The 69,686-nt window shown below is 37.9% G+C and overlaps 9 protein-coding genes across 14 annotated transcripts; 5 read left to right on the top strand and 4 right to left on the bottom strand.

The window, feature by feature from the left end:
- Positions 1–17,872: 17,872 nt before the first annotated feature.
- On the bottom strand, positions 17,873–34,284 carry LOC6565356 (cholecystokinin receptor). The gene is made up of 5 exons (XM_001991157.2): positions 33,872–34,284; positions 20,141–20,341; positions 19,791–20,066; positions 19,479–19,665; positions 17,873–18,379 (listed from the first exon to the last, which is right to left on the bottom strand). Exons 1-5 carry the CDS (start codon positions 34,116–34,118, stop codon positions 17,929–17,931), a joined length of 1,362 nt encoding a protein of 453 aa, XP_001991193.2. The 5' UTR covers positions 34,119–34,284; the 3' UTR covers positions 17,873–17,928.
- Positions 34,285–38,548: 4,264 nt separating this feature from the next.
- LOC6565357 (coactosin-like protein) lies at positions 38,549–47,455 on the top strand. The gene is made up of 3 exons (XM_001991158.3): positions 38,549–38,957; positions 46,951–47,274; positions 47,339–47,455. Exons 1-3 carry the CDS (start codon positions 38,907–38,909, stop codon positions 47,453–47,455), a joined length of 492 nt encoding a protein of 163 aa, XP_001991194.1. The 5' UTR covers positions 38,549–38,906.
- A 51-nt stretch (positions 47,456–47,506) lies between these two features.
- Positions 47,507–49,981, bottom strand: LOC6565358. The gene is made up of 4 exons (XM_001991159.3): positions 49,744–49,981; positions 49,150–49,676; positions 48,276–48,999; positions 47,507–48,203 (listed from the first exon to the last, which is right to left on the bottom strand). Exons 1-4 carry the CDS (start codon positions 49,821–49,823, stop codon positions 48,122–48,124), a joined length of 1,413 nt encoding a protein of 470 aa, XP_001991195.1. The 5' UTR covers positions 49,824–49,981; the 3' UTR covers positions 47,507–48,121.
- Positions 49,982–50,295: 314 nt separating this feature from the next.
- LOC6564745 (platelet-activating factor acetylhydrolase IB subunit beta homolog) lies at positions 50,296–51,664 on the top strand. The gene is made up of 3 exons (XM_001991160.3): positions 50,296–50,384; positions 50,458–50,927; positions 51,013–51,664. The coding sequence occupies exons 2-3, from the start codon at positions 50,532–50,534 to the stop codon at positions 51,292–51,294; spliced, it is 678 nt and encodes a 225-aa protein (XP_001991196.1). The 5' UTR covers positions 50,296–50,384; positions 50,458–50,531; the 3' UTR covers positions 51,295–51,664.
- Positions 51,665–52,290: 626 nt separating this feature from the next.
- Positions 52,291–53,947, top strand: LOC6564746 (abscission/NoCut checkpoint regulator). The gene is made up of 4 exons (XM_001991161.3): positions 52,291–52,369; positions 52,434–52,693; positions 52,950–53,457; positions 53,528–53,947. Exons 1-4 carry the CDS (start codon positions 52,322–52,324, stop codon positions 53,789–53,791), a joined length of 1,080 nt encoding a protein of 359 aa, XP_001991197.1. The 5' UTR covers positions 52,291–52,321; the 3' UTR covers positions 53,792–53,947.
- A 54-nt stretch (positions 53,948–54,001) lies between these two features.
- LOC6564747 (glycosyltransferase-like domain-containing protein 1-like) lies at positions 54,002–56,502 on the bottom strand. 3 transcript variants are annotated; one of them, XM_032738232.2, is made up of 4 exons: positions 56,244–56,455; positions 56,075–56,194; positions 55,435–55,717; positions 54,002–55,367 (listed from the first exon to the last, which is right to left on the bottom strand). In XM_032738232.2, the coding sequence occupies exons 2-4, from the start codon at positions 56,154–56,156 to the stop codon at positions 54,623–54,625; spliced, it is 1,110 nt and encodes a 369-aa protein (XP_032594123.1). In that variant the 5' UTR covers positions 56,157–56,194; positions 56,244–56,455; the 3' UTR covers positions 54,002–54,622. The 3 variants fall into 3 exon arrangements, with proteins under 3 accessions (XP_032594123.1, XP_032594124.1, XP_001991198.1); XM_032738233.2 differs by having other exon boundaries at positions 56,286–56,455; XM_001991162.2 differs by having other exon boundaries at positions 56,075–56,502.
- Positions 56,503–56,855: 353 nt separating this feature from the next.
- LOC6564748 (protein stunted) lies at positions 56,856–58,218 on the top strand. Of its 2 annotated transcripts, XM_032738185.2 has the most exons (4): positions 56,862–56,960; positions 57,144–57,274; positions 57,461–57,511; positions 57,986–58,218. In XM_032738185.2, exons 1-3 carry the CDS (start codon positions 56,929–56,931, stop codon positions 57,472–57,474), a joined length of 177 nt encoding a protein of 58 aa, XP_032594076.1. In that variant the 5' UTR covers positions 56,862–56,928; the 3' UTR covers positions 57,475–57,511; positions 57,986–58,218. The 2 variants fall into 2 exon arrangements, with proteins under 2 accessions (XP_001991199.2, XP_032594076.1); XM_001991163.3 differs by lacking the exon at positions 57,461–57,511 and having other exon boundaries at positions 56,856–56,960.
- On the bottom strand, positions 58,197–60,417 carry LOC6564749 (peptidoglycan-recognition protein LE). Of its 3 annotated transcripts, none has more exons than XM_001991164.2 (6): positions 60,219–60,417; positions 59,845–60,135; positions 59,431–59,733; positions 59,229–59,342; positions 58,761–58,825; positions 58,197–58,691 (listed from the first exon to the last, which is right to left on the bottom strand). In XM_001991164.2, the coding sequence occupies exons 2-6, from the start codon at positions 60,077–60,079 to the stop codon at positions 58,323–58,325; spliced, it is 1,086 nt and encodes a 361-aa protein (XP_001991200.1). In that variant the 5' UTR covers positions 60,080–60,135; positions 60,219–60,417; the 3' UTR covers positions 58,197–58,322. The 3 variants fall into 3 exon arrangements, with proteins under 3 accessions (XP_001991200.1, XP_032594073.1, XP_032594075.1); XM_032738182.2 differs by having other exon boundaries at positions 60,201–60,380; XM_032738184.2 differs by lacking the exons at positions 58,197–58,691; positions 58,761–58,825 and adding an exon at positions 59,041–59,123 and having other exon boundaries at positions 60,219–60,388.
- Positions 60,418–60,706: 289 nt separating this feature from the next.
- On the top strand, positions 60,707–62,721 carry LOC6564750 (28S ribosomal protein S30, mitochondrial). The gene is made up of 2 exons (XM_001991165.3): positions 60,707–61,314; positions 61,370–62,721. Exons 1-2 carry the CDS (start codon positions 60,815–60,817, stop codon positions 62,595–62,597), a joined length of 1,728 nt encoding a protein of 575 aa, XP_001991201.1. The 5' UTR covers positions 60,707–60,814; the 3' UTR covers positions 62,598–62,721.
- The last annotated feature ends 6,965 nt before the right edge of the window (positions 62,722–69,686 follow it).

The following is a 69,686-nucleotide window of genomic DNA, read 5'->3' as shown; positions in this document are numbered from 1 at the left end:
GCAACAAATATTTTTTTTTGTATTAACTATTTATTATGCAAAAACAAAAATACCACAAATTTTAATTGATTTGCTTTATTGTTGATAAATATTTTTCAATTATTATTTGCCACGTGTGTTTTATATTATTACAATGAGCTTATATATTTATTTCATTTTTATTTTAGAGAATTATAATCATATTAAGTTTTAATTAAAAAGTTTATATTTAATACCAATAGAATATACTTTTATAGCCACCTACCAAGATTTATTTATAAGTCAATCGCCATGCTTGAGGTTAGCGGGGTCTATTGCGCACGCGCCTCTAGTACCGGATAAGCTGTAAGCTTATTTCGGATAAAGCTGCAAGCTTAGGATAATCTGCAAACTTAACTTTGGATAAGCCCAGAGCTATATGTACATATGTATCTAGGGAGGTGTATTTATTAGTGCATTTTTTTCTCAAACATATTATTTTACGTTACGGATTTGGGTGATAATCTTGTAAACTTTTGCATATATCAATGTTATTAAATTGATTGAAAAAATTCTTGTGCTGGCAGAAAAATATGCAACAAAATTTATATTATAATATTATTTTCGCAATGAATTTTACCAAAAATACATAAAAAAAAAGAATGTGTTTTTTTACCTACTTACATTCCGATGCGATGAAAGGCCTTTTGCATGGTTTTGATATGTTTTGTTTTTGTTGTTTTCACTGAAACTTAATTTATTATTTCACAATACAAAAATAATTATGAGTTTAGTTGCTTTTATTTTTTTTTACTTACATACATACATATAGACTTTGATCACTTGAATTATTTGTAATTAATGCACATTGGGCAGCTTATCAAAAATATTGTATGTATATGTATATTCCAAATTTGAAGTCCCTAGCTCTTATTATCTCTGAGATCCGCGTGTTCATACTGTCAGACGGACGGACGTTTAGAGAGCCGATATCGCATTGGCTGTTGATCGTCATCAAGAATATATACATGTATACCTTATGGGGTCGAAGATGCTTCCTCCTGCGTGTTATATATATTTCCACAAAACCATTACACCCTTTTTACCTATTGAAAATGGGTTTAAGGTATAAAAATTAAATACGGACTATGCAAGAATAAAATTTATCCAAAAGTAGCCAATATAAATATTTTCCTTGCTATTTGCAGTCAGCATCAACTTAAAATAATTAAAATAAACAAATTAAAATTAATTCATTCTAATTGTGATTAAAAAAAGCGCTTAATTTTCGGCAGCTTTATCACTTCATTCGATATGTCATCGTATAAAACATGAAAAGTCTGATTCTAATATTCATAACATACTTTACGAATGTTGAATCTTCAGAATGTTGTTCCGTATGGGAAAAAGTATAGCCACATTATTTCACATAATGTACACATTCAAGGATGTGATTAATGTTGATGATGCAATCGCAATGTATGTACTGTTCGATGCATAAAGCATTTTTTATGCAAACATGAAACTTCAGATCTGGACAGTGTTTAAACTATTTAACTTAGCAAGTTTATTTATGACCGAAACAAAAGCGCGTGTCTGACTTGCTTGAATCTCCAACTCGGACTCTTCGATAGTGAAAACTGTCGATATTTACTAACATTACAATGAAGTGTTTACATAAGTGAAGAAGATTTAACAGAGTTATGTAAATTAGCGATAAATTGACAAATTAACAGGTGATCATTCAACATCAGTTGTATTCAAATTAGTTTGACCAAACATGTACAAATATTAAAATTTGGTTGAATTTAATAGGAAACAAAATATAATTTAAATGCAAAATTAACGCAGAAAGGCGAACATAAATACTTTCGGTATCAGGGTATAAAATGGGTTTAAGCATGAAAATACATAGTTGCACCTGGGGCCCACGACAGTCGTTTGCTTTGTATACTTGTCTCAGCTCAGGCAGTGGTTACTGCCACTGGGTTATTGTTGCCCAGTTAACATTTCCGTAGCCATTTCTTTTATGCACCTAACGGAGGAAAGGAAGGGTAGCTGCGAGAACTTATAGCTGCATAAGGTGCCCCTAGTATCCACTTAAAACAGCTAGTATATTTTTTTATGCACTGTCCAGGCAGCATTAAAGTCGCTTGACTTCCTGCTTAACTGACCAAATGGTTGACTGGTTAGCTGGCAAATCAAATTGGGGCACTGAGCAAAGCAACCGCCGCCGTCAGTAGAGCAACAGGAACAGGAACAACAAGTAACAATTTGTGGCATTTTGAATAGACAATAGAATAGCAACAGTTGCAGTATGTTCTGCAGACTCTAGCTTTATTCCTTTCATCAGACAGTATTGGCTGACTGACAGTTGTAAACTGAAAGTGCATATTCTTGTATTATATATAATTTATTAAGCGATGTCATAATCCCACTTTCGGCAAATTGTAAAATTCACCAAAAAAGATTTTATGTATGTATACTCAATATAAGAGAAAGGTATCTCCCAGTGAAGCTTGCTTCAGTGGAGCATTGTTGTTAATATTTCTAGCCTTGAAAGAGAATACCTAACAATGGCCTTGGCCAAAAATAGGCCAGGTGGTGCAAAGCAATTTGGTATTATTTATATTCTTATACTCTTACAGTTGTGCCGTGAAATGTGTAACGCATTGACAAATATATCTTCATATATTTGTAATCAGCATTAGTAGCCAAGTCGTTATAGCCAAGTTCGTAAGTCTCTCCGTCTGCTCGCCTGTCTGTTTATATGTATACGGTTTTTATCATGCTCTAAGCATGAATGCAAAATATTTTCAACAGTGGAGTTATTTAGCTCCCATAGGAACAAGCGCTTGCTATTTACAATTTTCAATCAAATTTGATTGTGATCTGATGGCTTTTGGTCTGGAAGAGTATTACATCTCCGGCCTGCCAAAGTTAGCTGTAATTTTTTATTTTTATTTCCTTTCTGTCAATTTTGTTGTTATGACAAACGGCTATGTCCGCTTTTTCCAGTTGCAAATGTTCATCAGTTGTGCGCTTTTATTTATTTTTTTTTTTTTTTGTCGCCTTTTCAGCTGCAACTTTTGTTGGCTATTTGGTCACCAGGTGTCCCATGTTGGCATACCCGCTGTCAGGGTACACAGACAATTTTAATAAACTTTTCGGAACAGACCCTGCGTAATTGAGCTTTGATGGACCTCGGGCCCTCTTTGGACCTCTTTGTGGCGACATCTGCTTCCCATGCAAATGTAACAACAACAATTCCATTGAATGCCTCAGGACAATATTACTCATCTTCCGATTATTGCCCCAAATTCATTCTCTTTGCGTAGCATTCATGCTATTTCATAACGGGTGAGGTCAGCTGCAATTCACTTGAAACAAATAAATAACTGTCAACTGTAAACAACTCGTTTTGCAAGCCAAAGAATGAAAACTATCGTTTGAATTCGTGAAAGTAAAAGGAAAACAATAAGCAGACGCAGGCGTGTATTCCCTGCACATACATATACATATACCTATATAAATGTAAGAAGGCTGCGTCTTGTACATATACATACATACACATACACAAATATTTATATTAATATAAGCCCTGCACTTGTCAAGTTTACATCCAGCCGTCTCAACTGCATCTTCTGCGGCCAGTCAAACTATAAATATGAAGGCAATTTCCCGGACAAGCTTGATTGACGCTGATGTTGACTGACACAATGATAATGATAATGATAATGGTAATGGTACTGTAAATGAAGATGCATGATAGCAACAGATGTCAACATGTCCGCAATTGAATTATCGATTCGAAAGCGTTACTCAGGGCAACAATACCTCGGCTAGTTGCTCAACTGTGAGTACTGACCGGATAATCAGAAATCAGCTCTCAGATCAAACATCGCCAAGCCCGAGCTATTTGCTATTAACTGCTCAGGGGCAAACAGAGTGTTTCCAAATGAGTATGTGGGACTGAATGTTGAACTAATTGTGTGTGAGTACCTAGCCACGTGCGAGTTGGAGTAGCTTCCATTTCCCTAAGCCATGCCCGAATTGTGACCAGAACAGTTAAAAACAAGGACAGAGTTCGCCATAAAGTGTCAACCTGCGGAAATCGTAGACATCGTGACAAATAGCTTAGACGTCATGGCACGTACATCCCTCTGGCTGACTGAGGAACGAATGTAGGCAGCGAACATATCGCAATGAAGCTAGATAATTTTATTTATTTATTTATTTGTCATCTATAACTCATTTCAGTTGGGTCCTCATGGTTTGTTGTCCTAAAAATGAATCACAATAAAATCGTATGAACATTTTTCAACTGCCCAATGCAGTCTGCGAATTGAGTCTCCACCATCTCTTTATATATCCCTTTCAGTTTTTGTCTCTTTTTTTGTGTTTGGGTCAAGTCACATTCTTCGCATATTGCTAATTTATTTTTATCTTACACCCTGTGTGACCCGATCCAGGCAGTCCACCGTTAAGTCGCTTCACAATGACCTTGGTACTCATGCCAAGTAATTTGATTGTTACAGGCGTTTTTGCCGTAAGGGTCTGCTGTTTATGAGGCTATGTCGGGACGTGTTCCTCAACTATATCCTATATCCCGGCCACAACAGCCAACACTTAATGCAAAGCCCCAACGGACCCCAATGGTGCCAGATTATGAGCAAATGCCCAAATAATGCGTGCTAATCTCCACGCTTGGATCCATACTCCTGTTATGTCTGATGGCTGAAGGGTGATGACTGCCTGAGGCAAGCAGGTCTCATTGCAACCTCGTTTATTGTGGTAGCTTGGAATGCCAAATAGAATACATACAATCAAAAATAACTGAATAGTTTCAGTGCTTCAGTAGCAGATGGCTGGGGTCATTATCCAATTGAATTCGACTCTACCCGATGCTGATGAAGACAAGACAAGCCACCAGAGTCAAGCAACTAGATAACTAAGCGCCACAATTAATTCACGACCTTTACAGTTTTCGGGTGAGCCAATTTTAAATGTGGCCATTCTTTGATGTTTGTCAAGTGTTGTTGGTCAGATAAAGGATTTTTTGAAAGCATGGCACGAGTGTGTAGAATGTTTGATTACGACAAGTGCATCTCTGACAACTGAACAAATTGAAATGCTGATTGCGTCTTTTAACACTGACAGAGATGGAAATGGGGACAGAGACAGAGACAGAGACACTGACAGATGGACAGAGTCAATGGCAAAGATTGTGCCTGGTAGAGCAAGGTAGAGTGAATAGTGATGTGTTTATATTTTCCATTTACGGTTGGTTAGTTTTTGACTAAGAGGTGCAGGACAAGAACCAACTCAGCAAAAGTAATATTCCTCCGTCGCTTTTAGTGAACCAGCACTTAACCACAAGTCACCTTCCTTAATTCAGATGACATCTGTCACTGCTGTTACTTTCCCAGTGCCGGCTCAATAATCAAAGGCATTCGGGTGAGCTATTAATTAGCGTCGAGATTTCAATGATAATCATCAGAATTTACGGTCAGCAAGTACCTACAAGCGCAATGCCTAAATTTTCAATTATTTCATACATATTATTAGATATTTTTGTCTTTGACATGCGACTTCAGATGGAACGAGATGCTACTGAGAAGTCAGTGAACTGGCAAAGGGTTTCCGCTTGGCAACAAGTTAGACACATTGCAGTACAAATAGCTAAGAGGCAGTATGAGAAAATCAAGTCAACAAGAAGCTAATAGAGCGAATTCTCTCCGTGTGTGTGTTTGCAAAACGGAAATTGTCTTTGAAGGCACAGCACAACAATAGATGAAGCCTGTGGCTGGGCTTGCCGACGACAAAGCTTGAACTGTGCAGCTGCACTCAATAGCTGGAAAATTCTGCCAGGAAGGAGCTCTGTTGTCTCGAATGCATTGCGGTCGGACTGGCAAAGCGTAAATAAATGCTTGAATTTGCAAATAGAAAGGCAGACAGCAAAGTAATCGGCCTGGCAAAAACAAAAAACAAAAAACAAAAAAAAAATAATAATAATGCATCTCTGACCATGATATATGATAAATGATATATATTCTTGATGAGGCAAAGTTGAACAATAAAATAAATTGTTGTTTATTTGATTGCAATTACTCTTCAACCTACTCTCGTATCCGGCAATAACAAATCAGTCCTAAATATAATTGCAATCGAAACAAAAAATAAACAAACCATTTTCTACAAATTTAACATCATTCTGGTCTATTTGCTAATAATTGAAATAAATAAGGCTTACCGAGCCCTTCATATAATTGGTAAATTTTATTCAATACATTTTTATTTGTTTTATTATTTCCGCCAATTTGAAATTTTCACTGCCGACTGGGTTATTTGTACTAAAAATATAATTATAGATTTTATTAAAACATCAAACAGTTGTAACTGTTGTAACAATGCGGATTGGTTTTGATTCTGCGTCTATTGCCAACCGGCAGTCAGGTTAAACATTTACAAATACCTATGTATATAGATATATATATGTATGTAGATAGATACATACGCATTTACTCATTGGCGTGGGCAGCGATGCGTATACTTAATATTTTTGTGGGATTTGCGTGTATGTATGTGGGAGAGTATTTATTTGCAGATAACCGAAATGAGTTGCCATTTTGGGCACGTGTTGCGTCTGCTGATGATTATAGTAAAATAAGTAAGTTGGTTCATAGTATCGCTAAATACATACATTCATAAGTAGTTTCGTTTCGCTGAACTCGTTACCGAATTTTTAATTAAAAATTGTGGAAACACGCACGCACACGCACCTGGGTAGAGCATTGGGGAGTGGATAGATTGGGGAGGGCGGGGGAATGGGAGAGTGTTTGTGGCAGAGCCTGTTGGGTGGCGAAGTGTGCCATTTTGTTAGGATGTCTTGAAAAATAATAGCAGGAAATCAAAAATACACACAGCTGTCGCCATAAATGAGATAACAAGTTTGTAATTTCGGCATAATTGCCCCCTCTTGTGGCTCAAACAGACGCATTGGGGGGCAAGCAAGGATATGGATTCTGTAAGGTTAACTTCAAGTGCACGCTGACTACCGATGAACATTTGATTCCATTTTTAGCTTATTCATGCCGTTGATGCCGCAGTTGGTGCTCGCTTTTATTAAAATCTAGCTGGTATACATTTTTATTCTGTTGCTCTGCATGCAAAGTTTGCCAAACTTCAGAATTGCTTGGTCGTTCAGGGGTGGGGTGGGGGTGGTGTGGGGTACACACACGTGCTGCCAAATGGCAGATGCTCTGCATGACAGGCAGAGTGCTCTGCTACTGACTACTGGCTGTTATCTTTTATCTAATTAAGTCGGCGTAGAATTTATAACTGGCATTCGTTTAGCCTTCTGTGGCAAGTCTCAGCCGTGCAATGATGCAAACATCTTTATGGCTCCGATTTGTTCACAACTGAATCAGCATATACATAAATTAAGTTATGATTAAATGTATATTGCCGTGTTAAATGATGTATGTGAAAGTAACGTGACATGTGCATAACGAGTAGTTACAGTGGGATTACAGTGATGATGGGTGGCAACGCAGGTCAACAGATCTTAACAGCTGCATAAGCGTTAATGGGAGAAGAAGAATTTTAGAAGAAGTCGTCAAAGTCCCGAGTACCTAAAGTTGTCAAGTCGAACACTACGTTGTAAATCCAATACTCATCTTTCACTGTAATATACTTATAACTACTATTTTAATAATAAGCCAGACAGAATCAGTCTTATATATATATTATTTGTATTTGTATATTTTCACGCTTCAAAAATGTATGCGTTAAAATTTACGCATATACATTTTGTGCTTCCATATGAAGATAAAAAAATCTCTATTTAATATTTATGTATTCTTTTGATTTGCATATTTTGCACGTCTTGGGTATGCATCTAATTAATTTAATGAAGCTAATTGCTGTTTCTAATCGCATTCATAAAACCTCTTGCCCCCGGCCGTGTCTCTATTTCCAGCCTAATCGGAGTCAATGACAGCTTAACTTCAATTCAATTATAAACTTAATAAAATAGGGCTGAGCTGAGCTGATTTACTGGTTGTTTAACAAACAAAGCAATAAACATTCCATCAACTAGACTTTCTCGTTTTTGTCTTTTTCCATTCCATTCACTGGACTCCCCTACGTTTATGATGAATTTATTTTTTTTGTTTGTATTATTTCTATTTCGTGGTTTTCTTATTTGATTTTGCGCCCAGAATTTAGGAGTCGGGTTCCACTCAAAAGAATTTTCGCCACAAAATATTTATCAAATTGTAAACATAATAAATAGCAAATAGCAAAGAATTTGTTAGCATGGTTACCCCCTCGGGCTTCAAGTGCACCAATACGAAGAAAATTTATGGAATTTATTGACATATGTAATTTGCTGCCCGAAGGATGGTCCACTGGTGTGGATAAGATATTTGCTTAAGGGGTAAACACTGAATATTGTGCTCTTGTTTACATTACAGTTCGGAGTGCAAATTGCAGAATGCTTTTTATTTGATTACCTTTAAGTCCCAAGTGTTGCTATTGTTGCAACGCAATCGATTATCTGGCTGCGCAATTTGCCCTGCCCAGCCCAAGCCTCCAACTAGCCTAGTCAGCAGCAATTGGGCAGCTGTTATCTGTCCTCTTTATTCCTGCTCAACTTTCACAACATTTTCCCAAATTGAGCAGAATCAGCTTTTGCACGCCCACGTTGCAAAGAGCACCAAATTGTGTCACTTATCGCAATCAAAAGGCGCTGCTATAGCTACTAAATTGACAAACATATACATATACATTGCTGCGAGCCCTTACTTGTACATAATAATGTATGTCACAAGTCCAAATACGAGTAAATGAACACATGTTGTTACTGAATACAAAAAAAAATAATTGTGTGCCTCTTAGAAATTCCAAATATACGAAAACATTTCAAAAACATTTGAAAGACTTTCAGAATTACCTACAATCTTTGTCTTAAAATACTAATGTTTAATTATAATATACAAATACAAGAAATCTAATATTAGAGTTCTATGTAAACCCCAAGGAAAATAGGATAGAATAGTTGCCGGAAATTAAATAAAGAGAAACCCTGATTTTAGAAAGACACAACATTCTGGTTTTAGAAATATACTTATAAAGAGAGTTACCCCTGACACCTAAAATATGCGGAGCTTATAAAATTCAGCGCGATTTTTTCTCAGTGCAAATACTGAGTGAAGAGGTGTGTGTGTGTGTGGTTGAATCTTTTGACAATATAACCTCACAAGGAAATTAATATAGCCGCAACCTTAATTTGACCCTAAAAACCTGAGGCATTCATGCAAATGATCTCATTAGGGCAAGTTGAAGACAGATGCGGCTACAAAAATACAAAATGCATTTAACCTTGCATTATTATATATAGAACAAATTAAAGATGTTGCAAATGTTGCTTTTATTCCAATTGTCTTAAATTGAATTCAATTCAATTGGATTAAAGTGCATCTGAGACATGGAAAATGGCTAAAGTCATATATGTGTGTCATTATATGTGCTACTCATGATGATTCTGGGTGAAATAAACGTGTGAATGTTATAGATAAATAAATTGTCAAATGTCTTCGGGGCTAAGACTTACACTCACAAATGGCATTGCCCCTCAGTGCTTGTCAGTGTATTTGTGTTGATTCTAATACAAATTCATTAAATAACTTTACATAAAATATTTACAAAAGTGTGTTGAGCCATGTGGATGTTAATTAAATGGCAACCGGGCGAACAGCACCGGACATTCCACAGGCCTAAGAACAATTCCAGTGACTTAAAGCGCTTTAAGCGATATCCTTGCGAAAATAAGTGAAAATCAAGAGCAAAACTGAAACTGAAGCTGAAAGTGAACGTGAAAGTGAAACTAAAACTTAAGGCAACCCAAAACCAATGACAACAACAATGCGGGAATAATTTCATTTTGGGTGATGTAAGTAATGTTCAAAGTTAATGGTATTGTTGCTGCTGTTGATGTTGATGTTCATGTTGCTGTTGCTGTTGTTGATGTTGCTATTGATGCATTGCCATTGCCGCAAAGAAATCATTCGGCTGTAAGCGACGTCCAACTTTCACGATTTTGGCCATTTGGGCCTTACAGATTCCCCATCGGCAATTGCCTGGTGCGGTTGTTGGGCTCTCAGAAAGCTTCCGCTTCCGTTTCCGCGTCACTGGGCTCGACTGTGTGAAACATTTGCGGACCGAAACGCGTAAAACTGTTGTAAAACAAAGTAAGCTCCAACTGAAAAGTGGCAAGTGGTAAATGCTGCCCGAGCCTACACACTTAACTTTTTACAATATTGTAACGTGGCAAAATAAAAAATATATATATAAAAAGCATAAACGCCGAAGATAACATACCCTTGCAGTTTTGCGTTCACTCTCACGCATCCAAATCTGATTATAAATTTAAAGAGCTATATGTCAAGTCTTAGCAAGATAGCTTTAAGGCTGAGCAACTAGTTCGCATACGGACAGACGGACAGATGGGCAGATGGACAGACGTACATGGTAAAGAATCTATGTACTTTGTGGGGTCTACATGTCTTTTTCAATACGTTGCAAACTTCAAAACACAACTTTAATACCATTCTCAAGGGTATAATAAAACAAATAACAATTGTGTTTGTTTTTTCACGTGTGTGTTTTTGGTGGGTATGTGTGTATGTGTGTGTTTGTCTGTGTGTGTGTGCGTACTCATGCGGGTTCTGGTGTTTTTTCGAAAAATACTGGCTTTTTCCATTGGCAAACGAAGCCCGAAAAGTGTTGTTATTGGGCGAAAGCCAAAGCTAACATTAAGTTCAAAGTCCAAAACAAAACTGTTGAAAGAACTCTTTAGATAATCACACATCCATGTTATATCTATTTATAGATACCTATGCCTGTCCACCTATGTCTACATATATGAACAGTGTGTCCTTGACTTTGGACCATCCAGATGGCTTGGCACAGCTACGAGCTTATTCCCAACTAGTTTCCCAAGTGGAAAGCAATAAGCATTCAAAACAATTCAAGTATATTATTCTCTAAGTTGACTCATAATCGACGCTGGCAACTCTTAAATGGATTAGATTATATGTTCGAATATTAAAGCTTATCGAAAGTCCTTCAATTTATTTCATTTACATAAATCATCGTTTTTTTTTTTTGTACACTAAATGGCAGCTGATCCTAAGTAATTTTTTCACTTGTTTACTATTGTGGTGAACCCACATTATCCCAAATAAATTAGTCCTAATTGGCCAAAGACGTCATTTACATGAAATCAGCTGAATTGGAAATAAATCAATCAAAATAATACTAAAAATATATATTCTAAACACGTCACCTACGTACCTAATTGAGTAAGTCTATAAATAACTTCAAGGTCTCAATAATAACACTCAACTGAAATTTAGTAAATCACCCCAAAGTAAATTCGCTCTCGTAAAATCGTAGGTTTTTTTTAATGATTTAATTATACGAATTTATGAACTATCTAAAGTGTTTGTATATGTGGAGTATTACGCTAATTTTAGAGTTATGTGTACAAATAAAATAATAATAAACACCTTCACAATGAAACATTTTCCAACATTTTAGAAAAGAAAAATCATGATTTTTAGAAAAACGCAACCTTCTGTTTTAAATTATACTTTTCCTTGGCAAAGTAAGGGGATTTTGTAAAATTCAGGCCGTTTTTTTTTCTGTTCAAAGGGATTTCTTTGCTTAAGAACCATTCCATACCCTTTTCATATTCAGAGGATATTAGAAGTGTAGTGTGTGCAACACTACCCGGAGATGGTCCGAACCGTGGCCTAGATATGATTCCAGCGGTTGTGCAATCAAGGCACAGTCACGTTGTTTGTTATATCCACTGCACTGGCGGCCGAAATTGGTGGAACTGCTACCAGTGGTGGCTGGTCTTGTTCGTGGCGGTCAGACACACGTTCAGGCCAAAATAGTTTTCACTGCATACGTGAAAAGGTGAAGAGGTAAGAACTATGTACGTGCCCGGCAGAAAATTCATACGCCGTGTTGTGCAAACTATTTACAAAACCTTTCAAAGCTGTCTGCGATGCACATTCAAGCCAGTTATCTGGCAAATCGGTCAACATCCGTTCCTAACACCGTTGGGCAAACTGTAAATGCAATTACAATTCATCTTCTGCCAGCTCGTTAAAGGTGTGTGTGAACAACTGTAATTGCTGTATTTGTATTTGTAGTTTTTTTTTTTGGAATTGATGCTTTGGCTTTAACTTGTGGCCCGAAATTATATTTGCTTATTTAAGTCCCATCTATATACATTTAAAGCTGATTTAGCATATGAACTTACAAATCTTTGTATTCTTTGTATATTTGTGGTCCTCTGGAGCTCCCGTGGAAGTTTTTATCCATTGCAACGAACCAACGAGCACCACAAACCCCTCTGTCACATTTCAAGCGTACCTTGCCCAAATAGGCAGGCAACGTGATCAAGCTCAACCGGCCACCTTGGTCTGTTGGACAGCTACTTGCTATACAAGTTAACAGCTGGCAAGGACTCACGGCACCAATAAATAACATTCAAATAGAGTTGTTGTGTACTGGTCACCTTGGAGCGTCAGGAAAACACACACTTTAACTAATGGAGAAATCAAATATCAGCTGAATCACTGCAGTTGATTCAGCTCTTATCTTGCATCTCTCAGTCAAAAACCAACTAGGAGCGAGTGGTGTACAGAACTAAATGTGTGTCGTTTAGTTGTCTAGTTGCATGACCCTCGCGTTTTATTTTATTTTCATCACCATCTCCATTGGGTGGAGAGGAATGCGTTTGGAATTCAATTGGGAAACGACCCCAGTTATTTGCTGTTGATTGTTAGAAGCCCTCAAACTATTCAGTTATATTTGATTGCATTTATTCTATTTAGCATTCCAAGACGCCGTAACATACGAGAGCAACAGCAACAAGGGTCTAAACCATTCGGAGCAATCAAATTAAAGTTTGGAAATCGCAGCAAGAGTTCCAAGGTAATTGGAACCGAAGTGGGTCGCATCACACACGGTGTAAGATAAAAGTAAATAGGCAATGTGTGAGGAATGTGAAATAGCTTTCAAAACTAAACTGGAACAGAGAAAGCGATGGTGCTGAGTAAATTCGTAGACTGCAGCGGGTCAGTTGGAAATGTTCATAGGAGTAATGGACGATACAAAGACACCATCAGCGCATCAATGACAAATAAATCGATTATCCTGCTGCTTGGGCAGGGGGAGGGGGAGGGGGAGGTGAAGGGATGTACGTATATGTTTTCAACGGTACTTTTTCGCAAATTGTGTATGAATATTCAGTGACTATTTTCAAATGTTTCTCATGCGACTTGCTAATGCTAGCGGGCAAATTGCTACTGGATTCTAATCAAATATGCATGTGGCAAGTTATACACGCATGTCATGTATACCAGCAAAGCAGTAAATAGCAAATAGCTCGCACACGGCCAGAACATGGCCAGGACACACATGTTTAATGTTTGGTGCTGAAGGCTATTCAAATGGAGCTGGGCAGCTCCCCAGGACTCCCCAGCCAAGTGTCGAATTGGAGCAACGTTTAGTGTAGGTAGTAAGCAGCATTTTCGAATCGATAATTCAATTTCAACACTACATATAGAGTCTGTGCTTTGCCGGCGGCAGAGTTTGTCCATACGTTTCTAATATGCATCTGAATCTTCATCATCATTTTCGTCATCTCCATCGTCATCACCAGTGTCGAAGTTTGGCCAGCCACTTCCGGCCATCAATCGAGGGCGTTCAATTGGCCCCATCTTTGACGTTTGTTTATTTAATGATAGACCACGGGGAGCTGATGCCTCTGATGGGCATACGCCAGCCTCCCTCTATCTCCCTTTCCCTTTGCACTTTTTCGAGGCAATGGACGTTGCCAGACAGAAGCTGGGGAGCTGTAGTTCTCGACGCGTGTCTTGAATATTTATTTGCATTTGATTAAAGTCTCAGTTTCATTCGGTGTTTATTTGATTGAGACACTGCTCGGTCAGAAGACAATCGTAAAAATTTGGTCAAGGCATCGCCGACCATTCTCAAAGATTGTGATACACTGCAAAGTGGTCGGCTAGGTACTAAATAAAGCTGGATGATTAATAAGAAAATCTGCCTCTTTAAGGCAAAAGATTTATTTATATTTCGCTATGCGAGAAAATGGGGAAACCCATTCAATAAATCATGGACGTTACTTTGCTATAGATCAATTGCGGTTACAATTTATGCACTGTCTTGGCCAATGGCAACGCTAAATTGATGAGGTCTTCAGCACAAAAACCTCATGAATAATGTCACCTGATGCCAACAAATAGCCTCATTAAGTTGCCAATGTACATTCGTTTTTCTTGCCTCAGATAGTAGGACGACTGATTGGTCTGAGACAATGTGAGGGTATACAGTATTTCTTATATATATTTAATTGTAGCATTCTTGAGCCCCCAATGCACTGATCTCATAACTCAGTTATTGCAGATATTTCGCACTCGGAGTGAGTTCCATTTGCCATTTGCCTGGACGCACGCTAACCAAACTCATTGAGTTGAAACTAAGTCCCACAACCAAAGCCAAAACCAAAATCAAACTCAAACCCAAACTCAAACAAAGGAAGCAAATACAAATCCAAGCATTCGAGATTACTACCACGCGATGAGCCCAGCAATTTTCACTTTCGCTTTTTATACTCTTTCATGCCCTTCTTGGGGGTATTATGATTTTCCCAATTTCCATATATTTAGAAAATTAAATTGTATGGAAAAACACTTTTCTTTGACAATGAATAGAATATTAATTTTTATATATGTCATATGGTAGCAAGGGTATCTTATATTCAGCATAAACAAGATGTGTGTGGGCTCGTCGTCATTTTTTATTTTTGCCAACGCCGCACAAAACGCCATGAATAAAGTCACATGAAGATAGATGCAGGCTAGGCGTAATAGTAAGTTATATCGTCTGAAATTCTGAGCGCAGTCACAATTTGTTTTATTTCTGTCACAGTGGCAATGTAAAAAATAAATAAGGAACAAGGCAACAACGGCAACAACGGCAACAAAACTGACAATCACTACATGTGCCACTGACAACAAATTTCTTTTTTTTGGTCAGCATGCGGTTTTGCTTATTTCTTCTTTTACTATGGCCACTCGTCTCTTAACTTTTATAGATTGCACTCAATATAAAAGGGTAAAATGATTATTATTAAGTTGTGCAAATCCACTTAATACGCTAAAAAAAAAGATTTTGCTTATCAGATTATCAAGTAAATGAACTCCTAATTAGCAGACTGTCGGTTCGCCCTGAATGCTGGGTATCTCCTAGTGTAGCTCTCTCTACACTTATTAGTTTTATTTTTTTCTTTCCTTCTCTCCAGCCTGCCTGTGTGTGTATGTACGTCTGCGTTGGAGCGGGGGTCTCATAAATTAAATTACTTAAGGGACAATGAAAATGCTGAGCGAAAAACTAACAACAGCTCGTTTAGAGCCATGCTTGTATACTGAACCGCATACGAACGAGAGTCAATCAACGAGTTTGTGGACTTAACGATAAATGTCTGAAACGAATGATTGGCCAATATGGTGGCCATAAAGTGCACTCCAAGAAAATAATTCTCTTGGAATTTTTCAGAAGCAAAGACCAAATGAACACTGAAAGAACCATTACATAGATGTTGAGGTTACAAGAACAAAAATAAGAAGAACTTTCTAAGAAAACTATGTGAACCTCTAACAAATACCTTAAAGAAATTCAAGCAGTGCACACTGGCCCCATATGAACTATTACAGACGTTGAATTATACACTGAGAAAAAAATCTATATGAATTTTAGAAAATCGCTTTTGGTGCCAAGAGTAACTTACCTTATAATAGTTCCAAAATGAAAGTTTCTATCTTCCTAAAAATAAGATATTCCCTTTCATTCCAGGGCAATTTTTTTAAATTTAGAATTTCGTGCTCATCCCGCTAAACTGTAAAATTACAGTCGAGAGATCGAATGTCAATCATTTTCTTTTTAAATTTCAAAAATGCATTTTTTTTTCGAAAATAAATGATTGCAGAACTTTTCAGAAAAATTTTGTATTATTACGGAATATTTCTGAAAAGACTTACTAATTCCAAAAACAAGCTAATTTCGAGACATGGCTATACACATCATATACATAGATGAAAGATTTCAATTTCTAAATTGAAGAGAATACGAAAATATAGTCACAGTGTGTACAGCGAGTTAAATTCTTGTTAAAACTGTTAGCTGAGTGACCACTCATCTTGCTCTATATTCCACAGTTGAGTGTCCACTCAGCTCGCTCTATATTCCACACCACAAATTTATAATTGAGGCAACCCAAATGAGTGTTTTAATTGCAAGCTGAACGATGACAGCAAATGCAAAAAAACGTCATCCAGCCGGTTATGTTCAGGACAAGGGTCATCCGTACTCGGTTGAGAGCCAGCGCTGACAACTGTATCGGAGGAGGCGAAATTTGTGAACCATCAAGAGCACAACTGTGGCGACAATTAAACGCAAAGACAGCAACTTTGCCGAACCTCAATTCTTATTAACAATTGTTACATTTTATGTAAACGACTTCAGGCCGTTTTCTTAAAAGCAGAATTTAGTTTTACAATTTTGTGTTATTAGGTAATTCCGAAAATTTGCCACATCTTATAAGGCGATTCTTGCCGAAATTGTTTGGAATAAATTTTTAACTATTTTTTTTATTTATTTGTTTTGTTTTTGTTAAGCTTAACTTAATTTATTGGGTGAGCGATTTGGCTCGTTGTTGCCCTCTCCATTGTCAATAATTTCTAATTGTGGGAGCTCCCCAAATACTTGCTTATGAAAACGTTTGTTTATATTATTAGTAGCGTTTATTATTATTATTATTATTATTATTTATCTGATGTATATGAAATATCTTTGCTATGTTATAATTCAAGATTTTTAGTATATACAATGATTTAACTATTGCCTAATATTCCTATGATTCAACGCTCAATTCCATTCTATTCTAATTCCTTAAAGTAGGCGGCGTTCCTTGTACAATCAATCCTTTCCTTTACCTGTTTATTTTGTATAATGATAACTTTTTTAAACATCATCTTTTCCACCACAATTACATGAATAATCTTCCAAAATACAAAAATACAGTCCACATAAAATTGTGCATAATGAAAGAAAATGTGCATAAGATAAGAAAAATACGATAATTACTTAAAACCCTATTTTGACACTGTGGCGGACGAAATCTTTGTGCGCTGCTAATCTGAAAGACATCTTTCCAATCCATTTCCACTGGCCAATGTTCCTAAGGAAATGCCCGTTCGCAACACACACCAATTGCACGACCTCCTTTTGCATAGGCGTAAAACTGTGAAGATGTACAACCCTCGCATGAATTTGATATACGAGACACCTGAGTAGGCAGACGAGGCGTTGAGGTACCACAAGTAAAAGGTCGCCACACAGAAAGTGAGCTTATATCCCAGATGCGATTACATCCAGTCGTGGGATATCAGTAAGTTATATGCAAAGCACAATGTATATAAATACGCCGACAAAGCGAAAATGGCTCATACATATTCAATGGGCGATGACAGCTGTAATAATATGAATAAGAAAATTACTAAGCCTTTGTTCGATCAAATTTTTGGAGAGCTGAGATTCAGATAAAAACGTCTGATTTCAAGTCCATATTGGCGTTATAGGATGGAGCGCTTCTGGAAGTGGATTACGTGTCAACTGAACCGTCTGATTTCAAGCGATAATTAGTTCATTTTGTTTATTTTTGTTTGCAACCTTAGGAAGTTTTAATTGAAACATGAAAAGTACTTAACAATTAATTAATATATAAAAAAAAGTTACAAAAAAAAATCGACGCAATTTTTACATATTTACAAGCACAACTACATACAACGAGTTCATCAGTATCTCGCATTACAGTTGCGGACTGTCTGCGGCGGCAGCACTGTTTGAATATACCACGGAGTTGAAGAGCTGGTCGTGACGAGAGCGTGTCCGCCAGGTGTCCATACCAATTGCCAGGCCGGGTGCATTGGACATCGCCGCCTGGCTGGCCGAGAGCGCGCCGCCAGCATTGGCGCTACGATTCCACGGCAGACCCTTGAACGTGTCCAAAAATGCACGCCGGAAGCTGGCGTTCATGAAACAATAGGTGATTGGATTACAACAGCTCGAGGAGTAGGCCAGCAGCTGCAGAAAACTGATCGATGTGTAGTCAATGTACTCATACAGTGCGTGTCCAATGAACATGCTCAATGTGTTGATCACATACAGTGGCGTCCAGCAGATGAAGAACTCTAGGACAAGCACAAACAGCATCTTTACCACCCGTTTCTTGCTTTCCAGCGTCTTAGCTTCGTTAGATCTGTAAAAATAGATTCGAGGTTCCATGATCATCTCGGTTCTTAAACCACCTCTTCTGTACTCAACTATATCGTATATATTGTTTAAAGTGTCAACTACATTTATTCTGCAGATTAGCGACTTAATAATAATAATATATTTCTTAAACAAATTAACAAAATATTTACGCTGTCAGACGGTCACCCGGTAATGGAATCGGACCCGCATGTTTACCAATTGATATTTAGAATTTGAATCGGAACCTAAATTCAAAATCCAAAATACCGCAGCTGATATTATTAGTTAATAGTTAGCGATATTTGCGAATCTGATGAACTTATCGATAAAACTAAATGAACTTGATCTCTCTTGGATTATACGAGAATTTATGGTCTCTAACAACCATTTATTCATATATCGCCTCGGCTGTTGATGCTGATCAAAAATTCATATCCCCTTTATGGTCAGAGTTACTTCTTTCTGCCTGTTATTTACCTTTGAATAACTTCATTGCAATAAATTGTTTTACCCATTTTACTCATGTTCTGCTCAAACGCAAGAAGCTTCTTTGCCACCGGTACTCAGATGGTACCCAGAGTATTATGCCCGACTGGAATGGTCTTACTTATTTGTTCATTAAATCACAGTCAAGGTACCAATACATAACCGAATACCATATGAAACAATACAGGAATCTATTTCGGAACTTGTATACCTTACGTACCCGAATCGGAATATAAGCCTAACTTAATTTCAACTTCACACTGATTATTACTATTATATATATTGTGGATTTAAATACATACATAAATACATATTTCAAATTGATTCAAAATACTTAGGTAAACTTCAAATTATTGCAACGCATCTACTCCAGCAAATACCAAAAATCATAATTGATTATAAATTATCCAAAAATAAAAAATAAATAAATAAACAATATAATTCCGCAAAGTTTTAAATGTAAGTAATTTGCTTATATAATTAATGATATCCAAAACAGAAAATAGCGGGCAAAAGTGGTCCACTTCACTCAAAAATTAATTTTAGCTGACTTGTAAATAAGTTATGTTTATAGCTGAAGGTGAAAGGTCACAGGACTCCAGGACTCGACAGCTTACCTGCGCAGCGTTGCGTCGTGTATACGCAAACTTGGCGATGAGCTCGCAGACTTGGCCAATGTCACCGTTGTCGGTGTCGTTGTCAATGTTGCCGTCGTTGTGGTTGTTGTCGCTGTGGTTGTTGTTGTGTTCGTTGTTACTGTTGTTGTCGCGCCAGTCGTTCCGCCATTGTTGTTGTTGCTACTCTCTGCGAACAATGCATTAAATGCGCAAATTTCCACATAAATACCATTTGGCAAGGGCGTGACGCGTGTGGGCGTGTGGACGAATGGCGAATGGGCGAATGGGCGGATGGGCGTGTCCAATACTTACCACTGTACTCGCTAATGGCGTTCAGCACCAGGACACAACTGCTGCTGCCGGGTGTGGCGGTTATCGCAGATGTTGCCATTGCTTGCGCGCTGCCACTGCTATGGGGCATCCTTGGTTCCTTGCCCGCATCCATGCCCACATACAGGGTGCGTGTGATGAGTATATAGGCCACACACAGCACCAGCAGTGGCAGGACCAGTAGTATGAGATCCAGCATAAGATTATAGAAGCGCTCGTAGCCCTGATCGGGCCACTGTTCACGGCACTTGCAATACCCTGGCGGCAAAGTCAATAAAGTACCAATAATCCAGCTGCCAATTTTCAGCTAGCTTCAAAATTTTGTCACTCACCTGGCCGGCTCGTTGGTATCAATTGACTGAATACCGCAATTGGGGTCATGCACAAGATGCCACCGATCCAAATGAAGCCGATTATCTTGTAGGCATGATTAATTGTCTGCCAGGACCTCGACCGCAGTGGATGACAGATGGCGTAGTATCGCTCACAACTGATGGCCACAAGTGTCCAGGAGGAGACGGCAACAGAAGCCGCTGTAAATGGCGCCAACGCAAATGCAACTCGTTAAATATCGATTGGGGAAACCAACAAAACTAATTTCGCTATTTATTATAATTACAAAAATATATAATTCATGTGATATATTTATATATTTATAAATCAATTACTGTGTGTTTCTCTTGGTGGATGGCTTAAGGAAAAATAGTTTTGTAAAAAAATCCCATCGGGTCATCTAAATAATGTAAAAAATCAAAAGAAGCTTTATCAAAGACACAAACATTAAACAATTTTTGATTTGGTCACGTACGGTGTGGGGGCTTTGACATAATTAGATATTGATTTATTGATTCATTCTAAACATTTGACAATTATTATAATAGAGTAAGCTTCTCAGTGTAGATATAGGGTTATCTTGGTTTAAGACCAAAGCTTTTAAAATGTTTTTTTCTGTACAAAATGGCTTGTACCAGCAGCAGCATTGAGTAATGAATTTGTAGATATGGCTGAAATGTGTTTGCCACGTAAATTGCCTGGCGTAGAATGTTCTATTAGCAAATCGCTGGCATATGAGCTAAGACATAAACAGAAACGAGCGCGACAGTATCGGGTGGGGAAATGAAGGATCTGCTGATTAAAGTCGTAATCAGAGCAAACGTAAACGGGCACGAGCACATTTTGGCCATATGTCATCGGGTTTTTTTGGACTTTAGCTGGTTTTGTTGCCGTGTGCGCTGCAGAATCGGATTCGTTTGTGTTTTGGCTGGCTAAACAAATTTTGCGGTATTTATGCATGGTGTGGCGCTGTGGAGCCTGTTTGCCATGGCCATGGTTATGCCCCTGCCTCGCTTTATTTGCGGCAATCAAATTTTATCGCCCAACTGACGCTTATAAATTTGGGTCTGTTAAAGCGCCTCGCTACGCATACTTATATTTTCTTGGAGTCTGAGGTGTCTCAGATATGTATGTGTGTGTGTGTGTGTGTGTGTGTCGTATACGTAATATGCTTAACACGTCGACGTAGATGCCTGATTTGCAATCTGATTCTGAATCCGAATCGAAAAGTGCTCCTGAACCCAAAATCCTGAGGCTGAGTCGAAAATTTGGACTTATGCGGCTGAGCGGGCTTACGAGATGCCCTCAGTAAGCTGGCTGTGCAAGTTACACACAAATCAAATTCAATCAACAACAAATTCTTATGCATATGTATTTATAGACATATGTAAATGAAAAAGTAAACATAGAAATTGAATTTGTGTTCCATGTTGATTCTATAGTCTTGCGATGTGTCTGCCGTTTTTTGCTTGTCTTATTTTGATGTCAGTTTTGCAATCGCCAATCGAATTACTTACGCATGCATACACACCCATTCATACACACACACACGCACACACACACACACACTGCTCACGCCTTCCCAAAATCACACTCCCACAGTAAGGTGCTTACAAATTGCGTTTGTATTTTAAAATGATTTCATTGCCAAAGCGTTTGCAGCCAATCAATCAAACTGCTTATCTACCTGCCTACAGTTGAACAGCAAGCATGCTCACACCCACTTTTAGTTTGTAAGTATAACAGGGTATTTTTCGATGCTCAGCAATCCATACCCAAAAGTATGCAACACTTTTATCCACTTCTGCTACCAATAAATGTTGCATGCTGTCAGCCGCCCACAGTAAGGCCTGGTTTACAAACACTGGCAGTGCTGTCATGTTTTTTTATATCATAGTATATTGGTTTTCTGCAATGTCCCTACTGCAGTCGTCCGACAAAGTGTAAAAAATGGAGTGCTACGTCCAATAGGGGGTTGGGAAATCGATAAAATCGATATACGCAAATCGATAAAGCCGCATATCTCCCACAATTTTAAGGCTACACTGACCAAATTTGGTTGGTAAGTTGTTGGCAATGTCCTTCAAAAATCAACAATTGCCACGCCCAACTCCGCCGCCCCCAGGTCCCCGCCCTTATTTTCCGCAGCTTTTGAAGCTAGAGCCGTCAAATTTGGTATTTATATTACTGGCAGCCGCCTTTAAAAACCGATAGCAGGATTATATGACCACGCCCACACCGACTCGATAAATCCGCATATCTCCCACAATTTTGAAGATAAAGTGACCAAACTTGGAATTTGACTTGCTGATAACCTCCTCCAAGGATCGGCATATAAATTTTCAGTCGCCACCCCCAGGAACTTCGATCCTAGAAGCCTGAAATGTGCATATCTTCCGCAATTTAAGAGCTACAGTTACCAAACTTGGAATGCAAATTACTTAGATCGTACTCCAACAATTTTGTTGGCCACGCCCACTCCCGCTCCCAACATTTTCAAATTCTCATATCTCCCGTAATTTAAGAGCTACAGTTACCAAGCTGCGAGGAAACTTTACTAGCTGATATATATCACAATTTGAAAGTCAAACTTGGACAGTATTTATTGGCTACACCCATCCTGTTTTTGGCTACTTGTTAGCTGCTGGACTAACTTATGGCATCAAAGTATTTTGCAGTCGGTTACGCCCGATTGCAACGTTCTCTCTTGTTATCATATATTTTGTTAACAAAATGCAAGAAATTGCGAATTTAATTTCTAGTGGCAGCGTTGCACCCCGTAGAAACCAACTTGGCAATATGTATTTACACACGTTGGCAAGGAATTAAAAATTTGATCAATTATTTGTCGCTTTAAGTATGTTAATAAATTGTTTGCCGACGCTGCATTTTTAATGCATTTAAAAGTTAATAATAATTATTAAAACAAGAAGAAAAGTAATTGAGCGCGGAAATGGATTGCTCGGAGAGAAGATATTGGCTAAGAAGCGTTGCTGGCTTAAAACCTGCTCGGAAGGGTTTTCCCATTTTGCCTTGCAATCGCCTCCATTTCTCTGGAAGACGACGACGATCTTATCGAAGGCATTTTCGCAACCGCACCTTTAGTTATCGATAGCTGATAATCATTGACACAATTCAAGCTTTCGCTTATTTCTTCAGCACAATATTTATTTATTTGAAAAACAATGACTTAGCAATAAGAGCTATTGTTTTGTGTTTGGTGAAAACGGGTAAGAGGGCTATAATAAGGCTGTGAAAGCTAGAAAAAATAAGTGAATATATGAACTATCTGAAATGCTTGTAAATGTGGTATCTTATATTTAATTGTATTATAACTGACACCAGAAGAGCTGACGTAAGAATTTACAAAGAAAGACACAACCTTGCGTTTTTCTGACCTCAAAAACCACCCAACAGGACCAGTATACAATGCTTATTTTTTGCAATCTCTAAATTTAATAAAAATATTACATTTATGAATATTAACTATAATTTATTTTGTTTATTTAGCAATGAATTCATAAATTAGGCAAAAATATATGAAATAAATTGATTTAAATTTTAAGAATTAAATTACCATACTTGTGACATGTGACATGTGCTGATGTAGATCACATAAAGTTAAACTAAGTTTCGATAAGTTCTTAAAGTTTTTGCTAAACTTCAACCGTCACGTCGCCGTCATCATGTTCAAAAACACATACATATGTACATATATAATCAAAATGAATGATGAACTTCAACTTGCTAGACGGCAAATTAAAAATTTGCACATAGCTTAAAAAACTTTTCGCTCGGGAACACTTGAGACGTGGCAAAGTTTTGCCATACTAATTTTGATTCACTAACATTCGGTGCGGTCGCCCCCTCCTGCTGACCAAGGACTGTCAACTGAGTGCAGCTGCTTATAGAAGAATGACAAAGTTTTCTCAATGCTCAATCTCAATTCTCAATCCCATAATTCAAGTACTCGGCACGCCCTCGCTGCTTAATACTTGTGGCTACTTCGATTCTTGATCCATGGTCAGGGGGAGAATTCCAATTTCAAAGTTCACTATATGTGTGTATAAAGTCAAGATAAACCTCCAGCAAAAGTAACAATTATTTGACAATTATAGCCAAGCACTATTCTTCTAGCTTTAGTGAAAAATATCCTTAGCCTTAAATACAACTTTCAATTCGGTGATAAAGCAAACCCGAAAAAAAAACAAACAAACAAAAGATTACTTCAGAAAAGAAATCTCGATCTAGATACTCTGTAACCAATACTTGTCATAAATTGAATGAGTCGCAGAAATTCAACAACAAACGTTCAAAATGTACAAATCGATTGTTGCCTAGTGAAATCCCTTTACCCAGTTTCAATAGGTACATTCTATACAAAAGAAAAGTGTTTAAAAAAATGTTTACTTTTTTTTAAGTTGTTCGCAATCGAAATTGAAATTTAAAAACGACATGGATGAAAGGCTCAATGGAAGCCCGCACATTTTGGTCACTTTTGGAGTTTTATTGCTTTGGGGAATGGAATGTAATTTGCCCGAAACAAAATAAACATTGTATTTATTTGTTTTTGTTTTAAAAGATACGGGCTCAAGCTGGGTAAACTTTGCGTAACAGCAAGCTGGCAAATTTGATTAAGTTCAATAGATTTAACACATACTGCCATTTACTTGGCAGTATTTAAGCGCTACAATGACAGCTTATTCCTCGCCGTGAAATCGCCCGGGGCGTTGTCGAGAAAATGCTGCAGCCTTCAAGTCGTGGCACGCCCAAAAAATTCTATTTAACTGAAAAGTGAAACAAACTTGGCAAAGTGCTTGGCACCCGCCTTTTTATCAAATTAAATAAGTATTTTAAAGTTTCTACGTAAATTTAATTTCTGTTCGTTGGTTGTGTGTGTATCGAAACTTTGTTGTAGCTCAGCTGCTTTGTAGACCAAACCAATGTCTATGTTTTGAGGCTTATCCAAGTTTTATTTAATAGAATTTGGTGTTTAGCTACGCATTTAAAATGCAACCAAAAATTTCGAAACACAGAAAAGTTCGAGAGTCGAGTCAGCATCAGTATCAGCATCAAATGTGAATTCATTACTAAGTTTATTTTCAGCAAGGTTCCAACGGCTGAAACTTTCGTCTGGCAAACCCAGCGAATGCTTACAGACAAAAATCTGTTCAACTGGACGGGTATTGAAACCCAAAGTCATTAACCACAAAAGAAAAACTTTAATTTGATCTCACTGGCGTGAGCTTTGATTTTTCAAGTTATTGCAGCATCATGCCAGAGTATCAAAAGTTGGTACTTATGCGCAAATTAATCAAAATGTATAATAGATATATCAGTTTCTTTAACAATAAATGATTTAAATTGAAAAATGGACTCAGCTTATTTTCATTATTGCATTCCACAAAGTATTTCGAGCGATGTTATTTTCTTTATTTTGATATACTTAAATATATTTTAAGTCCCATCGGTGTTCGTCTTCAAGGAGAGATTCACAGCGTCCGTCCAGTTTCGAACTCCAATAAATATCGGAGTGTATACAAAAAAAACACTTAAGCTGTAGATAGGGAAAACCGTATTTAAATAATAAAAAGAAGTCACCAAACAATAAACAATCATCCCACAAACATTAAAATATTTCAATCAAAATTCAAATTAATTAAATTAAAACTAATTGGTGTAAAGTTAAAAGACATAGGTAAATTGTAATTTAAAATGTAAGCATGTTGCATACAATGTAAATTGAATGTAAATGAACACAAACGAATTTAAAAAGTTTTCAGTAGATTGTGTTGGATAAATGATAAATTTATCAGTTTACTAAGGCTAGTGCATGCACTCAAAAGCTTAGTCCTTATTTTTTTTTTTTAATTGAAGTATAAAACGACTTTTTAAATTTCACAAAAGTATAGAATAAATGTGCCTTTTGTACTCACTATGACAACATGCGGTTGGAAAGTTATTTAAACTTTAAACGTAGTACACTTCAGCACCATTTAGTTTTGTACTTTGCTTTTGTTGAAATGCCATTTTCTATGTAAGTTGCTGCTTGTGGAAAGCATGTGTTAAACGAAAGTTTTAATACATAAAATGCAAAATGTGTTGTAAGCATGGGTTAATCACGTTGAAATATGTGTGAAAAACGGACACATGACATATGCGACTAAACTAAGTAGCACGAACTTAAACCCAAACTTTTAATATATTCTGGTTCATGGTCAGTCATGAATTAACCATAAACACTGCTGCACATTGTGCTCGGCCCTTGTTTGCCTTTTAGCACAATTTTTGTTTTTATGGTAGCTTAGATTGCTGTTGCAGAGAAGCAGAAGAGCTGCTAGCAAATACTGCACACAGGAAAAAAAACAATCTGAATTGAAGAAAATCGACATACTTTTCGCACGAAGTTTCTAAAATTTAGAAAAAAATATGTCTAATTTTCAATGTGTTGTTTTTTAGATGTGTATGCAGAATTCTTGTTACCTTTTTTTGTTAAATAGTTTAAGATTAAAGATAAGTATTTTAAGATGTCGCAACTTTTACATAGTTTATAAATTCATATGAATTTAATTTTAAAAGTGTTTTTAACCATTTTTTGAATTTCAGAAAGGTTTTTTTAAATTTTGTTTTTTACTATTTTTTCTACTATTAAGAAATATATTTTTGAAAACTTTTGGAATATTTATGTTTCTAATATCAAAAACCAGAAATGTTTCTAGTTTTCAGGATGTTTCTATTTTTTCTTAAATTTCAAGACGATATTTTTTCGGAGTGTAGGCAAGTTTTACAATTTGCCTGATGAGTTTTTGCTTGGACTCAGCTTACTCGCAGCTCCATCTCTATACAACTCTATCTATTTCTCTCTCCCTCACTCTCTCTCTCTCTCTCTCTCTCTCTCTCTCTCAATCTCTCCAGCGCTCTCTTTCTATCGATCTATCTCTTACCAACTCATATTACTTGCTAGCGCGACTCTTGTGTAAAAACATACCTGGGCCCCGATTATGATTGTGATTGTGTCGCTCAAGGGTACAATGAATTTAACTGCCACAACACACATTAGTAATAGCCAAATGCAGGCGCCACTTGCTTTTACAGCAATGTAAATGAAATGAAATTAAAGTACCGTCATTAGCACAGGCGAAGCAAACTGAGCCAAGCACGGTTGAGTTTCATGGCAAAATGAAGGCTATTAATACCAAAATGCTAAATGGCACTACCATCGTCCTATTTAAATTTATTGCTAATAAACACAATTTCACCATAATCCAAATTATATATTTATTTATACATGCCATCAAATTAAATGCATGCATACACTAACAAAAAATCGTCAGGAAAACTAGACACCTATTCTGGTTCTTAGATATAATTTCTAAATGTACAAAAACAGTTTTTCTAAAATTGTAAAGGTTTTTTTCTAATTTTAATTTATATATTTCTTAATATTAGAAAATATTTTCATTCAAAGTTTAAGTACAAACTGTTATTTTTAGAAATATATATTCTGAATTTAACAGAAGAATAACAAAATTCGCTCTTAGAGTTGAGCTGCTGTGCGGTTTAGAGGCTACGTGGCTCAGAAACAATACAACAACATATTTACAAAAATAAATATGCTTTCTGAATAATAAGGTGATACTAAAGTGATTTTCAAATTTGTTCTGAATGTACAGTCAAATATTTGCATGCAAATATACCTACAATAAAAATCAAAACAAATGAATCAAGAAAATCCACACGATCCAGAAGAGGCCAGCTTATGGGACTACATCTAGGGCAGATATATTTAATATTTTAAAACAAGAATTTTGCTGACCATTTTTGGGATTTGGCTGCTTTCCCATAAATACTTCCATTGATTAACTTACTCAAGCATAAATCCAAAAAAAAAAGTTTGTTTGACTTTTGCCCAACTGCTTTCCGTTGCTAAATAGAGTAAGCCAATTATAATAATGGCCCACTAAAATACAGTCACGACGGGTTTCTTTCGATATATATTTTGACTTAAGTCCAAGCGATGCCTTAAAATACACCCAATTATCCCAAACGACAAATATTTGGTCAGGATACCAAAACATTCCTAAATACGTGCGTGTCTGTTTGAGCACCAATACATGCGCTATTCACATATGTGTATATTAAAAGGTATTGACCGGCTTTGTATACCTCTCAGTTAGTTTACGGTACAAACGGCTCCAAAAGAACGAAAATGTTTTTTTTGTATACTCTCATACAACATTTTAAAGCTTGCCAGTCATCATATTTGGGGGGTAGTGTGCTCGTAACCTCCCGCAATAATCAGCAAATAAATAAATTTGGAAAAACCGCTTTTTTCAATTTTCCCAGACCTTGAAAAAATTAGACGTCTGTGCCGAATTCCAGCTGAATACCATGTAAAAGTACAATCTGAATGAGGAAAAAGCGGTACCATAGCTGGCTGGATAATTCTTATCTTTAAACGAGCTATATTAAACAAAATAACAACATTTAGAAAATAGCCCTGAAAATGTATCATATATCTTCTAAATTTTACAAAAAGTGATACCTGAAATAAAGAAAAAAGAAACACAATGGTTTTTAGACCTTCCGTTTAAGGAATATACCTTCAAAATAATAAAGGGAGCTATGACGATTTTTAAAAATTCAGAGCGACTTTAAAACAGTTTTTTTAGCTAATTTTTCTTGAGATTCTGAATTCGAAATGCTTAAATAATCAAGAATATCAAAAGGCAATAAAACATTATCTCTAACATCAATTTTTCACCTGAGGTTGTGGAGTTGACTTTCCAAAATATTTGTATGCTTTGGCTTTTGATTTTTTATATAGATCTTTCCTGAAAACAGGGTAGCGCTGAGTCGTGTGCTCACTTGCTTGTATTGTGTTAGGCGGCAGGATTTAAATTAAATGCTTTTCTTGACTTGTGGTTGTGTTACTAAGCTCGCTTTTGTTGACCCTTGTGATATAGTAACAGGATAAGCATGTATACATGTTAGCAAGAGCCCACACAACGAAATACCAATAAAATAATTTCAAATCAAACACCAAAGCTGAAAGAGAAAAACTTGCTGCCAAGTCAGATTCTATTAAAAACACATTTGCCACACAGGACACCGGCTTCAGTGTTCATTCCGCTGACTACGAAGCACCATCGCTGCGTGGGTGCAAAGTAATTTGGCGTCACACTTTTGTCAACTTAAGGCGCGCCAGAAAATGGAAATGAAATTTATTTTGAATTCTCGGCAGCTTGGGAGTTGGACGCTTCAGCTTCAGCTGGCCAGACAATTAGGCGGAATTAGGTCTCAGCTCGCTGCTTATTGTTGCTTATGTTTATGATTATGTTGTAGGCGCATTAGCAAGCATACACTTCTACACAGATATCCACACACACACACACACACCCGCTCAGGGACACCCCTTCCCCGCTCCTCACGCTCCATATCCACAAACAAATTTATGACTGCTGCGGCCTCTCAAGGCCGATGGCAAATTTTATTTAGAAACTTATGTAAGCGACAAGCCAAACAATGAAACAATGAGCCTAACGAAGAGACTACAGCAGTGTGGCATACTCGACGTCAGGTTACCCCGCAGTTCTTGCGGTTAAGTAAGTAAGTATGTTGTGAATTTTAAAGCCGAATCAAAAGCAATAATAATGAATTTCATTTCGATTCAAGATATTTTTCTAAAGTTCTCAACATAATCAAGTTCAATCTAATGCAATCGTTATTTTGAGTAGCTTTAATGACTTCAAGTTGGGTACGCAATTTGTGCTTGTTTAACGCATCATCAAAATGCTCGATTTAAAATTATTTCCATTTAAATTGCTTAAGTCCAATATCCGGAATGTTGCTTTTTATATGTGAATAAGAAACACTAACTCACCCTCTAAGGCGGAAATTTCATCGCAATTCTCTAAATTTCTCAAAATTATTTTTATTTTTAAATGGAGGTTTGCATTTAGACTTTTTAGAAATATGTTCACCTGTTTATTAAAAAACTATATTTCTGAAAAGTCAAAAGAAAAAACGAATCTAATTAAAATACATTTTTTTCTTATGCTTGGAATTTATTTCCAACAAACAAAAAAATGTTTCTAGTTTTCATGGCGATTTTCTAAAATTCAGTCAATTTTTTTCTGTGCTTAGAGTGACAATTATTTGGGCAATGAAATTAAGTTTGAAATTCCATTCACCACCATATTTGTAATGCATGACAATGGAACTTAAAACCGAAAAAGTATGCTATTATAAGTGACTCGACACAAAGATGAATGAAAACTATTGAAAAGGCGATGAATTAAAGATTATATTTCATAAAGTAGTTATGAAACCCACTTGCGTCTTTTATCAACGCGTTTTTACTGAAATTGAGGAGAGCTTTTCGTTTTAATGGCAAATCTTGAATAATCGCATATTTCAAGCAGCTGTATATAAATGTGTCTTCATCTGTATGTGCAACGCGTATAGTACTAGAAATTGGTGGCACATCCTTAATAAGTGGCAAATGGAAGCGAAAATTATTACAATTCTCGAAAGGTTCGTGCAATACAAAAATGTAATGTAATACGTAATAACACAAGAAATGCTCAACACGCGTCCAGATTTTATCTTGGGAAAAGTGATGGCATATAATGGGCGGAAAACAGCGCGACTTTTATATGGGACGCCACGTTGAGTATACGCAAAGTGGTTCCCGACCAAAGTGAACAGTGGACAGTGGACAGTGGACACAGCAGCGCGAACACCAGGCGTCTGCGATTTCTTGTTTCTTATTTTGCAATTTATCATTGTTTCCCTTTTTTGTGTTTTTGTTTGCATTCCTACATGGTTGTTGTGCTACATGTTGCTTGTGTGACGACGCCTTCGCATTTGCTTTGCATGTCATTTGCATAACAAAAGAGCAGCAAAAATAAGAATCGGCGCCACGAATCATCGAGTGGTTAGGGATGCCAAATGGCAACTGCCAAATAAGGCGACACAAAAGGCAAAAAAGAAAAAGTTAAATTGAAAAGAAACAAGTAACAGCAGCTTTCAAAGAACAGCTTTCGCCGAATATTACATACCCTTGCAGAACGGTTTCAAACTGCGGACATCTAAATTTCATTATAAATTCAATCGAGGGAATAACGACGATGAACGTCCTCAGCACTATCATATCAATAGGCACAACTGCGATGAATCCTTTTTTTTATACCTTTAACTCGAAACTAAGTCTCGAAATACTTTGTAAAAATTCAAATATGCGCCAGGTGTGTATAGTAATATTGTAAAATAATATGGTAGGAAAAAACTCCATCAGTGGGAAACATAACTGTACCTTAACGTATATATTGTGACACCCTTTGTGAGATAATACTGTCTATGCCAACCTCGATCCTACAACTTTCATCTTTCGACCGATTATGGCTATGACAGCTATTTGACATGTGAAGCACTAAATGACACGCATATCTTCCGAGTTTCATCTGGATATCTTGTCAAAAAGCAAATTGTTCTCACATTAGCTCCAATACACAGAGATATTCCAAGAAACTGCGATTTACCACATCCACAAGAACTTACAACATTGTCTTCTTAAGACACAAGACTCTTAATTCTGAAAAACCTTTTGTCGTCTTTGCCCTTCGCAGATGGAACTGGAAACTGGAACTGCCTCATAAGCTAAACCAAATCTAGAATGATGCTTATCATGAATATATCTATACTCTACGGAGTCGGAGACATATCCAATAATGCGTTACGAACTTTCCAACACAACTAGAATATCCTCTGCAATTTATAGTAAGCCGAAATGCTTTATTCCAGAGAGAAGTAGCTTGTAACCGGCTTTTAAAAAGACTAAATGAAACATTTTATCTTCAAATCCACAAATACAAATATAAAAATGTAAATTTATTTTGCTTGCTATTTTTTTTAATAATGTGCATTGCACATTCAAAATAAACTCAATTTGTGTATGATATATGAGCATCTGGGTATACAATATTTGATTCTTGCTGCTGCCACTCGGATACTCTTAGCACAGTTTTAGCCTGCAATTGAAATGCTGAGCAATATCAATTGAAAAGCGCAGACATTCAAATAAAATTGTGAAGCGTTTTTATTTCTTTGTATATAAATTGTTATTTAATTTGAGCCATTTTAATAGGAGTCGCAAATGTGACAAGCAGCAGCCACAGGCGACATTCACACCGCCCGGATTGAATGGATGGACGTGCACAACGGGAGGAGGGACGGGGAGTAATATAATTGTATAAATGAATGTCGTTCCCCTCCACTCCCCCCCCCCCACTCCCACGACGTTTCAGCTAAATAAAATGATACAGTCCCAGATGTCAGGCATATACTTTGGTTTGGTTTTCTGCTATAACATGTGGCTAACCCCCAGGCGACCCCCCCCCCCACCCCCCCCCCACACACACACACACACACACACACACACACACACACACACCTACACCCACAAAGAAACACAAACACTCACTCACTATTTGCGGCAGCATCAAATGTCAGATTTGTAAAGCCGTAAGAGATGTTGTGTCAAAGAAGCATATTAAATAAATTAAATCTCAATTTAAGTTGAGCACATTGCTAAGACCTGTTTAGTGAACACAAACAAACATTCTCCAGATAACTGCTACAGCAATTAAATGAATATATCTTATTGCATTCATCTCAATTATTGCGTATATGCCTTAAGTCCTTCCACTATCCAATCAGTCTCACATAAATAACACTCAATTTCAATCATAAAAATTTGAGCATTTCACTTAACTCACTTTCAGAAACACATTAATTTTTATTTCGAATTCAATTTTAATGTCGTACTTAAAAGGAAACAACACCTCAATAATGTTGTATCTAAGCACGTTAAGTTGTCTTAATCTTCAATAAGATAATATTTGACAAGCTTCGGGCATTTAGTGCATCAATTTAATTACATATTCAATATATATTATCATATATATATATATATATATATATGTATGCTGCTTTCAAATACGTGAATTTAAAATTCAGTTGTCGTTGATTTCTGCGTTACTTATGCAGAGCAAAAGGGCCTGACGAGCATCTACTTATTTTTAGGCTATTAATAGAATCCCTCACTTCGTGGAACTCTTGTTAGCCCTTTGTCATGGGAACACGCACTGCAAATATTTTTTGTTTGCTTGCAGTTAAAAAAGAGGAAGGATTAAAAATGAGCTTTAATTTGGTCAATGTGTAAAATGAAATTTAAATATATTTCTATAGTATATATATTTCTATAGTATATATTTATAATATATATATATTTATGCAATCATTTTTCATGCGATTCCAATTTGAGATTTCGCTTTTAACTGAATAATCCACATTTGTACATATATATATATTATATATTGTATCAGATAGGGTGACATGTACACATCTGTCCACTTGCATGCCCTCAAGAAGGGCTTCAAACCGGGAGCTTATCTCTATTTTGAGCTTTACGTGAGTATGATTTACAGTTTTGGCAGCTAAACTCGAAAATGATCAACTCTGAGTTGTGCCAGTTTGGTTTGGTGGTTCCAGTTTATGACATGTGTACATGTGTAAGGAAAATGGGATACATTACACAATTAAGTCTTGCCTAGTTACACGTCATTAGTCACACAGCCATAGTTACATAATTACAGCCACAGCCCTTTTAGCACACATATCCGTGTGAAAATCTGAACATTGAAGATTGCAATTTAATGGAAACTTACCCTGCGAGAACTGTATCAGCTTGCAGAGGAACTCGCCAAAGATGAAATTGCGCAAGAGTGTGCCGACGAGGGTGACCGGCATGCAGAGGACACCCAGCAGCATATCCGAGATGGCCAGATTGAGCAGAAATAGATTGGTAATTGTGCGCATGCGACGATTCTGCATTAGCGTTGAGATGACCAACAGATTGCCAACAATGGCGCACAACAGGATCACACTGTAGCTGGGTATGAGCCAGGCAGGCATCTCAGTGCCGCCACTACCAGCACCAGCACCACCGGAAGCAGTAACACTACCACTATTACTACTACCACTGCCACTTCCGGCTATCGATATGCTCGCCTCGGTGATGGCAAACAGATTGCCAGCGGCAAGTTCATCATCATCCTCATAGATGGCGCTGCTGTTGGCGCTGTTGCTGCTGCTGTTGCTGTTGCTGTTGCTGAAGCTGCTGCTGATGTTGACATTTGCCGCGTCGAGTGTCTCGTTGAGCGGTGACAATGTCAGTGAGACTATGTGACTAGCAGCGCTGCGAGCATTGGCATAATAATCAAGCAATGCTTTGTAGGTGGCCGCCATTTTGGCAGCATCCTCGGCGCTGCCACTATACATGTGTGTGTGTGTGTGTGTGTGTGTGTGTGTGTGTGTGTTTATCTGATTGTATCGAAAGGAGATCACCAATATTTAAGCGATGTCGCTAATTGCTTCCACTTCTGCGTTCGATTATTGGTTCTGGTTGCACTGAATGGAAAACAATAAAAAAAATAAATCACAAAGAGTGTTGCGCGTCGAGTAGCGCGCGCATCGCTTGGCTTCTCAATGGGCGAGGGAGGACAATGCTTAACGGTTGGCGTTTAACAATTTGCTTCGTAACGGACGTTTATATGTCCACAATATGCACGACGACAACGACACGCCCACGACAAGCGTTGACGTCGAGCGTCAGCGTTGTCGCTTGCTGGCCCGCTTCGGTCTGCCTGCGTTACCGTTACGTTGAACGAGCCGTTGGCAACTAGTCGGCCCAAATGGCCACCAGTGCCGGCGCCTGCGTTGCGCCTGTACGCTAAACTCACCACATGTGGCAGCAACATGCCGCACTGCAACATGTTGCTGGCAGTTGTGGCCAACGAGTGGCCATACAAATTTGCGTGGGCATTCAACAAATAATCACAGCAACCAGCTGCCCATGCAGCATCACACGGATCGTTGTCCTCACCAAAGGTCTTAGCCCATAGTATTCAAGCCAAGTTAATTAAATGCCAGTCTTATATATGTGCCTGCATATACAACTTGACCAGAATCAAACTGCATCCCTCAGACTGTCACTGTGTCTGTTTGCCTCAGCTAATCTTGCTGAAACCTGAATTATATCCATCTCTCCCTCCCAGAATATAGGTATATGTATCAGCTTAGCTTATTTATTATTGTTATTATTATTATTATTTGACTTAGCTTTTCATATCCAGACCGAGAAGCAGAAGCCTATTAATTGAGGCACCAGTCACCACTGAATAAATGGATGATATTTTATGGTCAATGAAAATAGAAGAATAGAATTTTAAGATCAGTTTAAGCCATTTTCATATGTTATATTTATTATTAGATATCATAACTTTGATATAAATTTAGTTTGATTTACTTCAGCTTAACTAATATTATCACTTACACATTTCCCTTATTATTGTGCTTTTAGTTTAATTTTAAAATTGTTTCCAGCTGCGCATGGCATAGATGAGGAAATCTTCTTTTAGAACAATGAGTCTTGTGTCTTCAGCAGGCAATGTTGTAAGTGTGGATGTGGCAAATCTTAGTTTCTAGTGGAGATACATGGGTTTTTTATAGTAAAAGAGTTTGTCGAGAGAGTAACTATGGGACGAAGTTTCTTTCTGACCAAACTCACGAAATATGCGTGTTGTGAAGTTGCTCATATTTGGTAAAAAAAAAAATCATCATCGGGCTACTAAATCTTATAGTTGCCATGGGAATGAGTTTCAAGTTGCGGGATCGAGATGAGCAGCGATATAATTTATACAGGTAGCCGCCGATAATAATTTTTCATGGCCACGCCCTCAATTGTGCCCATAATCGCCAATGCCGATATATCGGAAAGTGTAAGTTGATAAATCCGCATATCTCCCACAAATCTACAAACAGAGAGTGATCAAACTTGGAAGCTAACTTGCTGGCAACCTCCTCCAAGGATCGGCATATAAATTTTCAGACCACGCCCACTTCAGCTCTAGAAATCTCAAATGCGCATATCTTCCACAATTTGTAAGCTAGAGTTACCAAACTTAAAAAGTTTCTTACTGGTAGCTCGCCCAAGAGATCGATAAGAAATTGGATGACCACGCCCACTCCGGCTCCCTAAACTGATACACCTGTTGGTGGAAATCGATTAGACCACATATCTCACACAATTTGAAAGCTAGAGTCACCAAATGAGAAAGGTATATTGCTAGTAACACTCTTCAAAAATCCGGGAAAACAAATTTTAGACCGCGCCCTCCCCAGCCAACAAAATCGATAAAAGCTTATAACTCCCGCAATTTAAGAGCTTCAGTTACCAAACTTGGAAGGAAGTTTGAGTTGGAAGCAAACCGTGAAAAAGTAAACATCCAAACTTTTCCATTAGACACAATAATAATAATAATAATAATATCATCGTTTAGTTTATTCCCGCGACTAGCTGCTGTCCAGAAGGGTATCTAGCCTTCGGCGCGCCTGTAAAAGTTGTATTCCCTGATTTGTTTTCTCAACTTGAGGCCAAATGTTTGTTTAAACTCTCGTGCACTGCTCACAGTGAAAACAGCTTTGCCACAAAATTTGATATGCAACTAGTTCTTATAAGTCAATGACTGACGTAGGCTAATCGAAGTAAATCTTTCACAATGTATTTGTTTAAATAAAAAATGAAGTATTAAGTCTGTGGTGCAATGAATCACCTTCCAGCAAATGTTTTCGCTAAGCAAATGTTTGGAAACTCTTTCTGTTTTAAGTTAAGTAAATACAATTTCATACTTTGGTAGGGTGATGATCCATTAGTAAGAAGATATACCTGTAAATTATAATTATAATCTAAAATATATATATATATATATACATATTATTTGATTATTTTCCTTTTCTACTTCAAGTTTATTCATTTTTCTAAATCTGAAAAATATCTTTAAGAATATTTTCGATTTCTTTTTACTTTTATTATATTATTACCATAGTTTATTTGTAAATATATCTAAAATAATCTTAGCTAATCTTTAAGAATCGTTTCCAAGTCTAAATGTAAACACGTGTCTTACTCCAAGTGAATTAATTTTTCTTGTTTCTTATTCCTTAGTTATTATTGTGTTTTATATACTTTGTTTTCCATTTCGCCAAACTGATTGCATCGTTCACGTTGAACTGCTTGCAGCCCCGTCCGATGAGAAGACGTGGATGACGCTGACGACGATAAGCTCTGCACCGGATAAATCGTTCCACTACCTCCCGCTTCAGCCCGAAGTGCATTACACAAATACACACACACACACACACACACACACACACACACACACACACACGCACACACAACACGTCTGGCTGTTACGTGCGCTCTTGATTGCAACGTGCAACGTGCTAGGCATCGGTTAGGGAGTCAGTCTCTCAGTCCGTCAGTCTGTCAGTCTGTCAGTGTCAGTAACAGTTTCACTGGCCTTGCCAGTCTAGGCTTCTTCTCTCAAGGCTAAAGCGAGGCTGGCGCACTGATTGCTTATGGAAGAATCCGTTAAGCCTGCACCTGAGCTTTCAATTGGCCGACCGGTTAATACGCAACTGGCTGTTGCCGCCAAGCAACAGTCTGCAACAAAAAAAAAATGAAAAAAGAAAAACAAACAAAAAAATAAGTTATTTGCAAAAGAGAAAAGCGATTTAACAAATCCTAACACATTCAGCTCTTGGCATGGAGACATTTTGCGTGATATGTTTGATATTTCTGTTTTTCTTAATTAAATCATTTTCTGCATTCATATAAACGATTATATATGTGTATATATGTGTGTAAAATGTACAAATGTATGTTGTGATTCCCCAATTAGCAGCTGTAAGCCTAACGTAATCTGCCAAAGCATAAACTGGACATTGTAATCTTTATATATGTGTATATGTGTGTGTGCATGATGGCTACATGTACATACACATACACACAGCCATACACAAAGACATACACACATACATACACGCATTCATACATACACACATTCATACAAACATGTCCATACATAAGTGGAGTCGTCGATCAATAATGCTTTTGCATAGTGCTGCTGCATCCTCACACAGACACACCCCTACACACGCAAACACACGCGCACACACTCACAGCGGTCTCAAACATTTTGTCAACGGCGCCGTCGACGTCGCTGCCCGCGCACTTTCAACTCTATAACTGAAAATAAAACCAAATGCGGTGGCGGCGCCGTCGCTGTTGACGTTTCACGCTAACACTATCTCTCTCTCTCTCTCTCTCTCGCTCTGTCTCTCCAGTCTGCTCCCACTTGCGCGCTCGTTCGTTGCCATTGCCACTGCTGACTGTGCTGACTGCGCTGCTCGCTTCGTTTTTTGTCGTTATGCTTTGTGCTGTTTGGTGCGCTGCTTCTGCGTCAGCCACTTCGTTGGAGTTGCACACGCTCCCGGCCCGCATTCGTGAGCAGCATTTCGTGCGAGTCGGACGGAGTCGGTCGGCTATTTCTCGATCCCTCCGGTTATATAGCCTGTGTCTTTGTCTTATTATTTTTAAATTTATTTATTTTTTTTTTGTATTTTATTAATTTTTTGTTGTCTTGTTGTTATTATTTACCGTGGCACCAATTTACCGCTGACATTGTGCGCGTTGTGTGCTCAAACTGTTGCATTCTCAATTCGAAGTTGCACCAAAAAGCCAAGCGGCACAAAATTCATTGAACTCTCCGTTGAGTTGCAGCAACAGCCGCCACTCACAAAGCAGAAGAAGAAGAGCAGCGCAGAGCAGGAGCCGCCACAGCATCCCATTCAGCCAGCAACATGTCAGACGGCATTGAAGTTGAACAAATTGTGGAGACCAAGCCAAGAAGGGTGAGACATCCTACAAACACACACTCACACACACATTTACACTTGCAAGCATACTGCATACACACACATTTAGAATACGTAGAAACAAAGATGTACATATAATGTTATAAGAAAATATTAAGTGCGGCCACAGACGACGAACAAAAAGAATTAGACTTATAAAAGATGCGACAACAGGGCAGTCAAACACCAGCAGCAGCAGCAGCAGCAAAAGAAAATCTGCAGAAACAGATAGAGAGACTGACAGGGAGGCAGAGAGCAGTATACAGAGAGAGAAAAAGAGAGAGAGAGAGGGAGAGCGAGAATGAGAGCAAGAACTGTAAGCGCGAGAGTGCTCAAAAGGAAGAGGAAGAGCACACAGACCCAGCCTCGCCAAAAGTTGGAGCCCAAAGTCAAGTGTGCGTGTGTGTGTGTGTGTGTGTGTGTGCGCGCAAGTGTTGAACTTTAAATAACTGTGACTCCAGAAGAACCAGCCAGGGCCAGTAGCAGAGCAAATGCCGGTGCCGTTGCCCGTTGCCAGACAACGAAAAATCAGAGAGAGAGAGAGAATCAGAAAAATAATAAAAAGAAGCGTATTATGCGTTTAATGCGGGGGAGGATGCAGCCCATGCGCATACATACGCACACATCCATACATACATACATACATACATCAGCAGCAGCAAAGGGGTGACATACGCTGGCAGAGAGACTCACATGTGGGCATGGCCATACCAAACAACAACAACAGGAGCAGCGACTATGCATATCAAGTTCAAGTGCGCACATCACTTTACGCACACACACACACATATATATATATATTTATATGCATATTTATATGTATACACTCAGCAATATAAATGCAGGATATATACATTTGTATATGTGTATGTGTGCGTGTTGTACCAAATTCGAAGTCAAAGCGCATTTTCCCCATGCAAATGATCAACTTTATAATTATTTATTTTGTTCATATTTGTTGGAAGACGCAACTAAATTGAAGTTTGTATGCAAGCCTAAGAAATTGACCAAAACTATTATATATATGTATATATGTATATATATATGAATTGAATAAGTTTTCTACAATAAATCAAAAAATAAAAAATAATAATAAGAAGTAGATACGCCCTTGCTGAATACACTTGTAGCTGTATCTTATCAATCATTGTAGCATGTATCAAGTAATTGTTGCGGTTTCGTTGGGGCAACAACTACTAGCAACGAACATCTCTCGTATCACTCAATGGCAACGACAAATTTGTTGGCTACTGTGACTGACAGTATTCGATTGCGCCGCTGATACACTACTGTGATATGGCTCTAAGCGTGAGTGCGTATCTGTGAGTCATTTGGGGACTCGATTGATTCGCAGTGACGCACACGCACACCAACACACACACGTACACCAACACACACACGTACACCTACACACACACATACACAATTAGCTCCTTTATTAAGCAGCTATCGAATCGTCATGACTCAAAACTTAAAAAGAAAAAATGAGATTTGCTTTCAGTTTAGTTTTTGTACAGAGATAAAAAATAATTGTGTTGAATTTGCCACAACTTTACGTGATTTAAGCTAGAGTTAGTATCTCAATAATAATTAAATAATAATAATAATAAATGATAATAATATTACCAAAAATAGTTATAGTTATAACACAACTACTAGCAAAAATAATAATATTAATAAAAGTGATTCATGCTTTTATTTATTGTTTTTTGTTTTTGGGATTTGCTATAAATCAGGAACTATTTATGTTTTTTACTTATTTGTACAATGACTTTCGTGCAACAGCTTTTTGTGCAGTGTAGTCGTGTCGATAAAGTCGTTCAATGCGATCGAGTGAATACACATACATCCATACATACATCCCACCATACATACATACGTACATACTTACATACATATGCTCATGCTTTGTGTACGCATGGCTTATGCCTAATCTGTCCGAACAGAGGCGTACCATTTACGGCTATAACTCAATCAATAAGTCAAACAAAATGCGCACAGCAAAAGCCATGAAAACTGAAACGAAATGCATTCAGACAGGTGCCACAACAACAACAACAACAATAACAACAGCAAAAGCAGCAGTCGACATTATCAATGCCAATGGCAATAAATAATATTGAATATCGTATATGCGGCGTATGCGCAACGTCTCCAGCTCGGACCCCCCGTTACCCCAGCTTCTAACGATATCAATGGCATAATTGTTGGAATGGCAGGGTCGTCATTTTAGAAACTATTATACTATTATTACTATATGATTTTAATTAAGGAACTCAATCATGCATTGCATTTGCCCGCCCAACCGAAAACACACACACACACACACACAGGCAACACTTCCTGTGCAGTAGCTTCCTGATTTTCTTCCTTTGCTGATTATTATTGCTCAGCATGGCTCTTTGTCGCACTCAGGCATGAGTCATAAGTCGCACAGATGCATGAGCCAATGCCAACAACTAAATAAATAAAATACAAGTTCCTTTGTTTCGCTGCAAATCGAGTCAAAAAAGGGAGAACCAAAAACAACAACTGAACACACACACACACACAGACAAGTCTAAAAAAAACAACTCATAAAAGAGAAGAAAAGCACAACATTGCACCCCATTATGCCGGCCTCCATTCCCCACCCAACCCCACCCCCATCGCCCCTCAATGGGGCAAGCGAAAGAGACGCTGATTCATTCATTCAGTTTGTAGGCATCAATTGCATTTTGCGACAAGCATTTCAAAAACTTTTGGGCAAACTTTTGTTCGCAAAACTGAAAAACAGCTGCTGACACATTCTTCGCGCGAACCGCACTCATTGTGGGCGGCAACAGAGCGGCGCTGATATTAGAAATGTTAGCTTATCTGATTCATTATCAAACACTTAATATCCGCTAGCCAGACGCCTTACACAATTGTATGTACGCTGAACAAATTTGTTAACCTTAAAGAGCGTTTTTTGATAAGATATATGTGATTTAGCCAACTAACTAACTGTTCTAAACAACAAACAAAATCAAAATCAAAATGCAAAAATGATGAGGTATTTTCGAAAAATGAGTACAGTTAGTTACTCGCAATGAACTCTTCCTTCTGGCCAACACTTGAACACTTGACGTCAGAAAACCAGTTTGTTTTCGGGACAAGCAAACATAACACGTGTCTCACGTCTCTCTTAATCAAGACATTAACTTTCAATAACCAGGCATACACACATAGGTACACACATGGTCACACTTGCAGGTACACTTTAAATATACATTACGTTTATTCATTTCTTTAAGCTTATCATAGCCCGTCTAGGCCATGGCTTAAGAAAACAAACAAACAAATGCTTCGCCATGACTCACCCCACTGCCCGAGATATGTATTTTAATATATATATATACATATATATATATATGTTTTATTGTGTTTCTCTTGGGCGACATTTTGTTTTGAATTCCTGCAGCACACACACACACACACACACACACACACACACAGATGACTCAAACGCTGCTTGGCTTGTGGTTGCTTTGCACTATTTTTGCATTAAGTCTCGTTTGATTTATGTGAAATTTTGTGTGACTCGACCGGCTATCAGAAAAGCATTAGTGAGTACTAAACGATTTCAATGCTTTACTTATGTTTCGCTTCAATGTACATACATATGTGTACATACATACATACATACATACTTACATACATTCCACATATCATACAGCCTGCTGACTTTTGCTTTCGTCGGCAGTTTATTTATTATATTATTATTTTGTTTTGTATCCCGCTGCATATCTTTGTTGCTACGTTATAACAAAGGCCAAATTTATGCGCTGATACAGATAAAATTACTGATATCGGTATTCGTAGACAGTGATACGAATTTTCAATACAATTCCCATACATATTTACTATCGCATTCCACTTCACTTGATACAGTCGAAAATGAAAAAAAAAAAAAAAATAAATAAAAAATAAAAAATAAATAAATAAATACATAAGAACATTGCAGACAAGGATAATGATATGGGCTGGGTGAGATTTTCCCATTGTGGAGTGGGGCCTATACATTGAATTAAAACAGTCATGGCTCTGCACACTCACACTGAACTAATGGAAAATCTGATTTTCCCTTACGTTTATAATGAAATGCTTTTAATGTGGCTCTTTCAACTGAAAAACGACCCTCAGCTTACGAGTCGGAAAGCTCGAAAGTGGTTTAAAAACCATTCGCTTGTGGTCGCATTTATAAATAGCATTAAGAATTATTGGACTGATTTTAAAATCAACAAATAAGTCAAATTAGAAGTCATGGAACAGGAATTAAAAAATAATATGCGGCAATATCAATAAACAATATTATTAATATTTTACAGTACAACTTCTTTCAGTAAAAACATATTTTGGTCGTGCTTTTCAAACATTTTTTCGATTTTTTATGAATGATTCTTTTTATCGCCCTAATTCCAAAATCAACTCAATATATATATAAATATATGTAGGAGTTGTGTTAATTATTTTCTTGGAAAGAGATCCACCTAAAGAGACAAACTTATATGTGGTTGATATTTCTTCTTTATCTGAGACCGCAACAAAATTGGTAATAAATCAAAGGAGGGGCCTTACTAAATTGAGTTAAAATTATTACTTGGTTAGCTGTCGAAGTACGCTGATAGCACTTTATGTTACAAATGAATACTTATCTTAAAAATATTGTTTTTGGTGGGTGTAATTAGCTGTGAGGGACTGTATATATACATATGAATATCACACACAAAAGTCACCAGCGACTGAAGTGAAATTTCTAGAAAGGCAGCGCTGACGGTCAGTGGATCGGCCCACATTACCACTGCAGTAGCTGTGGACTTGCGATAAGAAAGAGAGATTAGGAAGATTGCAAGCGACTAGCTTGATGTCTGATTAAACACGTATACTGAGCGTATCTGAACAAACACTCCGAGGTGTTGCCCGGCTTTGCACGGGTAAGAAGAAATAAAAATCAATAAAAAAAAGTTAAAATTATCGGGGGAAAATCCAAAATGTGTAGTGGAAACTACTGTGAAAATTTCAAGTTTGGTTTGAGCTCTTAATTGATATACACTTTTATATATATATATATATATATATATATATATATACATGTTTGTTTGTGTATAGAAGATATGCACTTGGCAACAAATCAGAATTGCGATAAGAAAACCAATCGATTATGGTTTGCCCGTCGAAATAATCTGATTACAAATCGTGTAAGCGAGAATCATCAATAACTTTTACTTTCTTTGCTGGCCACTCCAAAAATACGAACACATACACGCACACATAGATACGAATGAACTGTGTTTGTATATATATATATATATATATATATATATATATATATGTATATGCAGCTCTAAATGGTGTGCAATTATTTAATTATGAGATTGCGCAATCTACACCAGCACTAATTGTCACGAGCAATAATCAAAGCTATCAAAACGAGAACAAGCAAGCACAAGATGTGAGCAATCTAGCTAGGCAAACGAATGCCATGCCATATAATGCCATAATTCTATTTCGATGCGTGTGTCGCCTTGCCGGCTTATCAGGTTAACATAGAGATTAGGTTTGCGTCAATGCTGCACCCACGAACGCACCCTCGAAGAACCACAACATGTTACATTGCAATTAAGGCTAAATTTTATTAGTTATCTGGCAAGCCCAGATGTGTGCGTATGTGTGTGTGCCAATTTATTTGTGCACATTTGCAAAGATACTCACTCGTCTTATCAGTGGCAACAAAAATAAAAATAAATAAATAAAAAAAAAAGCAACAAGAAAATTTATGGCAGCTGACAATGTGGTCACTGAGCCTGTATTTACTCATAAATGAATGTTCTCAGGTTCTGTATTCTTTTATTTGTTGTCTTTCTCTTCTTTTTGTTCAATCTTTTCTCTTGTTTCCGATTGCAAATTGGTTAGGCGCACAAATTAAAGCAACGGTCTTATTTATTTATGTATGCATGTATTTTTTGCCACTTCTTCTTCTTCTCTTTCGTTTTGGCACAGTTTGCATAATTTGGCTTTTGTTGGCTTCTGCTTAATTAAGTCAGCTCAAATTGTGGCTCTTCTATGTCCACACACACACACACACACATACATACATGTATGTCATCTACAGTTTTTCGTCGTGAAAGTCAACGTTGAAATCAAATCTTTTATCTTACTAATTGTTTGTCTCTTAATGCTATATTTCGTATATGAAAACGCACTTTTCTAAATTGCTTGGCGCATTTCTAATTGATATTTCTCACTCACACACGCACACACATACATAAATTACGGTCAACGAACGCATTATGATTTAACTCTCTCAACTCCTCTCCTTTCATCTCATCTCCTCGCATCAGTCCATCCATATAAAGAGACATTTTCGATGCTGTTATTTTAATGCCCGAACTCTTTGTGTGATATCATTCTTGCTCTTGACTCTCCCTTCTGAAGTCAACCCAAATAAAATACAAACATCCACACATATTTGTATGTATATACAAATATATATATATATATATATATATATCTAGATATATATATATATATAATATATAAATATAATATATATGCCTGCATTCGGCGCTGGAGCGACAACAAAATTATCTTTGGACCGTTTTTCATCTTCGTTAATTTTTTTTTGTCGGCAGCGTTGCTGATTGAAAATTGTGATGCTTAAATTGTTTCAAATGTAGCGCACACACACACACACACACACACATACAACGGAACAATATATAAATCATGATTGAAGTCGTAAAATCAGCTACTCTACGAAATTAGCTGCTCCGCTTGGGAAAGCAGCAAAACATACAAATTTGTATGTATGTATGAAATTAGATAAAAATTGAAGAATTCTATTATAAGTATAGAAAGCTCACCAAATCCACTAATCATATTAATGCACACAATACTGATAAGGGAAATCAAGCGAGAGTGTCAGAGTCCAATAATAGCTCCACCGCCAGATACCAGTTCAACTGCAACTGTTCTCACTGAGTGTTCAATTTAAGAGTGTCCGACTCAAAAATACCCGGTAGACAACTCCCAGATATTCTAATTTTATTACACTTTTAATATATGAAACTCATATATATTAATTGATATTTGTCTTTTGCCAATAAAAGCAAACAAGTCTTATAAAATGCCACGAATTGTGCGTTACACGGTTTGAATTATATTGACTACAAACGAGAAAATAAATCATACTTTTTATGGCAGATTTGTCCTTATGATTATGATTTTCAGCAGTGTATTATATATTAAAACGAGAAGTATTATTGCACTAAGTCGAAATTGTAATTTGTACTTTATTTGGCATTTGCTGAAACAACAGACAGTAAATTTACACATGTGGCATGCAACAGCAAAATTCAGCACAATAAATTGCCTATGTAAAAAACGGCCACTGAATATTGAACAAGTTTTTTCCGGGCTAAAGATACACACAAAAAAACCGACTTCTTTTTATTTATTTCTGTAAGATTTGATCCGTTTAGCGATTTTAAGGAAACTGAAAAACGTTAGTTTTTTATTTGTTGCATATTCATAATTTATGCCGCTTTCCGAACTTAACAAATTGAAGAGCTTTGTGCAAAATGCATTGGCGTGTTTAATTTGAAATTGAATTGTTTACGTTAGTTTTTATAGTTACAGCCATAGTTTCGGCACTTGGCACGGAACCGAATCGAAATGAAAGCGAAAGTATCTGAAAGCACCTTTGGCGCTGCCTGAATGCGCAGAGCCGCCAAATAGATACAGCCACAAAGCGTTAATTCAACACAAAGCAAACGAGACAGGTAAATGCAGGGGGCAACGGGTGGCAACGCAGGACTAATTAGGAGGGGAGCGTCTTTTTCCGGTCTGCAGCAAATTGCACTGATTGCATTGCACAAAAATATAAGCAAGAAAGATCAGTAAACAGGCATTGTTGATTACAATTAATTTTGTGTTGTGTTGTATTTTGTTTCTTATTTTTGGTTGACAGATGCCGCAGGCGACGTCGGTCGATAAGGACGCCATACGGGAGGCCTACGAGGATGTGCGCTCCGATCTCACAGACACCGAGTGGGCTGTCTTCAAATTCGATGGGGCGCAGATAATTGTGCATGGGCGTGGCCAGTGCTTTGAGCAGTTCCGCGAGCAATTTGGCGATTCGGAGCGTGCCTTTGGCTACATACGCATACAGATGGGCGATGAGATGTCCAAGCGCAAGAAGTTCATCTTTCTCACGTGGATTGGCCAGGAGGTAGGCGTCATACAGCGCGCCAAAATGTCAACGGACAAGGCGCTCATCAAGGATGTCTTGAATGTAAGTCCCCCCCAAACTAACAATGTTGCAATCGAACACACAAATTAATCCTTGCGATTCGCAGAATTTCGCCGTGGAGCTGCAGGCGGGCGTGGAGGCTGAACTGGACATTGAGCTGTTCCGCGAAGCGTTGAATCGCGCCGGTGGCGCCAACTACGGCACTGGCATCCGGGACAATTAAGTCGGTCGATCGCCATCGGTGTATCAACCATCTTCTTAATTTTTTTTTTGCGCACCTCTTCATTTACTTAAATATTATGAATTAATTTTATGCGATCTTAACATATTTACTGTACATTTTTTGTAATATGTAATAAACATAAAACAAGAAACGAAACAACAAAGAAAAGCGCTGGATTTATTTTAATTTTTTGTAATTCATTGTTATTGTTCATTCTGTTACAAATCAATGTTTTATATCCTTTGAATAGGTTGATTAATGTTTAAAATATAAATGCTATATAAAAAAATAAAAAAGATGCCCTTACTAAATGTGAAAGCGGATGAAGTGGTTTTGTCTAACTTTAACAAATCAATGTGCCCAGAGAACACAGACAGAATACAAGATAAATAATACGTCAAAAGTGTATGGAAGAATGACTTAAACTTGGTTATAAATGTGATCGCTGGACAATTTATTCGCGTGTGTGTGTCAGGCCAATGCATATACAACATTGTTGTACAGCAATATTGATTTAAGATTTGGATAGGTGACAAGAGTTGGTAATTGTATTAGATGGAGAAGAATGCGTTTATAATTTATGCATGTCGGTCCACGTTGTAAATGCCTAAGTGGTGGTCGCGACTTAATTTCTTTTCTTTTGTTATTAATTCTGATTTTTTTTGTCTAGCGATCCCGGAAGAGCACCGAGTGCAACGCATCAATATCCACCTCCACTCCGGATGAGTTTGTGGTAACGGTGCGAGAGCTGCAACATTAAAGCAGACATTGTTATCATATGTGTATATAGTGGGTATAGAGAAGGATTTGAAGTGCATACCTGACCGAGCGAGTGACACGATTGGAGGAGTGTGGATTGACCAGCACACAGTGCATGGGCTGGCCATCGAACTCACGCTGATGATAGGCATCCACAGCCATTTCGGCGTGCTCCAGAGACTTGTAGATGACCTCCGCAGTGCCCGGACGCACCACGCGCGCATCGTACATGGGCCCAATGTCATTGAACAGCTCCCGTATGTCGGAAGTGGTCACATTTGTGTGCAGATTGCTCACCAGCAGACGATAGCCGGGCTTATTATTTGCCACGCTCAACGGCAACGGCATCGACATCGACGGTGGACTGCGACGCTGGTGCATGGACATCGAGGACATGGACGCCTGTCCAGACATATGTGCCTTGGACGACACAGTGCCATTCTCATTGGCATAGATGCCATGGGAGACGCGACGATCTGGTTGGGCACCAAATAGACGCGCTCGCAGCGACTCTGGCAATTTGGATGTGGTCACCAAATTGCGCTGACGGCGCTCAAATCGCTTATCCAAATTATCCCCACGGCTGACATGTGACGGCGGTGGCATGGACGGACGCTCCAAACGATTGCGCGACGTTTCGTAAATTGAAAAGGGATCGTTGTCCATTGTGTTGCTGGGTGGCAATGTTATATCCACACCATCCATATCCACGTCATAGCCAACATAAGAGCGTCCCAGACCACTTACTGGCTGGTTGCTCAAGTGCATCGTGCGTGAAATCTCCTCTATGGGGACAGAAAGCAAGATCATTTTTATAATCGAATGTGATTTTTTATAAACCTCAATCGAAAGATTGATGAGTGAAGAACAGTGAAGATTAACTGCAGCCATTGGACTGTTTCGACTGTTCTTAAATATTTGGAAAATACACTTACCATCTTCAAGCTGCTGCATGTTGTCATAGTCGACGTAGCCGCGCGGCACAAACGGTTTGGCAGACGCGTTTAAGCGACCCATCATTTCCGAGGCGCATGAGTTAGACTTGTAGCCGCCATGGGACCCAATTTGGTCTTTGGGATCCCACCAGGGCGTTGCAACCAACTCATCACCTCGATTACTCATGGTAATTGTGCGCTGTCCAAAACGTCCCTTGTGGATGATAGCGCCACCTGCAGCAGCACCACCACCAATAGTGGTCACTCGCGGTTGCGATCGCGATGACTGCTGCGGTGGCAGTGGCAGTGGCATTGCCATTCGCTCCTTCTTACGCTCGATGAGCATGTTACGGGCATCGATGCCGGAGTCGCGTCTGTTCTGATTGAGTATGTCGCGTGCGTCGACAATTTTAGCGCGCGTCTTCTGGATGATCTTGTTGCGGGCGTCGTAGGGGCGCTGGTGCTGGCCCGGCTGGTTGGTCTTGTTGATCCACTTGCGTGGCTTCATTTGAACGTGGTTAACATGGCTGTGACAATAACAGTGAAAATGCGAACATTAGCAGCGCCATTTTCTTTTGGGCAGGCAATACTTACAGATTTTTGCCATTGCTCCGTGGGGGGTTGTGTTCGCGCTTCTGCTCAATAATTTCGTCCAGTGTAAGGTCCATGTCCATTGTCGTTGATTGGCGCGTTACGCACACGTAATTATTGATTCACAAAATGTAGCTGCCCATGCAAGATATTCGTCAAAATTCGATGCAACTATTTGTCGCAGATTTGATGTTTTCAGTCGTCGCGTAAAGCCATGGAAGCCGAACGACAGGGTTGCACTACTTCTGCCTACAAATATCGATAGCCTTTTGGAGTTGATTTTATTAGACACTATCGATATTAATTATACCATTGTTAAATATGCGCTTCGGTCCATATTAGTGAATTTTTCGTATGGTAGCTTTATAAATTTATGTCCGTAATGGAAAATGTATATTAGATTGACATCTATTATTCACATTGGCTCAGCTTTATGACGACTATCGGCTATTCAGTTAAAAAATGTTCAACTATCATATCTCTGTGTCGATACATTGCTTGTGCTTTGCGACGATATTTAAATTTGATAGATAATTCAGACGTACATCACTAGCACCGCTGCTGTTTTCTGTTGTCAATTATTCTTTTGGTTATAATTATTTTCACATCCACCCGCTATACGAGCTCTCCAACTCTCATCAAAGGTGCTCCTCGCAACAGCGGCTGCGACTGCAACCATATGCAGCAAAGTCTATTATTAAGAAACTCTAATTACAGCTCGACGGCTGGAACAGCGTACGCCGCATGCAAGAATACAGGAAAAACACCCGAACAAGAACAACAACAACAAGATGAATCCCTGCGTGGTCCCCACAGCCGTGCCCGATGTTGACGGTGACAAGCGCTGGCAGAGCATACATCGCCGCTTCATATCCGATTGCCGCGAAAAGGATCCGGACGTAATCTTTCTAGGCGATTGCATATTCGAAACACTGCAGGACACGGACACATGGAACCAATACTTTGCACCGCTGCACTGCCTCAACTTTAGCATACGTGACGATCGCACCGAGCACGTGCTGTGGCGCATCGAGAATGGTGCCCTCGACAATGTCAATCCCAAAATCGTTGTCCTCCACGTCGGCACCAACAATGTGGCGAACACTGCAGCCGAGGTTGCTGAAGGTGTGCTCGCCAATGTGACAAGGATACGCCAAAAATTGCCCGGCGCCTATATTCTGCTACCGGTAAATTAAACAACGAAATGCACATGACTTATTATATTATCATTATCATGTCCTTACATTTATTTTTTTTCAATTGCACTTGCAGTCACTTCTGCCACGAGGCCAGCAACCGAATGCGCTGCGTGAGAAGAATGCGGAGATCAATGAACTAATCAAGGAGCACACAAAGGGATTGGATCGCGTGCAGACCGTTGCCATTGACAAGGGCCTAGTGCAGGGAGACGGCAGCATCAGCCATCATGACATGTTCGACTATAAGAATCTAACCAATACCGGCGCCAAAAAAATACTCGAACCATTGCACGATTTGCTCTCGCAAATACTCAATGAAAACGAACCGGAACGCGATCTCACTCCATCCGAATAGCTCTCAGCACTCAGCGCCCAGCACTTAGCAATTGAAGCAACAACGCATAACCCACAAAACGAAATCCAAATCCAAATCCGACCCATCCGCTTGATCTTAGCAATGAAAGTATTTACTCGTGTATTTCACGGGAATTCGGAATTTTTTTTCCCCATTATACAAAAAAATAACGCAAGTTTCCTTAACCAAGAATACACAGCTTTGAAATAACACATATATGTATATATATGTATATATATATATATATATATATATATGTATAGATAATATAGATATGTATACATATATATAAACATATATATATATATATATATATATATATATATATATATACATATAGTTATATATGTATTTATCCCACAAGCTTAGGTTTAATGGCTTAAAAGTGTTTTTGCATAAGGCTCAATATGCGCAACACGATATACAAAAAAAAAACACGCATGAAATTTTGTATTTTGCATTTATACTAAATATAATTATAATTACATTCATACATACACATACACACACACATATATATATATATATAAATTAATATGCATATTAGTCATGACCAACAATGAAAAACATACATTCCCTGCATCGTTTCAATATAAATAGGTTTTCTTTTTAACAAATACATATTGATTAATTATTTTTAAATTATAGTTATGAGGTATGTGAAAGAAGCTGGTGAAATTGTGAATATGTGCATTAAATGGAAATCTGCGGCAGCGAATCAAAACTTATGTTAATATTTGTATGCTGTAGTCTTCAAAGGATCATGTATAAATAAATGACAAACGTGTGTGTGTGCAATGCTATTGCTCAACAATTTTGTATTTGTTTAAAAAGTTTGAAAAAGTTTGCCTGCCTAGTGACAACAGTGACTGTTAGTTATCGAAAATGTATATCGATATATCGATTGGTGAGTCAGAGCGCTGGTTTTGCCTAATCTTTGTTTACACCTTCATGATAACAAAAATAAATTAGTAGCAAATTTGCAGTGTACTTTGTTTTGTTGTATATTTTTAGCAAAACCCACATTATGAGCTGCTACGGCTGCAGCCGTAAATATGGACTCTTCTGCAAGGAGGTGAACCGCTGCCAGCAAATGCTCCATATGTTCCCAATAAGTAATTCTAATTGGATTATTTCAGTACGGTTGCCCCAACTGCGGCTATTCCTACTGCGCGAAGTGCCTGAAGAGGCCAATCAATGTGCCCCGTCATGACAACAAGGTGCTCAACGTGTGCCTCATCTGCTACGACAAGCTGTCCAAGATGCAGGCCAACGCCGATGCCGACAAAGTCATTGACTGCGACGCCCTGCCCGGTGACCTGGTGACCAAGCTGCGCCTGCCCTTAAAGAACACTAAGTCGCCAGACGCCGTCGCTGAAAAAACAGATGCACTTTTCGAGTTAGTTGCCAAGACTATCGTAATCATAAGCAGTAAGCCAGCTTCAGTCGTCAATCCGCTCCTAGAAACTACCCTCCAATGAGACTAGTTTCTTAAAATGAAAAAAAAAAACAGTTATCGTAGATGTCATACTCAAGCAAACCCTTCCTATGAAAGCTACGGATCAGAGTGATCTGATCGTTAACATTTTTTGCAATCATAATGACTCTCGTTTACAATGCAAATGCAAGCCTTTTTTGTGTATCAATTTTTGCAGCAATGTGCTGCCCTCTGAAGAACTGGCTGCTGTGCTGTCGCCTACATTTGGTGCTGAGGCCGGCTCAGCGCAAGACACAACCGGCACCGAGGATATTGACGAGAATCTGGACAGCGCGATTAGCAAACGTTTGCAGAATCTGAAGGCAGTCGATGTGACCAGTGATGATGAGTTGCGTGCGCGTCTGTCCAATTTGAGTGGTATGCCGCATCAGAAGAACTATGATAAAAAGGAACTGCTGTTGTCGACGGACCAACGAACCGATCAGGATAAAATCAAAGATCTGCTGCAGCAGTTTCTGGGCGAAACGCAGCTGGATCAACGTGTCAACGATGACCGGAATGATGCAATCTCTGACATTGAGAAACGTTTGCGTGCACTTCGCGATGCACCCATCGATAATCCGACCGGTTCGGGAGCTGTAGCAGCGGGCTTAGGAACGACCAATACTCCAAGCGACAATGAGGAGGAGAACGACGAAGCTGTTTTGCAGAATATAATGCAGAAGGTGTGCCCTAAATGATTGAAATGGCTTTTGGGATTTTTTCTCATCTTTGTCTGTCTCTGTCCATTTACAGTATGTGGCCGAAGCACGTTTGCAGCCAACGGGCGATCCTTTGGAGAACGAACTGGGCACTACAAACAATCCCAGCAGCAGCATTAATGAGGAGCTGCCCTGGTGCAACATATGTGATGAGGATGCCGTCTTCCGCTGCCACGGCTGTGACGGTGATCTCTACTGCGCCCAATGCTATCGCGAGTGTCACGACGATGAGGAATACCGTGCTCATGCCAAGGAGAAGTACAGTGCGCCGCCCAATTTTAAAGAGAATCACTTCTAATGCAACTTGCTGTAGGCCATGCTTATTATATATCTTATTTTAATGATCATTTTGTATGTCCAAGCGTTATGTTTTTATTATTATTAATATTATTATTTTTAAAGTATTCGGTACTCCTGGATTAAAACAGCTTGTTTTAAGCTAATGTTTACATTAGATGGATGTAATAAAACTCAATATTAAAGAAAGTAGATTTAAAGCTAGCTATTGATGTGTTGCCAAGTCGTAATTAAAATTTATTTACATACAGTACCCATCATAAAGACGGAGAAAGAAATATATAGACAGAAGGAGAGAGATGAGTTACATGGATTAGAAGAATGGCGTCAAGAAATTAGTTCTTAATGCGAGTTTAGATATAATTTCCGCATTTATAATGGCATATATGTGTATAATCCAAGAGCATTTAATCTAACAATAATAAGGCGTTTTGGGGTAAACAAATAATTATGAGCACAATCAATTTAGGAGGCATAACAAAGGCAGTTCTTATCTGTAACTCTGTGCACTGAGTATTTGATGACAACAATTTGCTAACAATTAGCAAAAATATATAGTAACAATTGTGTAAAAAAATCTAATCATTAATTGGAAAACAATTGTGAACTGTTGCTGCATAATCCTACAAAGCCACACATACATATACACATATTGCTTTTAACTATATAGTTGATATACATATAAGTACTGTTATGTGTATTATTTATGGTAAATTGGTCAGTTAATGTTCGCTTTGCTTACAAACTAAATTCGACGCTAATTGCACAAAACAGCAACTGGAATTATAATATTATTTTTTTTGTTTTGTTTTGTTTTTTCTTGGAAGCACCTCTAAATTGAAATGCGCATCTTTTCCATATACTTGGGCACCAAATGCTGCGCCGAGTAGCGCTCAAAGGAGAAGTAGTCGAAGAACTTATCGCGATGCCGGCGAAAGAGTTCCGGATGGCGGCACCAGTTGTAAAGCATTTTAATCAGCGAATTGGACGTATTGTAGAGGTTCTCCTTGGGATAGATCTCCGGATAGACGAGCTTGTTGGGCGCAATCGGATAACAGCCGCAATAGGTGGCCTCCAGCATGGCCACGCCATAGAATTCGTGACCAGCCGTCGAGATGACGATATCGCCGGTTAGCAGCGTTTTAATGTACTCCTCGCGTGTTAAATGGCCAAAGTTGCTGAGCTTGGCGCCCAGCTTCTCCTGGATGCCTTCGAAGTCCTCCGGCACCGTCTGATAGCTTTCACCGCATATTGTCACCCGGAAGTCAACCTGGCGCTTGTTCAACTCCAATAGCACCTCCATCAGCAATTTGGGATTCTTGTCGTGCTCCCAGCGATGTGGCCAAATCAAATGCAGACACTCAGGCTCTCCATTCATATCCGCATCCATCATGTGCCGCTTATTGGGAAAGGCATGGAACTTGATGGGAAAATATAGCACTTCACATTTCTTCTCGATGCGCTCTCGGATATGCTTCAGCTTAAAGTCCGGCTGAATGTTTAGAAACGGCTGCACATTGTCCAGAAATGATGTCCGATTGAAGTTTGAATTGAACAGCACAATATCCGCAGCCAAGCTGAAATGTCCAAAGGGTGCATTGGCATTCGAAATGGCATTGGAAATGTCGGCAGAGCTGGTCTTACCACGTGAGTATCTCATTAAGGCCATATTGACAGTCACGCTCCTTGACCTCGCGCACCGGATAGACCAGTTGGTTCTCGTGAAAGTAGACAATCTTGCGGCAGATGGCGAGATCGGGTCGTACACCAATCAGCTCCGCCAAGTTGAGTACGGAGCTCGTGAGGAGCACTTTGTAGTCGTGCTCCGGCGGGATTAGCTGCGAGAAATATAAAGCAGAGGTCCGGGCACGCCAGTGCCACTTCTTGGCGGGCAGACTGAAGATCTCATAGTCGCAAAGGTTCAAACCTGCCGGTAGCAAATCATAAGCAATTTCATCAATTAAAAACAACGAAAATAATGATTATATTTCATATTATATCAGTCCTAATTCTTGCATGATTTCAAAAATGTTGACTGGGTTGTGTTTCGAGCTTAAGACATATTTCCCTATGGAATACTGCATATTCTCCTGGCCTTGCATGGCAGGCTCTGCCAGGCGACAGCTTGATCCACTGGTAGGAGGCGATTGCACCTGCTTTCTTAGGACGTGTCTAACCCTCAATTCAGCTATCTTCGTTTTGTTTTGACTCCACTCAAGAGGCTGGCTCCATATTGGAATCCCTATCCCGGAAATAACACAAATAAATATAAAACTTGACTTACATTCGATTATCGTATCGATGAGTTGTTTGTGGCTGCCGCCGAAAAAGGGCTCAATAATTAATATCTGCGGCTTGGCAGACATTGCGCTGCACGGACGACTTAGGCACTTGGTTGGTTCGGCTGGGATTAATATTTGTGAAATTGTTAAATGAAATGCGTTAAGTTGTACCTTAACCCTTGGCTGAGTTAGCGGCACATGCTTTTAACATACTCCCACTCGAAATATGTCCGAATGTTAACGGATTTGCGAAGTGATTACACACTGTGATAATATTTATGCATTATTAAAATTATTAATTCTGTGCACGTTTCAAACAAACTTCTATTGAGGTTGATATCATATGGACTTAATAAACGGGTTAACTAATTAGCCATTGGTGTTAAACAACAACTCTTCCCACATGTGCAAGTGAGATGCAACACAAACAAAGCTGAGCGCAATGAGACCAATAGATGCAGCTAAACATCGATAGACCGATATGTCTGATTATTATTAAATAGTTATCGAATTGGAAATATCCTTAACTTATTAAATAAATTTAAAAATAAAATAAACACTTTGTAGCCGCTAGCTCAACTTTAGTTTCAAATGTTTGCTTAGATTTTGTTCCACGTCCATATTAAACATTTCTAGTAGAACCGAATATCCTGCAAATAGTAAGAATATCGTGAAAAATCATATCGACCCAGCACTGATATATTGGTAGTGTTGAAAGTTCGGTTAGAATTAATCGATATATCGATAATATCAAACATCTCTAACTGTTTTCCTCGACAACTCTGTAAGCGCCTGCACTGCGAAAGGTCTCAATTTTCGTTCACCGTGCGAATAAGTTGCGAAAAGATTTATCAAGATGACCAACGCCTGGAGAGCAGCTGGAATTACGTAAGTAAAATATGCAAAAACCATTGCCGAATGCATAATTTGTGCAGCGGCGGCACTTCAATGTCCGCACTCTGCACCAACTACTATGTGCGTTACGTAATTGTTGTTAGCAATAATTTGCCAAACACACACAGTCAATGATTTAATGGACGACTCATGTGATACTTGTTTGATACTCGCCAGTTACATCCAATACTCGAACATTGCGGCTCGTGTCCTGCGTGAAGCGCTGCGTACAGACCTCCGCGCCAGTGCTGCCAAGCGCAACGAGAGCCACGTGAAGTTCACACCTTGGGCCAACGGCAGGCCAGCACGTAAGTAATCCGTAATCCGTAAACGTAACCCGTAATCGTTGTGCAATCGAAGGGATCCGAGATCAATTAAAAGTTCCAGCCTATACCAATGCGAGATGTGATAATCGATTATATAAATCGCATCTATTTTACGTTCGTTCCCAAAATGTAGACAATTATTATACAATTGTTCTCTGTGTATTGCAGATGAGAAGCAATAGTTGTCATAAACAACGAAAGTCTGTCATGTGGCAAGGTGTAAGTTATTGAGTTACTGCCCAAGAACAATGTTGTTGTTGTCATGCCTCTGTTGCTCCAAAAAAGAACCAAAATATTAACCGCAATGAAACACTAATCAGCCGGCCTAACTGCTGCCTAACAATGCTCCCAAATAGTCATAACTAATGTTGTTTGATTTTACTTTGCCCCAAATGTGTTCATAATTTAACCATTCTGAGTATTTCACCAAATATGCTCTGTATCCAATATCCCCATTTGCCTCGAGATGAAAAAGAGCGCACAGTCTGACAGAGCGAGTGAGATGGAACCACTCTAAAATAGAATGAAAAATAAGATCCTTATTAACAAATGTGCTACAAAATTCCATTGAATATCCGCCAATTGTCGACATTGTTTTTAACTTACTGCAAGCGCTGCGTTATTTTTTGACAATATATATCTATATCTATATATTTTTCTAACTTTTTCTTTCTTTATTTACAATTTGAACAGCACGCAAATCGGAAACTGACGCTTCCTAAACAACTGGCGGTCTTCAAGGAGCAATGGCAAAATGTTAAGATGTTTCCATAATTAAATAATACGAATTAAAACAGAAATTAAATATGAAAACAATTTAAAAACTGACCGACGAATATCTTATTAATGTGTTCATATTTTATCGGCGGGTTTACGAAATTTAAGAATACTTTTATCACACGTATATAAATATATATTTATTTTTATTTGGTTTTTTGTTTTTGTTGTAATGCGAACAGAAATGCAACAGAACAAACACGAAACAATTTATACTGAGTTATTAGAACGCGACAATCACCAATATTCATATTTATATACTGCTTTGTCCGTCCTGGGCAAGATTGTAGAAATGCGGCCAAGTCTGGATCTCTTCGAATAGCCGACGACCGGGACTCTCTGTCGAGTTGCATTGGCAGTGGCAAATTAGGCGATAATTTGTGGCAATGTGTCCATCTTCGACGCCACGAGCCAACAGATTGCGGCACATGTGCAACGCATCCGGCGTGGGCAGGCTACGCATGAAGCAGCCAATGAAACCAATGCCTAGGGCAATTTTGTTGTAGCCCATGGTATGTGCACCCAATGTCTCCCAGCCGCGCCCCTCATATATGTTGCCATCACAGCCGATAAGAAAGTTGTACGCAATATCATTCCAGCCACGACTCTCGATGTGGAAACACTGCACAAACACCAAAAACACAATTACACATTTGAAGTCAATCTGAATGTGCAATAAGAAAACACTCACCTGAATATCGCGTATCAATCGCACATTGATTGCCCGCTTCTCGGAGCTCTCCGTCGCCGTGTGTACTATGGTGGTGCAAAGGTGAAAATGGAATGTTAATATTTCAGCTGTATATATATAATGTCGATACTTGCTATCTAGTTAAGTGCTACTAAACGGTCTTTATTAGCAAGAGAGCCAAGTCGTGTGTTTAACTCGGGCGACAGTTAATTTATTTTATGGACGGCACTCACATAAACATTTTGAATATTTACCATATTTATTTGTGTAACAGAAAACAGGAATCAAGAGCACTCTATTCTGTTGTGGTATATATACGGATATAAATATATCTTACAAGCTTCATTGATTGTATTGATTTGGCTGTTGATGTTTATGAATAATATGAATGTTTATGCTTTGTACCCTCTGCACTCGTACTACGTATCTATATTCGCCGCTGCCTGCGCCGTAGGATTTCATACTCACATATGACAACATATTTGACGGGACGCTGCAGCTTCACGGGCGGTTCGATCGGCATTTGGGCTAGCCAGGAGTGGCGCGGCACAATGGAACACAGCTCTTTGGGTAATTTGAATTCTGTTAAATATGAATTTAAAATTGATATTAGGATATATGTTTAATGTTCAGGCAGTGTGTGTGTGTGTTGGTGTTGTTGCTTACTTACTTTGGCTATTGATGAAAGCATCAGAATTGATACGCTCCTCCGCCTCGTCCAGTTCCTCCTCGCGATCGTTTCCGCTTGGATCGGGTTCTTCGTCGAGTGAGGCTCTTCGACGCCCTTTGCGTGAGCTGCGCGGGTGGCTGGTCGTCTCTGCGATGATCTGTATATTACCGTTGATGTTGGTCACATTGCCAATGTGGACATTGGTGGAATTACTGATGTTCACATTGCCAACGGTCTGAATGCTGTTGATCGAATTCATGAGATCGCGCAGAGTGTCTCTTATAATGGAGCCTTTGCTAGCGCCTGCCGTATGTGTGTATTTATAAATAATAATATGCGCAACACTCTCAATACATACATTTCCATATGTGTATGTGTATGTGTATGTGTATGTGGTCAACTTTTATTACTCACCCATTCGTGTGCCCAGTGCGATGGTGCTCACTTCTTCGCCAGTATCGTCGTCATCGTCGTTGTCATTGTCGCTGCAATTGTCGTTGTCTTCCTGCGTATGCTCGCTATATTTGTAGTCATCCAAACTGTCCACCACGGATGACTCGGCTATCGATTCCAGCTCATCCTCCTCCTGTGCGGCCAACCACTCGCGGGTGCGCTCCTGAGCCGCTGTCATTTTGGGTATATTGGACATTTTTGGTACTTACAATTTTGTGTGCTAGGTCTAGAGTTAGAGCGCGTGACGTCGCTCTAAAGGTTTGTTTATCAATATTTTAATAAATGTTGAAAACGAATGTGCACACAGAAGTAAATACATAAGTATTGGTACCCACTTGATAAGATATGGGGATATCGCTCTGGCTCTGGTCAGCGCGAAATGATGAAATGTAATGCCGACAGGACAGTTGGGGATTACATTTATTTGGGAAGAACCCGAAAAACTCAATACATGCACACATATGCCAACTGATTACCAGTTTTACATATGGTACAAAAGAACAAAGTGATCGTCATCCGAGGCAAGCACACTGTTAATTGATAAAGAGAGTGGCATATACAAACGCCTTGCTATCGCTGAGCTGAATTGTGTGCATATTTATTGCATTTATGCTAACATAAAATTGCAGTTGATACAGTTACTTTGAAATGCTACAACAATTAATGGAGTATTAAATCAATATGGAGTAATATTAATATCATCTTGCCCGCATAATATATGCAAGTAACGATTTGAGCTGCATACTGGGCTACAGCGAGTGCGATGTATTCGTATGCTGATATCGATATATTTATATGTCATAAGCAATCGTTATCGCTCATCGCAGTCCCGATGTCATAACCTCCTCGTTGGCGGCGACCAACTCTGCTCTGCTGCGTTCGTAATTTATTTACTTGAATAGTTGTGAATTAAACATTTGAAGCACTCAAAATGTTGACGCTGCGACGTGGAGAGCAGCTGCGTGCGCGTCTACATGCCGTCTGCTGCCGCTACCTGACCATCGGCAAGGCAGAGCCACAGGCAGCGGCAGCGCCAGTGGCCGAATCAGAATATAGTGTGGAACCGGAGTATCCAGCCATTAGGGATCTCACCTACAAGGCGCGCAAGCAACAGACAGCCGCTGAGTGGCACGAGGAGATTCGCCAGCTACCCACCGTCGAGGAGAAAATGATCAAAATAAATATGCCGCGCTACTACGGCTACAAGGTGGTCGATCTCAATGATACTAAAGTGCCGTTTAACGCCCTGCCGCTGACGCAGCATTACACGCGCACCGTGCTGGAGTTGGAGGAGGAGCTGCAGCCTGACAGCAGTCCCGCGTCCAAGCCAGTCGGAGCCGTCGACGACAGTCAGATGGATTTGGATGCCATCGTGAAGGTGGCGCGTAACGATATTATTGAAGCGTTGGAATATGCCCATGACTGCTACAAGTAAGTCAATCAGATCAGCCTGCAAATCGGATCTAATCCAATTTATCCGTTGCAGACACCAGCTGACGCAGCTGGTGACACCGCTCGATGCAGTGGCAGGCGAACAGCAGCTGACCCAGATTATTGTGGAGCAGATAAATCGTTCCGCATTGCAAGTGCTTGGCGCTGATTTTACGCATTTGCATGACGTCGAGATTGACTACAATCCGCGGCACGAGGCCTTTTGGGCCGTCGGCGGCGTTGATCCGCCCAATAATGTGATCAAATCAAAGAAGGGCCGCGAATGGCAGAAGGAGGACGCCAATGACAGCGTTGACCGTCTGGTGCAGTATACTGGCGAGCCGTATTTGGCGCTGCGGCATCATCAACAACTGCCACCGTGGAAATCGGCCGAGGAGAGCGAGAATCTGACGCTGGCCATGAAAGTGCCGCGCTACAAGCATGATGCACGCACCTTGGGCTATAGCACCACGCATCAGCATGCTGTCAATGTGCCCGGCTACTGGCCCAGCACAAATGCGGCCAATTTCGGATTGCTCTCGTTTCAGTCGCGGGCACATCTACAGCTGCGTCCGGACTCATACGGTCAACGTGACCAGGTGGAGGCACTGCATGCGCTGGCCATTCAATCATCGTACGCGTGGCTGCTGGCGCAGGCCAACTACAATGGCTTCAATACCTACAACGAGCTGACCTATCCGCTGAACACCCAGACTGTGATCACAAACGGCCGCGAGTGGAGCTTCTATGAGTATCAGCTGAACACGCTGCTGCTCCATGGCCCACATGTGGATGCGAATGCTAAGGTGAACTTCTGTCGGGGCACAGCACCGCAGCCGCTCTATGCGACAATGTCGCCGGAGGGCAAATGTGTGGACTTCAACGATGCCACACTGCGTCGGTTGCTTGGCGTATACATAAAGGTGCCGAGCATTCGTCGCGCTGCCGACGAGCTGTTGCCTTATGTGGGCGGAGCAACGTTGCGACGTGCCGCAGATTATGAGAATGGGGAGCAGCGTGAATTTCTGGAACGAACATTCAAGCATTTGGCCTCGAAGCGTCCTCGGCATCTTGAGCTGCCCGAGGTTTACATGTGGGAGAAGCTGTACAAGATAGATAACAAGACACGGCCGATGGAGGCGCGTCGTCGCTTCTTTGAGCGGGACGTCAATCCGTGGAGACGCACTCTCGACCAGCACGACAAGGAGTATGTGCCGCGTGTGGTGCGGCCAGGTGGACGCAAGAATCGCGAAGGACGCTTCAAAAATACCTATTATCCCTAACTGTTGCCACATCCGCTGAATGTTGAGGTTCCATTAACTTTATTTTAATGAGTTTACCAACTACAATAAAATTTTGTTTTGTTGCAAAACGCAGCGATTTTCACGTACGATATATAATAATAAATAATAATAAATAAAAAATAATAAAATTACTTATTTCAAAAATAAATAATTGTTCCTAACCTTGTAGCTCCATAAAATTCTGTGCTAAACATATTGTTGAGGACAGTTCTGGTCCTGGTGATTATTGCGCACTTTGTCCTTTCGGAATTATGCGAAATTTTATGTTGTATTTTCAAGTCGCCTGTTTTGCGCCTCAAAGTATGCAAAGTTTTACTCAATTCGGTCAGTGCGGCAACCTGCAAAGAGTGACCATATTTCCCACGCAAAATTAGTGTAATTTTCCCGGTGCGTGCCTAAAACTATGCTGTACTTTTTGCGCTTAAATCCGTTAAACCAAACAGCAAAGTGCAAAAGACTATGTAAAATTGCCATGTTTTTCATTCATCATTACAAAAAAAAACTGCCACTTTAAGTGTTTGCTAGATATTTTCAATTTCATCATATAAATGAGATGATCCCAGTAAAAAGACCTTTCTTCATTTAATTCCATATGGATTTGCATTCTTTAATATTCCTTTTTTATTGTTTAAAACATTTTATTTAATTGCATATTGTATCGTTTCTTGCGTTTTATTTACTAAGTTAACATGTTTGCCGTTGAGTAGTTGTTGGCATTTAAATTTTTATTGTTAATTTTATTTTTTTTTGCTTTTTTATTTATATTTTTGCTTTGCTTTTATTAGTGTTAATTAGTTAATGCATGTATGTGTATGTACGTAAATGTATTTTGCTTTTCTTTCGTTTTTTGTTTTTCATTTGTTGTGTAATATTTCTCTTAGGGTTTTTGCTTGTGTTTTATTCTTTTAAATAGTTTCCGTATGTTTTCTTGTATTTAGAGTTTTGTTTAATGTTGCGTCTTATTTATTTGCATTCTAAAATCATGTTTATTTTCAACTTTAATTGCTTGTGTATTTTTAGTTACAACCATACAACCATATGCTTTTTTATATTGAATTCATTTTGTTGCATTCATTGTTTTGGTTTTGTTTAAGTTTTATCTTATGTATTTGTTGCAATAATGTGTTCTGCCGAATTAAATTGGAATTCGAGTAGACGTGTGTATGTATACATCAATCGAATAAGCCATATAAAATATTGATAACTACAATTTGTGGCATTGTTGTGTCGATTTATTGTCCTAGACCAGTGAAGTATCAATACTATCTTTTATAAGTGTCAATATAAGTCAATTTCAAAAACTTGTAAATCAATAACAACAATTTTCGATTGACTATTCGAAGAGAGCTCCAACTGTTTGATGGAAAACATGCCAAAAATGATGCAACATTTTATGGCACACAACATATACCAAAAGTGTTAGAAAAGGAAGAATCTCGAAATTGATGACGTGAATTCTACAATGACCATTAAATTGAGCATTGAAGATTCTTTTGGTTGTCAGGCTATTTGTTAATGAATTCATTGTTTTAATATGTGCTGTGACAAACTGTGTAATCAATTCAATTCAAATTTCACTTTTAGATTAAGGACCTTGTTCTGTCTGCTATGTGTTGTGTGTGTGTGTGTTGCGTGTATATGCTTAAGTTTATTTTATTATAGTTTTCATTCATATTGTTCTACGGTTTTGTCTTTAATTACCATTGGAATGTAAGTCACGAGCTCAATATGTAGCATTGGCCTAAACACTAGTTTTAGTTATGTATTTATGCACTTACTACATACATACATACATATGTATATCATATGCAAGACAATGTATTTAAATTACATCGTTTGGCCTGTAAATTTGATGTATTGTTGTCATTTAGCACTTAATTGCAACACTGCTAATAAATATGTTGTATGTACTTAAATATCAATTTACTCAGATGAATTTGCCTTACAGCTAATATATTTGTCTTATTAAGCCGGCCTAAACTAACTTAGTTGTTAACTCATCACCAACGAGAACACACTTTATATATATTTATATATATATATATACATATTACTGTCTGTGTGTCATGTGGTCGTCAATATATTTATATATATATGTATGTTTGTGTGTGTTTAACTGTGTCACCTTAATTATTATTTTTTAGATTATTGCTTTACACTAAAATCATTTGTAATGCTTTAGTATACTCCATTTATTGCTGTTAAATGTTTGTATTGGGCAAATCATACGAAGACCTCAATTCCGCAAAGAATTTCAAATGTGTAACACAAAATACAAAATACAAAATACAAAATACAAAATACATGCTTGAGTGAATATGTACTATTTTGCATGTTTGAATTTACATATATAAAAATGACTTCTGCCAACTATTATTATGAAAAGAAACTCTCACAAAAATGAACCTCAACTGAAGAACCACGACTTGAATAGTATTTATATATGTGTCTGCTCTGCTCTAATCTCAGATATTCAAATTTTGATACTGTGAAAAATATGGCATATTTACTTTGCAGGTCTCACAGGACCCATATACAAAATTACATTCAGCTAACGAGCAGTAATTATGAATGGAAATTATCGAAAAACTAAACCTAAACTTAAGATATATTTCTGACTAAGAAACTTGACTTGAATAGTATTTAGTAGATGTGTCTGCACTGCTATATTCTTAGATTTTCAAATGTTGAGACTCTGAAGTTGAGGAAATGACACGAATATGGCATATTTGTTTTGAAGGTCTCACTCTTAGTATATTTATTACCATTTATGATTTGATTTTGATTTTCAATTGAAAGTGTTTCGAACAATTTGCTTAGATATGTGTACAAATCAAGCAAAGCCTGTATAAGTAGTTATTTATATTTATTTCTTTTTTCCATGTGTGTTGAGAATAGTTCTTTACGCATAGTTGGTATCATCTACTCATGTGTGTGTGTGTGTGTGTGCGTACCTTTCCTTAGTCCTTCCACACTTTTTTCTTTATTTGAAACTAAAGCAAGTTCAATTTGTTTGGTACTTGATACATGTATAGAGTAGCATGAATTCTTTATTTTTGTATTTTTTGTTTTTTGGAAACCGAATAAAGTTGAGGTGCTCATTGAGTTCGTTGAGTAAGCCGTTTACATATATATACTCGTAGTTGTTAATACTATTGTAAGTGGATGCCAATTGAGTGTGTGTTAAATTCCTGGCATTTTAAGTGATTAAACCATTCTAAAGGGGCACACAAAAAAAGATCGAAAAATCGAAAATTATTTCTAAACGTCAATTGTCAATACATTTATATATGTATGTGTGTGTAAGTAGTTCCATAACCTTTACCTATTGTCAAAATGATATTTATAGTATTATTTTTGGCGATTGTCTATACATACTCGTATATGTCAAATTACCTAAATGATAAATGGCTCAAACATTTTTTAGGTGAAGAACAGCTCGAAAGAATAATTTGGATTGATGGCTAAAACAAAAAATGACATTGCTTGCAGCAATCCAATTAGTTGGTATTCTTTAGCAAGATTTTAGAATAGATTTGATGGGCAAATATCTAACTTAAGTTTAAGATTACTGCTGCTGATTTGTTTTCTTTTTGTTTTCTTTTTCAGGCAATCCTGTACAAATCTGTGTGAGTCCTTGAATATGGTTTGATTGAGACATTTTCATATGTATAAAACGCAGTTGTTGCTAATATTCGTGATTTTGAATACTTTGTGTATGTTTGAAACCATTTACATTATTAATACATATTTAAAATGTAGCTCTTACTAAAAAAAAGGATTATCAAAAACGGTTGTTTTGGGCTTTTCTTTTTCTTTTTTGTTGTTGTAAATTTAAATAACTTATCTCAATCACAAATAAACAAATTGTACAACAAAACTGTTTGGCAATGCTACGAGGAAAAAATTACCCTTTAGTTGTTGTTGATTTTGTTGTTATTATTATCGATACACTGCGTTTTTATTAGGCTTTAAATTTTGCGTTTCCTTTCGGTTTTTTTTGTTTTTTTTTTTGTTTGTTTAATTATTTGTTTTAACTGAATTGCTTTTGGTAGTAAATTCGCTGCCGAATGCATTTCACATTAATTGGCTCTAGTATTCAAGCAACATTTAGTTAAAGGTTGATTTAAGTAGATGTTTTTAGTATTTGAGTTTTTATTCATTTTTGTTATTATTTAAATTGTAGTTTCGTTTAAGTGCGTAATTCAAGCATTTTAAATTGCATTTAACAAGTATTATATATATTTGGAGACATACATAATCCAGTCGTTAGCCGCCGAGCATGGTCACAAGGGCTTGAAGCTGACCGCAGTACTATACTTGAGGTAATTCCATATATGTATATATATATATAAACCAAATCAGTGTAGGCAAGAATTTGGAAAATCCCTGATGTGAAACAGGTCTCAAGGTTTTCAATATGTTCAAATGGATAGTGCAATTCACTAATATTAAAACTGCTCTGATAAATAAAATCGGAATCGATTGCAATTCAAAAGTGCAAAAAGTAACTTTTCAAAGTGTAATTAATGCAATAATTGTATTTTAAAATTTGCAATTGCCAAACAATGGAAAGTGTTTTGAAAATTAACAACAAATCACTCGAGATTCAAAAATTGTAAGGTTTTTTCAAGTATTTACGTATTCGAATATCCAAAGTATGGAATTTATAAAATGTATTTTTAGTTGACTATAAAATTACCTTTGAGCAAAAGTTCGCATCGTCAGCAGGCGTGGAAAGCATTTCGTTAGTTTTCTAATATATATGTTTGTTCAGTTTGCTGCTTTATAGCTTCAAGCTTTTTTTATGGTCTTTATGCCAATTGGCTGCGCAAGCTTTAGACCAAAAATATTTGATGGCTACATTGTCAGCTTTGGGGCAGAGCTTTATGTGCAGTCGCTAGACGACGCTAAAAGCTCCGCTGTTAGGCTTACAGGCGGCTAACAGCATTGTGTATTTTTTTTTTTTAGTTTTTAACAGTTTTTAGTTTTTACTTTCGAACGTTTTAGTTAAGTTTTCATGCATTTTAAGTTGATTAGGTTTATAGTATTATTTTGCTTTAAGGTTTTGGTTTAAACATTTGGGTTTAATGTAGTTTTTCTTTCAGTTTAATAGTTAGTAAATAAGTTATATATTTATGTTCTTTCTTTTACTTTATCATTTTTATTATTATTATTATTTTGTTTTTGTGTGTTTTTAAGATTAAGGAAGACCGTTGCTTTTGTGCATAGCCCCTAGCAGCTTTTGGTGTTTCTTTTGCAGCTGTTTAAATATGTATGTATGTATGTATGTATGTATGTATGTATGTATATGAATTGCATATTGCTGAGTTACATGTAATTGGCTGCCTAATTGATATTCATATGTTAGTTCATATGTATTATATATGTATGTATGTATGTAAGTATGGTTGGTTTGCTTTCGCACTGACTATAAAAATACGCTTACATGCATACAATTATTGGGTGTCTTACATAGCTATACAAAAAAAAAAAAAAAAAAAACATTCCTTAGCTTATTGAGATTTAAATTTGAAAATTCGCTATATGTATATGATAATGCACTGATCTAACGCTAATGTAGGTAAATATATATATATATATATATACATACATACATGCGTATATATATATACATATATATATGTATATATGTATATAGTATTTGGTAATAAGAAGCATGTCAATGTGACACAAGAAATTATAATTCGTTTACAGCGCAATTGTATTGGTTTTTGTTGTTGTTTATTTGTTGTCTGTGTTTTTCAATTTGTGGTTGTTTTCCTGTGCTATGCAAAGCAAGATACATATGTATAAATTGTCTAAATGTCTTCTATTGTTTTATTTTCGATTGCAACAAGTATTCTCTCTCTCAACAAAAAAAGAAGGAAATGACATACATGTCTGATCTGGGTGTGTGTGTGTTTGTGTGTGTGTGTGTGTGTGCGTGTGGGTGTATACATATGTGTGTTGTGTTGAATATTTTCGATTTTTCTTATCTGTAGTTAAATACTTGTTTTTTTTTGTATACGCTACGCACGAATTTGCTGTTAACTTTTTGCTGTTCTTTGTTGAAATTTCGTTTAAAAATTTGTTTGTCTAAATTATGTTTTGGTTTTTTTGTTTTTTGTTTTCTGTTTTCTGTTTTCTGTTTTTTCCACATTATTATGTTACTTAAGTATTTGTCATATGTATATTTGACTAACCTCTTGCTTTATACTTTATCTAATACTTATGCTAAGTATTGTAATTATTATTACCTTTCTTGTTATTTTGTTTAGTTTATTTTTTATAAGCATTTCTTACTTAATTTCCATTTGCTTTCTCTTGCATTTATATGCTACATGCTTTTATGTTTTACTCATATATATATATGTTTATATGTATATATAATATTTAAAAATAGTTAACTTTATACTTTGTTTTCAACTCCTCCCTCCTCATCGGGTATGCCGTTTAGCTCCTCTGCGTTGATCTTACATATGCTGCTAGATTTGCATTTTCCTATCCTTTTTCCTTTTTCAATATCTTAGCTGTTTTCGGTTGTCGGTTTTCGGTTTTCGGTTTTGTTTGGTTTCGTGTTGTTTTTGTTGTTGTTGTTGTTTGGCCATGTTGTTTGTTATTTTAGTATTCAGATGTTGAGTTGATCCAGTAACAACAATTCAAATCGAACTTCTGTTCGATTTCTCACAAGTGTTTGTGGTTGTCATTTATTTCGTATTTTTTGTTTTACTCTTTTGATAATTAATTTGTATGTTTAATTTAAAGAATGCGGTGCAAATTGAGTGCTCAAAAAGGTCGACAATGTTAAATAAGTCGATACAATCACGGTTTGCGAAAGGACATGGTACAATTGAAGCTATGCAACTATATATAATAGTACTTAGTAGATATACATAAACAGATTGCGTAATGTGCTTTTGGTACTGAGTGCCAAGCTGATTTCAACTGTCCATTGCCAATTTCAATGCTAAAAAGCCAGGTTTGAACTATTCCTCTAATTACTCAATTTAAGACATTTTCTTCTTCAAGTTTTGGTTGCTGCTTGACAAACAAAAACAACAAAAT

This window comes from Drosophila grimshawi, unplaced genomic scaffold, assembly GCF_018153295.1.
Source record: "Drosophila grimshawi isolate 15287-2541.00 unplaced genomic scaffold, ASM1815329v1 contig_848, whole genome shotgun sequence".
NCBI classification, from domain to species: Eukaryota; Metazoa; Arthropoda; class Insecta; order Diptera; family Drosophilidae; genus Drosophila; species Drosophila grimshawi.
The sequence above is the reverse complement of the archived record's forward strand: the minus strand, read 5'-3'. Positions and strand labels throughout refer to the sequence as shown.

Excerpts from the sequence above, each read along its gene's own strand:
- LOC6564750 (XM_001991165.3), top strand. The coding sequence starts at position 60,815 with ATGTTGACGCTGCGACGTGGAGAGCAGCTGCGTGCGCGTCTACATGCC. Across the intron at positions 61,315-61,369 it reads TATGCCCATGACTGCTACAA|ACACCAGCTGACGCAGCTGG; the intron begins GTAAGTCAATCA and ends TATCCGTTGCAG.
- LOC6565356 (XM_001991157.2), bottom strand. The coding sequence starts at position 34,118 with ATGCCTGCCTGGCTCATACCCAGCTACAGTGTGATCCTGTTGTGCGCC. Across the intron at positions 20,067-20,140 it reads GATACCAACGAGCCGGCCAG|GGTATTGCAAGTGCCGTGAA; the intron begins GTGAGTGACAAA and ends CTTTGCCGCCAG. Across the intron at positions 19,666-19,790 it reads CGCCATTAGCGAGTACAGTG|AGAGTAGCAACAACAACAAT; the intron begins GTAAGTATTGGA and ends CATTGTTCGCAG.
- LOC6564745 (XM_001991160.3), top strand. The coding sequence starts at position 50,532 with ATGAATCCCTGCGTGGTCCCCACAGCCGTGCCCGATGTTGACGGTGAC. Across the intron at positions 50,928-51,012 it reads GCGCCTATATTCTGCTACCG|TCACTTCTGCCACGAGGCCA; the intron begins GTAAATTAAACA and ends TTGCACTTGCAG.
- LOC6564749 (XM_001991164.2), bottom strand. The coding sequence starts at position 60,079 with ATGTCCAATATACCCAAAATGACAGCGGCTCAGGAGCGCACCCGCGAG. Across the intron at positions 59,734-59,844 it reads CGCACTGGGCACACGAATGG|GCGCTAGCAAAGGCTCCATT; the intron begins GTGAGTAATAAA and ends CACATACGGCAG. Across the intron at positions 59,343-59,430 it reads TGCTTTCATCAATAGCCAAA|AATTCAAATTACCCAAAGAG; the intron begins GTAAGTAAGCAA and ends CATATTTAACAG.
- LOC6565357 (XM_001991158.3), top strand. The coding sequence starts at position 38,907 with ATGTCAGACGGCATTGAAGTTGAACAAATTGTGGAGACCAAGCCAAGA. Across the intron at positions 38,958-46,950 it reads TGGAGACCAAGCCAAGAAGG|ATGCCGCAGGCGACGTCGGT; the intron begins GTGAGACATCCT and ends TTTGGTTGACAG. Across the intron at positions 47,275-47,338 it reads TCATCAAGGATGTCTTGAAT|AATTTCGCCGTGGAGCTGCA; the intron begins GTAAGTCCCCCC and ends TGCGATTCGCAG.
- LOC6564746 (XM_001991161.3), top strand. The coding sequence starts at position 52,322 with ATGAGCTGCTACGGCTGCAGCCGTAAATATGGACTCTTCTGCAAGGAG. Across the intron at positions 52,694-52,949 it reads AAAACAGATGCACTTTTCGA|CAATGTGCTGCCCTCTGAAG; the intron begins GTTAGTTGCCAA and ends CAATTTTTGCAG. Across the intron at positions 53,458-53,527 it reads TGCAGAATATAATGCAGAAG|TATGTGGCCGAAGCACGTTT; the intron begins GTGTGCCCTAAA and ends GTCCATTTACAG.
- LOC6564748 (XM_001991163.3), top strand. The coding sequence starts at position 56,929 with ATGACCAACGCCTGGAGAGCAGCTGGAATTAC. Across the intron at positions 56,961-57,143 it reads TGGAGAGCAGCTGGAATTAC|TTACATCCAATACTCGAACA; the intron begins GTAAGTAAAATA and ends GATACTCGCCAG. Across the intron at positions 57,275-57,985 it reads GGCCAACGGCAGGCCAGCAC|CACGCAAATCGGAAACTGAC; the intron begins GTAAGTAATCCG and ends CAATTTGAACAG.
- LOC6564747 (XM_001991162.2), bottom strand. The coding sequence starts at position 56,156 with ATGTCTGCCAAGCCGCAGATATTAATTATTGAGCCCTTTTTCGGCGGC. Across the intron at positions 55,718-56,074 it reads CATCGATACGATAATCGAAT|GTTTGAACCTTTGCGACTAT; the intron begins GTAAGTCAAGTT and ends TGCTACCGGCAG. Across the intron at positions 55,368-55,434 it reads CTTAATGAGATACTCACGTG|CTTGGCTGCGGATATTGTGC; the intron begins GTAAGACCAGCT and ends TGGACATTTCAG.
- LOC6565358 (XM_001991159.3), bottom strand. The coding sequence starts at position 49,823 with ATGGACATGGACCTTACACTGGACGAAATTATTGAGCAGAAGCGCGAA. Across the intron at positions 49,000-49,149 it reads CATGCAGCAGCTTGAAGATG|AGGAGATTTCACGCACGATG; the intron begins GTAAGTGTATTT and ends CTGTCCCCATAG. Across the intron at positions 48,204-48,275 it reads CGTGTCACTCGCTCGGTCAG|CTCTCGCACCGTTACCACAA; the intron begins GTATGCACTTCA and ends TTAATGTTGCAG.